This window comes from Mytilus californianus, unplaced genomic scaffold, assembly GCF_021869535.1.
Source record: "Mytilus californianus isolate M0D057914Y unplaced genomic scaffold, xbMytCali1.0.p SCAF_1, whole genome shotgun sequence".
NCBI lineage: Eukaryota > Metazoa > Mollusca > Bivalvia > Mytilida > Mytilidae > Mytilus > Mytilus californianus.
In genome coordinates this window covers 37,146,674-37,205,070 of record NW_026262581.1, presented here as the reverse complement: position 1 = coordinate 37,205,070, position 58,397 = coordinate 37,146,674, and the positions used below count along the sequence as shown (strand labels likewise).

General features: G+C 33.0%; 1 protein-coding gene and 1 pseudogene across 1 annotated transcript; both read left to right on the top strand.

Moving 5' to 3' along the window:
* Positions 1 to 24,551: 24,551 nt before the first annotated feature.
* On the top strand, positions 24,552 to 27,419 carry LOC127720521 (uncharacterized). The gene has a single exon (XM_052227148.1). The coding sequence runs from the start codon at positions 24,552 to 24,554 to the stop codon at positions 27,318 to 27,320; it is 2,769 nt and encodes a 922-aa protein (XP_052083108.1). The 3' UTR covers positions 27,321 to 27,419.
* Positions 27,420 to 30,768: 3,349 nt separating this feature from the next.
* Positions 30,769 to 57,406, top strand: LOC127720445 (uncharacterized; annotated as a pseudogene).
* Positions 57,407 to 58,397: the final 991 nt, after the last annotated feature.

The following is a 58,397-nucleotide window of genomic DNA, read 5'->3' as shown; positions in this document are numbered from 1 at the left end:
CCTTTTGCAGACAGCAAGGCAATCAGAAAAAAGGAAAAAAAATCATTTGAAATGTGTTACCCTGACACTGTACGAACACAAATTACGCAAAAATCGGACTTTTTTAATCTTATCAAAATAGATCTAAATCGTGTTTATTATTAATGTTCTGACTCAAAAATTCTATAAACTTTCATTTAAACACTAACAACTGCATTTTCCATTAGAAATAAAATTTTAAGCATAGGTTTACTGAAAATTCGACATTTTTTTTAAATGACCCATATGACGTTGACAATACGTTTCCTTTGAGTTTTATTCAACGTCAATAAAGGATACATGTTCGCGGAGTTTTTACATCGTCCGCTTCAAATTCAAAATTGATGGATGTGTTATCAAAAACATTTTATTCGGAACATTTGTAAGAATTGCAGTACAAAGAGAATAACCATGCATTGTCTGAAAATATAAATTTTATTTGTACTCGGCTCGAAACTGGAAAGAAATGCTCGACAAATCCTCGCATTTAACCTGCTTCTTAGCCTTGCACAAATAAATTTTATATTTCGAGACAATGTATGGTTATTCTATATATGGAATCCTTTCACGGTCAACTTTTCCGTCAGACATGCAGGGTTCACCTGACCTCGGCCTCATTTTATGGATAAGTGATCAAAGTTAGGTCCGTAACTCGGACATTATAAAGAGTAGGCCAACTATATCTGGTGTATGGAATGATTGTAAGGTGTACATGTATGTTTGACAGGTTTTTACCTTGACCTCATTTTCATGGTCTCAGATACTATAAGCAATATGTTAACTACTGGCATAATTGGGGAATGGAATGACTGTAAGGCGTTCGTACATGTCCGTCTGGTAGGGTTCTTCTGACCTTGACATCATTTACTTGGATCATTGACAATATTAATTTTATGTAATGCTCACTGTATAAGCATTTTCTCTAAGCTTTTCAACGATAAATTCAATCATGATCAATAAAGGTAGGCGAGACATTTCAGCGTTTGCACTCTTGTTTACCACGGAGTTGTCAGTTTCTCTTCGACTAATATGAGTTTTGAATTTCCCCTAAGTATCTTCCGTCTCTTTTTTTTAATTTGTTTTGTAATGTAGCGCATATTCATAAATATCGAAAATAAATATAAGTTGTTTTTAGAAATTCTGCTCTGTCCTTGGTCTATTGGACGCAAAACAACTCTTCACACTCTTTGAACAAATACGAGATGCATATTCGTGTACTAGCATAAGAACATGTTTTTCTACTTTATTGATTCGGATAGCTTTGTGTCACCATAAACCACAAAAATGACATCAAGTACATGTACGCCAGGCAGTATATTTAGATAGTACGCCAATAATTGACTTTATTCTGTTAAAGTTACATATCTATTTCAGCCTTGCAACATTACAAAGAGAAGCTTTTGATTGAAATGGTAGAACTTTATTTTCCTTCTACCTTTGAACAACTTCAACCGCCTCAGACGTCGCCTTATATATCATCTTCGATGGACAGATGGTCAGCTAAATTCTTTTGTCCACCAGGAGATGTTGGTAGACATGCTCATCCAACTAGGTGCGCTCAGTTTTATGATTGCGACAAAACTATGGCTGTTGAATGGTGGGGTCAAAACCTCAGAGAATGTCCATATCCTGAAGTCTTCAATGATAGCACACACGAATGCAATTCGATTGCAGCTGTGCGCTGTAATTCACGCCAACAACCTATGGATCCATGTATGTACAAAACCATTAATCAAATATATATAGATTCTACCACTGCATCGAGTGTGATACGATATTTTTCCGAGCCGAGCGTTGTAAATATATTAAATTTAACTTTCGAGAGTCTGTTGCTGGATATTGATATAAAAAAAGGAAAATTCATGTACATTCAAAACCTAAAGTTCTTTCAAGTCACCAATTTACGGAGTGTTCCACATAGTCCTTAGCATTTCACAATTTCTCAAAATATCCATATTTTTCACAACTAAGTTTTCGAGTACGCCTTGGCTTTTCGTGAATATAAACTTATTGTCTTTTCGTGAATATAAACTTATTGTCTTTTCGTGAATATAAAGTTATTGTCGTTTCGTGAATATAAACTTATTGTCTTTTCGTAAACATAAACTTATTGTCTTTTTGTGAATATAACGATCAATATTTTTTCAAAGTAGGTAATCCGTTAAAAGAGTCTTTTTTTTAAATTTTTTTAACTATTTTAAGAATATGTAGTCTCGATTGTTGTGTGTGCGGTCTTCTCCTTGTATTTTTACATCGAGATAAGGTCCATTTCAATTTGCTTTGTAACTTAATTTCAAAAGTGTTAAGTGTTTATATTTGCTACGTATCTATCAATTTGGTTGATTTTTTTTTTCTGAACTTCTCTGATACACGAATAGTAGGCATGTTCCAGCGATGAATACAGCCAGTAGAAAAAATAATTGAATTGAATACTCGAGGAATTCATTCACACAGCAACATTTTAAACGTATATTACACAAAACTCCAATAGCCAGCTTTACTCATCGTTTGGTATATAAGAAGGGAAATGACATTTTGTTTAAATTTCATTTCAATTTATTTTTATTGTTACTAATTGTTTACGGTTGATTCCGAACGTTGCTGCGTAAAGCCCCCGTCACACTAGACCAAGACCATGAAGATCCCACTACGATCTATAAAAAAATAAGATCGTGGTATGGACGGCTTGAATATTCAATATTTATATTCATTGTTTCTTTTGTGTGCCTAATTTCATTAAGTTTGAATTGGCTGATATACTGATTTCTGTTCACTAAAGGAATTAATTTAAAAACTTACCTTGGACTTTTGTAATTTTTATATGCCTTCACTGGGAATCGAACCCCTCCTTGAAATCTGTTAAATGTAACCAAAATCAGCACATCGACGAAACCTCTCGGCTACCAATGGGTTGCAATTTTGATGTCTATCTTATATATATATAAATGAACATATGATACAAATCGGTACAACGAACACACAGGGATTTTATCTTTATATATACACAATAGACAATCGTATAGTGTAAGTTGGTAGCTGCAAGGTTAAGATCAATGATTTATACAGTCAAGTTATAAGTAGAGACTTGTCGTTTAAGGTTCGAATCCCTGTTTTCTCTTTGTTGTCTCTTTTCTTTAGTTTTTCCGTTATTCTTATTTTGTATGTTATTGTGGATTTGTTTTTTATAATAGCGGGGTTACCCGGTTATTTTTGGATTATTATTGGCTATTTCAGTTATTTGAAAAGAAAATGATTACATTCAATTTGTTCATTTTTACATCGCGATGACCTTGAGGTCATTCCGATGTATTGCTATCGCCTAGATTTCCATTATGTAAATTAGTTTTGGGTTTGTAACCGATCTATAAGCATGATAAATGTGCGCACATAAACGAGTGCAAAATAACATTCCTTATCGTTTGATATAAATACATCTCTTCAATGAATACTGATAAAAATATTTTTGTTTACAACATAAATCAATAATATGAAAATGTTTTGTAGTGAGATATATAAATATATAAGTAAAAAATCATTGATAATATCAATGCACACGTATCGAAAAATTGTGTTAAAGCATGCGGAAGAATATCTCAAAGAACGTTTTGCGACAATACCGGCAAGGACCGGTAACTCTGCAATTGTTTTTGCGGGAAAATATGAATGCCTACTCGTATCCAATCTTAGGAAAATCGAATTTTTACAGAAAAGGGTCCACCATGCACTTGCATTGCACTATTATAAGAATAGTAGAATAGAATGATATACAAATGGATGCAAATCATATATATATATGTAACTGTTATTTTAATATAATATATAACAACAAATCAGTGTATACTGATATTGATTTGTATCACTACAATATAATAGCTATTACGGTGAAGTTGAATTTCCTGTCATGTATTCATCATCCACGCACGAACTTGTCTCAGAAAAAAAAATATATCTCTGTACATTAACCTCAGTTTCAGGTAAAAAAAAGAGATATGTTGTTTTTTTCTGAGACAAGTGCTTTTGACCATCCTCAAGAACTTGTGGTCATCCGATGTTCAGTACTTCAGTACTTTGATTGTTTTATTAATATAGTGTGATTTCATCTGTCTTACTACATATATTTACAAATGTTTATTATCAAATCCCTATGCGAGTAAATAATAAAATCGTGATGTGCCTTGAATGAGGTTTGTTGCTAGAAATTTCGGTAACATACTTATTATATGTACTTAGAAATAAGATCGAATATGTCCTATTTTGTAAATTACGGATAATTTTCAAATGCATAATAATTTAAAGACAGACGTGTAATGCTATATTTGTATTTCTCTAACCAATTAATTGTGAACTTTGATTTATTAATGCATCGTTAAACATTATAACAGGGTTATTTATACTCACTTACAATACCTTTTAATTAAGAAAAGGCTTTAATTGTGAAAAGACATCAACACAATAGTTTAAGTTAGAGATACAATGGATAAGCGTTGATTCATGAAAAACAAACCATTCGCCCTCCGGGCTCATGGTTTCTTTTTCAAGAATCAACGCTTATTCATTGTATCTATATAACATAGTTTTCACGTTCATACCACGACCTTGCTTTGATCCTGATAAGATCCTGCTACGATAGTAACACGTTCTAGTTGCGATCTTGTCACGCTTTTGCTACGTCTAATAAGACCTTACCTCGACTTACACGATTTCTGTACGCTTCTACAAAGACCTTCCCGATCGCATAACGATCTCAATACGAGTCTATAAAGATCAAACCAGGACTCCACTACGTTGTCACTGCGCTCTTCGTCCCTATAAATATCTTGACTTTCCCATTGTACACACCAGTTTCCTTCAGAAAACATGCGGCAAATGTATCAAAAACACATTGCATCCGTTTTTATATACATATCAACAGAATGAGACCATGCAATTATCGTGGCTAGGACGCAGTAAGGTGGTACTAAAGAAGGCAAGCGCGTAGTAACAGCGTACTAATGTCTTTCTCATCGTAGTATAATCGTATCAATTTCGTAGTAGAAGCGTAATAAAGACGTAGTGAAATCTGGATAGTCGCAGTGAAATCTTTGCCATTTGGCCTCCCGACTACACCACGTTTCCATTACGATGCTTCTACGCTAATCCCTATCTTACTACGTCCTTACTACGACATTCCTACGCTTCTACTACGACTAGATTTGGCCACGACTGCACTACGAATGTTTTGAGTATGTTCAAAGTTGGTCGTGGACCTCCACGATCATGAAGACCTTGGCACGTCCTTACTACCACCACCACGATCTTACTACGACTTCCAAAATTTTTCATAATTTCTGAGGTCGTAGCGGGATCGTGGTCCTAGTCTGAAGGGGGTATAACGAAGCGAGGTTGATAGATACAACGTCCAAATATTTTTCTTAAAGGACTAATTGCCGTAAAAGTAAGAAAGTAAGAATCAGTCAATGATTATGAAAACAAAATTGACTGTTTCCTCAAAAGCATTGTATATTATTTATATAATATAAAAACCCATTAGGTATTTTAAACAATAAAAAATCACAATACGCACAGTCACATTATGTGTGCGGGTACAATCTGGGAACAGTATATCTAACAATATGTATGTTCCTGGTACAATCAAAAGGTTTATTAAGCTTGTGTTACACCTGGCCTTTGTTTCCCGAAGTTTACAAATAATTTATACAACTATTTAAAATAGCCACAACGAATGACAGAACCGTTTTGATTTTCAGATGTTTAAACAGTGACATCCTAATTTCATCACTGAACATTTCGTTGTCTATATATTTTTTTCTCCGTCCTCGGAGACGGTCTATTAAGTTGAACGATGCACAGTCTTCGGACTGAATGCTTTCCTACTACCTGATTGTAAGATATTCCTTACTCGATAATAGTTAAGTCCGTTTGATTGGTTGGGACAATTCGAGACCTAGTAAATGTCTCTCAATCCCGCAGAGTGTCGGGTTTGAACTCTTTATTTTAGTAATTAAAGTTTACATGGTTATCAATCTGCATATCGGTAAACAGGATAACAATAGTAATCACTGGCCACACCAATCTGATTAATAGTTCTTTGGATTTTCCAGCTCCTGTTTTGGAGAAATTAACTTTTCAATAAATAAAAAAAAAATTACCGCTTCCGCAAATTTTTGGTCCGCATGCCGCTCCAAAATTAGTTTCTCCTTGAATTTTTTTTTCACATAGACGCTTTTCTGTTGCATATAATGCTCCTATCATTTTAAACGCACGTGTAATAAATCGATTTGTAAATAAAAGGTCAAAAATCGGGATGCCAACATGCAGTTGTGTCAGCTCATAATTTACCGTGGACAAGCAGTTATTGAACACACAGTTGTCCGAAATGCTTCTCGTTTTACTTTTAAAGACCTGTTCTAGGATGTAAAAATTAAAAATCTTTCGTTAGATGACCACAATCCAGGGGCTTTCTATACTAACTTTGTTAATATAGTAAGTCCCTGCACAAACACATCAATATTTGTTAGAGCCATCGTCACTCCCGATCCTTGTTTCAACAGGCATAGACCTATCTATCTTTTGGATGAAATGAATTGTAAATTCCCATGAACTTTTTAAAAAATCACAGAAGTATTTGATGTTGATGAAACCCCATATCCCCTTGTTAGTCTTTTGGCATGCAAGCAGAACTCTTCTTTTGTTGGGGCCTGGGAATTTAAAGAGTGCCAACGTGACCAAGGTGATGCCGTATTGTGATTGGCATGCTCATAATAATTAGGGGTGTGTAATTGGTTCAACCACTTCTAGTCAAGCTTAAGAGTTTTAAACGCATTACAGCTTTTAGGAGCAAAAGGAAAGAGTGTTTTGCTCAGTAAGAAAAATGCATATGAATGGGATGACAGGTATTTTAAGGGAATATTTTAATACATTTCGATCTACATGTATAGCAATATAACTATCTTACCCAGGATGTTGTTTTAGTACAAAGCAAGAAATATTCACCTCACTCATTATTTTGATCCTAAATCTGCATAAATAGTTCCAACTGGATTTAAAGCAGCCAATAAATAAAGGCAACAGTAAGTTTACCGCTGTTCAATAGTCATAACTCGATTAAGCCAAAAACAAATCCGAGTAACAAACTAAAACTGAGGGAAACACATCAACTATAAGAGGAAAACAACGGAACAACAGAAACATTGAACTACAACAATAAACAATCATAACCATATATTGAAAACTATCAAATATCTTGCAGGGGCATTTTTTTGGATACATACACATATTTAATTTTATTCAACATGTGTCATTTACCTAACTAACATACTTCCTCTTGTAAAACTGCATCTGCTATGCTTCCTAAATATATATGGATTTCAATGAAAATTCACATAGACAAAGCTTATTTGATGAAAATAACCAAAATTAACTAAACCACAGTGAGACAAGAAAGTCTGATATGGTACAGGCACCAATAAATCAAATTATATGCATTACTGCATCTGTTGCTCCTCGTTTTCTATGAAATAACCCAGTTATAACATGTACATAAATTGTACAACCTCTAAATCACACAATTTAAAAAAAAAATTATACCGCTCGCTTCACTTGTAGAGCACTCGCCTAAAAAAAACTCATTTTCAAGAAATATATAAAAACAAAAAAATTTCGCTCGCTCGCCCCATATTTTTTGGAGCTTTTTTCCGAAGAACTATTAATCAAATTGGTGTGGTCTCTTATCTATATATTGACAAAACTCCTGCAATTTTGTAATGTATAGAAAACCATGGAAGTATAATTTAGAGTCGTATACAATTGTACAGTACATGAAAATTGTTAGATTATAATTTAGACTACTATAACATATGGAACGCCAAAACTGTCTTGTTATGCCCATTTTCATTATATGATGTGCAAACACCTTTATATGATGTGCAAATATCCTTATATGATGTGCAAATATCCTTATATGATGTGCAAATATACTAATATGATGTGCAAATGTACTTATATGATGTGCAAACATTCTTATATGATGTGCAAATATCCTTATATGATGTGCAAATATACTTATATGATGTGCACATGTACTTATATGATGTGCAAAGATCCTTATATGATGTGCAAATACACTTATATGATGTGCAAATATACTTATAATGATGTGCAAATATCCTTATATGATGTGCATTTTCCCTTATATTATGTCCAAACATCTTTATATGATGTGGTTGTGTCATTATAATCTTACATGATATGGTTCGGTTTACTTCATTATATGATGTCGAAACGTCATTATATGATGTGCTTTCATCGTCGTTATGGTCAATGATGAACATGATTACGATTAGAAAGATTACTGCCTACGTCATAACTGATTCTGATCTGCTTCTTATGAGTTACTATCAACCCGGCTCAAATCTGTAGCTATCGCTAGCGAAAGTGCATTTTATAGAAAAAATGAGACAGTGCAATTTAACAAAAATAAACGTTTCAAACATTTCGGAGGAAGATTAAGATCAATTAATACAGGAGCTAGTTGAAGAATTTCCCGGCTGCGGCGAAAATATGATAAAACAAATTTTGGGGCCTTTTATAGCTTGCTGTACGGTTTGAGCAAAGGCTCCGTGTTGAAGGCCGTACTTAGACATATAATTGTTTACTTTTTACACATTGTGACTTGAATGGGGAGTTGTCTCAATGGCCCTCATACCACATCTTCTTATTTCTTTTCATTGCAAAAGACACCAATGAACTCACAGTCAGTTTAAAAATATTTCATTACAATAGCTATGAAATTATCTACTCATGCATAATTATACCGGTATGGATGATTGATTGATTGGTGTTTAACGCCTCTATCATGCTATTTCGTGTCGGTGAGTTCATATTGATGGAGGAAGCCGAAGTGCCCGAAGAGAACTACCGACCCTCGGTAGGAAAACTGACAATTCTAGTCAATGAAGATTAGAGTAGAGCTTACCTGCCACGTGCGGGATTCGAACTCACAATCTAAGTGTTGACAGGCTAGTGATACAGTAGTTCGACTACTTAGACCACTCGACCACCCTCCCCCCCCCCCCCCCCCCCCCCAACGAAATGGATTAAAGGAGATATTGGATGAACTTCAACTCGGTGCATTACATTTGCGTGCAGCTTTATATTATGTTTTCGTGCATTTATTTCACAGCTTCAACTAGATGACTACTGATGGATGCTTGACGTCCAGCGGCAAACTGATATGCATATTCGTACAAGAACATGTTAATGTGATATGAGTATTAACCCTGCTTTGTACAAGACCGACACCCTGAGCCGGATTTTTAACATGCTAGTTCACAAGGTAACAGTCCACAGGAAGACATGTCACCTTACCCGGACACATTATTCTGATTCCGAGCCGACCAGTCTTTGCTCCTTAATTTCGCGTGCTTAGCAGGGAAGCAGCAAACATCAATTTTAAAGTCATTGGTTTTGACCCGGCCGGGGTTCGAACCCACGACCCCCCGCACTCGAGGTAAAATGCTACCACGAAAGCACCACCACTAGAAAGTAACCCGCAATATAAAATGTTTCGTGGGAAGCCGCTCTTGTATTCACCTCCAGACTCAAGTAAACAGACCATTGATATTTTTTTGGTGAGTGGGGGGCATGTTTTTTTTGTTAATGTTTGATTCCAAATTTCTTGAAAGAGAATTTATCTATTTCAGAAGGGAAGCGAAATAGTTTGTTTCCATTGAAAATGAGGGAAAAAATAATACAATAATGAAATTAAAAAAAAAATAACCATGTTATTGAAAAAAAAGTTTATTTTTTATTAAAGTCGAAAAATATGTTTGTCCTGAGGACAAGGTAATACACGTGCTCCTGCCCACACTAGATGAAGAGTCGGTTCCTAACCAATCTGATTTTAAAATACAATGTACAGATCAGCTGTCTAAGCTTTGGTTACAAGGATCTGACATCACTTCATTTTACTTTCTGTTCTGGTAAATATTACATCAGCCAATGAAATTTCAGCCTTCACATTTTTGAAGGTGTGTATCAATCCGACAAAACCAGAAAATCCCGATGGTCTTTAAAACAGAAAATAGAATAGAGCGTTTTCAGATCCGCGTAAGCAAAGCTTGAACACACAAATCTGTAATTTAATCAGATTGGGGTCTAAATGAATATAAAAGACTGCATTTATTTATTGTTTACTGAGGCCTGTTGGTCTCTTACAGATAGAGAGTTGTGTCTTAAATTTTTTTTAAGTGAAGATTTACGGCGACGGCTTTTAATATTTTGCGTTCATCTTGAAAACCCCCCTTTCCAAAGACATAAACATTTCACCCCCCCCCCCCTCCCCCTCCAAAAGCCACCACCGAACAATCACACACAAACACACACACACATTTCTCAATACTTTTGTTCGTAGTAACAAAAATAAAATGCTTTCGCTGAGCGCAGCCTGATACGACGGCAGAGGTTGAACCCTGAACAGTTGGGGCAAGTTAGGACACAATATTCAAGCTTGATACTACATCTGAATTTGGATTGTTATCAAATTTTTGACATAATATAGGTTTCTGACACAAAATAAATGTGGTCAAAGATCTTAAAAATCTAAAAATCTATTGCGCAATACTGTGCAATTAAAGATTTCTTCTTGAAACTTTTCAAAAAATTTGAAATTTCAAAAATTTTGAAGAAATAAAATATGAAGCCCCAAAAAATATTGGACCCCCCCCCCCCCCCCCCTTGGAGTAATAACCCCCAAACTCAATCCCAGCCTTCCCTTTGTGATATGGAACCTTGTGTTACAATTTCATAGAGATACATACACTAACACACAAGTTATTGTCCGGAAACTGCAAGAATGTATTGTTTTTGGTCCCTTTTTTGCCCCTAATTCCTTCATGTTTGGGGCAATTACCATCAAACTCAATCCCAGCCTTCACTGTGTGATATGGAACCTTGTGGTACAATTTCAGAGAGATACATACAATTACACACAAGTTATTGTCCGAAAACTACAATAATGCTTGTTTTTCGTCCCTTTTTTGCCCCTAATTCCTGCATGTTTGAAGCAATTACCCTAAAACTCAACCCCAGCCTTCCCTTTGTGATATGGAACCTTGTGGTACAATTTCAGAGAGATACATACACTTACACACAAGTTATTGTCCGGAAACTACAAGAATGCTTGTTTTTGGCCCCTTTTTGGCCCCTAATTCCTAAACTGTTAGTGCCATAACCCCCAAAATCAATCCCAACCTTCCTTTTTGTGGTATTGAACCTTCTTGTAAAATTTCATAGAGATCCATTTACTTTAACTAAAGTTATTGTCCGGAAACCAAATGTGTCTTCGGACGACGACGACGCCGACGACGACGACGCCGACGACAACATCATAGCATTATACGAACCCAAAAAAAATTTTGCGGTTGTATAAAAACGCATTAAGTTTCTATTGCATTATAAGTTTAAAATATTGCGTCAGTAGTGGATCTAGAACCGTTGAAGTTATTTGCGACTTCAGGGAACTTAATTTGGATATGGCGGTTATGGTCTCATTGATATTTACCACACCTTCATTCAATATTAGCGTCAGATGAAAAATACTCTGCTAGAAGAAATTGTTGAAACTAAGGATTTAGGTTTTAACAATTGAGTCGAGCGGAGCTAGGCTTAAAAATAGATGTCTTTCGAGTCAAAACTATTATTTTTTACTGTAGGGAGAGTGTACGATGAGGGTCGAACCCTGAACAGTTAGGGCAAGTATGAACAAACCATTCAAGCTTGATATAGCTCTGAATTTTGATATGATTAAATATATGACACATCACAGGTTTGTGACACATAATGAATGTGGTCTAAGATTTTTAAAAGTTGAAATTGGACATTTACCTATTATATGGTCCAATATCCAAAATCTAAATATATTGTTAGATTCAGCATATCAAAGAACCCTAAGAATTGCTTGTTTTGGTCCCGTTTGGGCCCCTAATTCCTAAACAGTTATTGTCTGGCAACAAAATATCTACAGACGACGAAGACATCGCTATAACATTATACGGCGGTAAATCTATAACTATAAAAAATTAAATACCACCTTTCCATTCAAAAAAAAATTAAAGGCCCCCTTAATTTCTTCCTATCCCCTCTTTTTTGGGTTACAAATGACCGGTCCCTTATATGAGTCACTACCCTATCAATGTCCGATTTTTGCTCATATTTTGTGTCTATCTTGAGAAAAGTAATATATAAAGAGAAACTTGAACAGCTAAAATGATCAGCAAGGCAAAATTTACAAAACATGAACATACTGGAAATTCATGTATCAACTTCTTATAGAAAAAAAACCGCTAACGCTCGGTATAAAGGTATTGACAGATATAATGCCTACCCTTGTTAAAATGAGCATAGAGCATGGCATAACAGAATTATTTCTTAGATTTAATAACTTTGACCGTATGTTCTTTATTGTAGACCCCGTATGTTCATTATTGTAGACCCATCGATTAAAACTAAACTTTGCCAAAACTTTCTTATTATGACCATTTTCATTATATGATGTGCATTTACCTATATATTATGTGCACTTGCCATTATATGATGTGCAAATATACTTATATGATGTGAAAAAGTACTTATATATGTTGTGCAAATATACTTATAAGGTGTGCAAACATCCTTTTATAATGTGCAGACATACTTATATGATGTGCAAATATACTTATATGATGTGCAGATGTACTTATATGATGTGCAAATGTACTTATATGATGTGCAAATATACTTATATGATGTGCAAATATACTTATATAATGTACAAATGTACTTATATGATGTGCAAATATACTTATATGATGTGCGAATGTACTTATATGGTGTGCAAATGTACTTATATGATGTGCAAATATACTTATATGATGTGCAAAGATCCTTATATGATGTGCAGATATACTTATATGATGTGCAAATATGGTTATATGATGTGCAATTATCCTTATGTGATGTGCATTTTTCCTTATGTTATGTGCACACATCTTTATATGATGTGCTTGTGTCATTATATTATGTGCATGTAACATTATATTATGTGGTTCGTATTACTTCATTATATGATGTCAAAACGTACTTATATGATGTGCTTTCATCGTTGTTATGGTCAATAAACATGATCACGATTAGAACGATTACTCTCTGCGTCATAACTGATTCTGATCTGCTTCTCCGGATTTACTATAAACCCGGCTCAAATCTTTAACTATTGTTTGAAAAATGGATGAGATTTTAAAAGAGATAAACCTTGGCACGTTGGTACCTCGATTTAAAGATGAAAAAATCACATCTGATATTGTTGGAAAATTGTCAAAATATGAATTACAAAGTTTTTTTATTGGATGGGTGTACAAAAATGAACATATGGTTAAAGTTATTAAATTATGGGTCCTGGACTGTGTACTGAGAACCTGGAGTTCAAATAATTGAACTACTAGATTATATTCTGCATTTTTTTGAAAGTCAGTTTACTGTTTCTGATCTATCAACTCCAGCCTCGTATCAGCTTCCGAAAGTGCACGTTATAGAAAAAATGGGACAGTGAAACTTAATAAAAATCAACTTCAAACATTTCGGAGGAAGATTTAGATCATTAATACAGGAGCTAGTTGAATAATTTCCCTGCTATGGCAAAAATATGATAAAAAAACTTTTATTGCAAAAGACAGCTGTACCGATACTATTGTTCCCTCTTTTTGAATGCCGCTTTATCTTAATTCATTTCCTATACCAATTAAATCACAGCCATTTTAAAAAGTATTTCAAAACAATAGCTATAAAATTTTCTACTCATGCATAATTATACTGGTATGGATGATTGATTGAATGATTGATGTGTGTTTAACGCCACTTTCAGCACTATCGTGCTATTTCGTGGCGATCAGTTTTTATTGGTGGAAGAAGCCGGAGTGCCCGGAGAGAACCACCGACCTTCGGTAGGAAAACTGACAATTCTAGTCACTTAAGATTGGATTCGAACGTACCTGCCACGTGCGGGATTCGAACTCACAACTTAAGTGTGGACAGGCTAGTGATACAGTTGTTCTACTACTTAGACCACTCGACCACCTCGGCCCCCTCCGTAAAGATGGAAGGAGATATGGAAGAAAAAATAACTAAATTGTTTTGTATTCTGTTAAAAAGCTTTTGACAAAGTTTGACACAGATGCCTTTTATTTAGACTTAAAGCTTGTGATATTTACGGAAGCTTATTACATTTGGTTGAAGATTATATACATGATAGAAAACAGAGAGTAGTATTGCATTATTCGTCTTCTTCCTTCTGTAATGTTTAGCTGGTGTTCCCCAGGGATCAGTTCTTGGTCCTCTCCTCTTTGTCTTATGTATTAATGATATTGCTGATAAGCTAAAATCACTGTGTCGGCTATTTACTGATGACACATCATTCGGTTATTCTTGTAACGACATATACCAATAAAGAAAGGATTGATTTTGGGGGTTGTGGTCCTAACTGTTTAGGAGTTAGGGACCAAAAAGGGGCCAAAAAAATACTTTTCTAATACTTTGTATAAATTGCTTATTTCTTGACCAATTTCAATGGTGTTTAATTCAAAGTCTTGATTCTTGGGGTTCTTACATATGTTAAATCGAACCGTGTGTATTTAGATTTTGGATTTTGGGCCCCGTTTTCAAATTGGTCTACATTCAGGTCTAAAGGGTCAAACATTAAACTTTGTTTGATTTCATCAAAATATGAATTCTAGGGGTTCTTTGATATGCTGAATATAACCGTGTATTTAGATTTTTTTTAATTGGGCTCGGTTTTCAAATTAGTCCACATTGAGGTCCAAAGAGTCCAAAGTTAAACTTAGTTTGATTTTAACAAAATTGTAATTTTTTGGGGTTCTTTGATATGGTGAATCTGAGCATGTACTTATTTTTTTTATTATGGGCCCATTTTCAAGTTGGTCCAAATCGGGGTCCAAAGGGTCCGAAATAAAACTGTTTTTTTATTTCATCAAAAATTAAATTATTGATGTACTTGATATGCTGAATCCAACCGTGTTTTTAGATTTTGGATATTGGACCATAAAAGGTAAATGTCCAATTTCAATTTTTTAAGATCTTTGATCACATTCATTCTGTGTCAGAAACCTATGCTGTGTGAAATGTTTAATCACCTTCCAAATTCAGAGCTGTATCAAGCTTGAATGGTGTGTCCATACTTGCCCATACTGTTCAGTGTTCGACCTCTGCGGTCGTATCAATCTGCACCCCGTCTGAGCGGAGCATATCATTAATACTTCAAATTGGTGTGGGGGGCATCGAAAATTTGTTTACAAAATTCAAGTAATTCTGTATTTTACACATGCAAATATTACAGCTTATATGATGAATACACTAAAGCAGTATCTGATTATTTAGCAGGAGTATCTTACACTTGATTCAGATGTCAGATCTGTATCTCTTATGCCATCATTTTTGGCTTCAATCTTCATTTGTTTGATGTAAGTCATGACCATCTTTATGGTTTAGTCTCTTAGTTTTTGCAGTTTTTTTAAGCTTTCCGGATTATACTCCTTTCCATAAAGTAAAAAACAACTTGTAATACACTTCCCCCTACAGTAAACAACATATTATGTTATGGCTCGAAAGACATCAATTTGTTTTCGCCTTGCTCCGCTCGCCTCAATTTTTAAGATAAAAATCCAAAGTTTCAACATGTTCTTCCAGGAGAGTATTTTTCATCTGAAGCTAAAAATTAAATAACGTTGTGGTATATATCAATGAGCAAATATCAAATACCATAACCGGCATATCCAAATAAAGTTTTTTGAAGTCGCAAACAACTTCCACGCTTGAAGTTCTAATTCCACTACTGATGCAATATTTTATACTTATAATAGAAAAATAAATTGTATTCATTTCTTTTTGTTATGACGAACAGAAGTATTTAGAAATGTATGTGCTTGTGGGTAGTTGAAATTTGTATGTCTTTGGAAAAAAGGGGGAGTCTTGAATTTTTTTTTTCATTCTTCAAAGTGGGGACTTGAAAAAATAAAAGTAATTCTAATGTTTCCTCCCAGTTCCCCCCAATAAAAGAAAATTACTAGTCCCTCGGTAGTTGATTTATAATATCAGTAATGTTTTATTATTTATTTGTAAATCTGTGTTTTTCCTAATATTTTGCTGGGAAGGTTTCTCTATTAATAAGTCATCAAGGTAATAGGCAACAAAACAGCAAAACTCATAAGAGCCCAAATTGCCCAAATGGGATCTTTCCTATAAAGCATATTCAGATTGTTTTCATTACACCCCCCTTTTTAAAACAAAACTCTATTATAGTTTTCAAGATAAACACAAAAAATTAAAAGCCGCCGCTGCAAACTGAATCTCCCCAAACTGAATCGTTAACGAGAAATAAAAATTATTTCAAGGCTTCACACTTTTGATATGGTTGGAGGGACAAATATTTACAAAACATTATTTTTTACTTGTACAAAATTTGTTAAAAATCATAACAAGATACTCGAGTCTTCATCCAGAATCAATATGAAAAAGCTAGGGCTAACTATTTAGGCATTGCTGTAGATTGTGAATTGCCCACCATTTCAAATGTTTACAGTCCCCTCCTCCCCAAAAAAACAAAGATGAACGGTCAGAACCATATCCCTTTTAACAGTACGGTGCCTTGAGTCTGGAGGTGTGTAAAAGCGGCTTCCCGCAAAATTTAAGTCCCAAAGACCTCTGGATGTTTGTACGAAGATCCTTTTATGTTGCGGGTAGCGTCTAGTTGAAGCTGTTATAAAAATGTGAGCAAACTAAATTAAAAAAAATGCGCGCCAATGTTATGATGTTTACCTGCAAATGTAATGCATCGAGTTGAAGTTCATCCCATAACTCCTTTCATCCATCCCGGCATAATTACGGCATGCGTAGAAACGTTTATAGCAATTATATATAAAATACTGTTAAAAATGACTGTGATTTAATTGTTATAGCAATACAGGTAAAGTTCTTTTATCATATTTTTGCAACAGCAGGGAATTTTTTCAACTAGTTCCTTTTTAATGGATCTAAATCTTCCTCCGAAATGTTTGAAACGTTGATTTTTGTCAAATTGCACTGTGTCATTTTTTCTATGAATTGAACTGTCTCACTTTTTCTATAACTTGCACTTTCGGAAGCTGATACGAGGCTGCGACTTATTTCACAAAAAATCGTGAACATTTCAGTATAACTTACAATCAATTTTAATCGTAAGATATTTTGTGAAATGAGCCCCTGGAGCTGCTAGATCAGAAACAGTAAACTGTCATTAAAAAAAAACCCGCAGAATATTCACTGGAAGATCAAATATTTGAACTCCAGGTACACTCGAGTACCAATAATATCAATCTAATTAAAATTCATATCTACATAAACTCGCGTGCTTGTACAAATATGAGTATTCACTGAACTAGTACACAATTTTATTTAGGGGCCAGCTGAGGACCACCTCCGGGTGCGGGATTTTCTCGCTGCGTTGAAGACCCATTGGTGGCCTTCGGCTGTTGTCTGCTCTTTGGTCGGGTTGTTGTCTCTTTGACATATTCCCCATTTCCATTCTCAATTTTATAACGAAATCAGAGACCTATATTTCAATTAGATTGCCATAATATAATCACTTCAGCCGTATATTAATTATCTTATAGACCCATCGATAAAACCTAATCTTTTCAATTCATATTTTGACAATTTTCCAACAATATCAGATGTGATTTTTTTCATCTTTAAAACGAGATAGCAAAGTGCCAAGGTTTATCTCATCCATTTTCCAAGCGATAGTTACAGATTTGAGCCGTAATTCCTGAGAAGTAGATCGGAATCAGTTATGACGCAGAGAGTAATCGTTCTAATCGTGATCATGTTTATTGACCATAACAACGATGAAAGCACATCATATAAGTACGTTTTGACATCATATAATGAAGTAATACGAACCACATAATATAATGTTACATGCACATAATATAATGACACAAGCACATCATATAAAGATGTGTGCACATAACATAAGGAAAAATGCACATCACATAAGGATAATTGCACATCATATAACCATATTTGCACATCATATAAGTATATTTGCACATCATATAAGGATCTTTGCACATCATATAAGTATATTTGCACATCATATAAGTACATTTGCACATCATATAAGTACATTCGCACATCATATAAGTATATTTGCACATCATATAAGTACATTTGTACATTATATAAGTATATTTGCACATCATATAAGTATATTTGCACATCATATAAGTACATTTGCACATCATATAAGTACATCTGCACATCATATAAGTATATTTGCACATCATATAAGTATGTCTGCACATCATATAATGAAGTAATCCGAACCACATAATATAATGTTACATGCACATAATATAATAACACAAGCACATCATATAATAACACAAGCACATCATATAAAGATGTTTGTACATAATATAAGGAAAAATGCACACCAAATAAGGATAATTGCACATCATTGCACATCATATAAGTATATTTGCACATCATATAAGTATATTTGCACATCATATAAGGATCTTTGCACATCAAATAAGGACATTTGCACACCATATAAGTACATTTGCATTATCATATAAGTACATTCGCACATCGTATAAGTATATTTGCACATCATATAAGTACACTTGCACATCATATAAGTATATTTGCACATCATATAAGTATATTTGCACATCATATAAGTATGTTTGCACATCGTATAAGGATGTTTGTACATCATATAAGTATATTTGCACATCATATAAGTATATTTGCACATCATAAAATGACAAGTGCACATAATATAAAGGTAAATGCACATCATATAATGAAAATGGTCATAATAAGACAGTTCCATATTCATGGGATCAAACAAGTTGCTTTCTTTAAAAAAAAAGAAAAGCAATACGTGAACCTAAGACCGCTGACTGCCCGGTCACCAAAAGATTGTTGCTGAATTTTTGCTTGCTTTTGAATTGAAATAATTGACTTTGATTAGAAGAAGTCAGTTGAAAGTGTATATTTACATCTACTATTTGAATATACATTTTAAAGCTAGACTATTTTATTTAGTACTTGGGAATGTACATAATTTTCCTGATGATAACCCTTTTGCAAATCCCAATTTCTACAAACCGGATAACTTATGCAAATTGCACAAACCAATTGCAATATAAATTTATGCACTCAGTTTGCTTTATAATCTGGAATTCTGCATGCATTTATTTTATCTATCATATCTTTATATTTTGTTTCCTGCATGGACCTTCATGTTCTCAACTCGTTATTGAAGCTGTCTGTACTCATGGTAGATGTTAATTGTATAGATAAATCTAAAGTCCAATTTCCATGTGCAATGAAACCTGTGGCATGCAACTGATTGGGACATCTTATAAAGAGACTTTTTTTGGTCTAATAAAACATCTCAAATTTTAAGGATTTCCTGATTTTACTTAAATCAATTCAAATATTCTACAGGGACACTTGGTTTTGCCGAAGAATACTAGTATCTTAATTCAGAAATTTTATGAATACCTGTACATACCCTCAAAATAACCAATTTATATAAAAAGGTATGTAGATATAAAAAGATACCAGAATTAAAATGATGTTCGCCAGATGCCAGTCTACAAAAATGCATCAGTGACACTCGAATGAAAAAAGTTAAAAGGCCAAATAAATTACAAAGTTAAGGAATCTATTCCTTGGGTAGACAATCCTTAGCTTTTCGAAAAGGTCAAGGTTTATTATAGGACAGTGACTCAAAAAAGAAACAAAAGAGAAACAGCTAGAGGTCAGAATACCGTAAGAAATGATGACCGTGCATGAAAGTCACATGTCAATCTCTTACAGCCGTGTCCTAAATTTAGATAAGAAAAACGAAAATGCGCATTCACGAGTGAAATTAGTATTATTGGAATTTTTGAGAACGCAAACCGATAGTGTGCGTTTGAAATGTGATCTATAATGTGAATGAATCAAGACGTGTAGGATAGTTGGGCAACACAGTGAATACAATTTTCAAAACTGTACCATAGTACAAATATGTAGATGTTATAAGGTTAAACTATTAAAACAAACAAACAAAAATAGAACTGAAATTTTATAATAAACATACGTTCCTGTTAATAATTTTTTTCCGAAAATTTTGAATATATATACATGTAGTATCAATAAACACAAACGTCAAGTATTTACGGACGGACATTTTATTTATCAAATGAATCTATTTTTAAATTCTACCATTCCACTATATGAATAGATTACTATACAAAATATAAGTAAAGACTTATAAATCCATACTGAAACAGTACAAAATAATTAACATTATGATAGTACTCAATTAAATTTTGTTATGATTATTTAAGGAATGACTGTAATATTTTTTCTGTCTATGAAGAAATAACATCAAAAATGTGGTGCACACTAATAAACCCGCGTAGTGGGTTATTTTAAAGTGTGCACCACATTTTTTATGTTATTTCGAATAGACAGAAAAAATATTACAGTCATTTCTTATAATTTAATTCTAAATTCCATTTTAAACCGGAGTAAACCATGAAAAAACGTTGATGACGTCACGGTCACATGACAAAATTATGTCTATGAGCTGATAAACAAAACAACGTCAGCCAATCAGAAGACGCGTTACATCCAAAATTAGATTATTGTAAATTATTATTACGTTTTTTTGTGAGCTGCAAGGATTCAAAATATTTGTGAATTGAAAACACACAAGTATTTTTATTCACGGCCGTTTAAAATTTAAGTATTTAATTAATTTATCTTACTTTCCGTTTTATGGATATATTACAATACAAAAAAATAAATAACAATGACTTATTAAACCTTACTAAAACGGTAGGAAATAATTAACGTAGAAATATAATTATTATTGTTTATCAACATTTTTTTTGTATGATGCAAGGATTTATTCAGATTTAATTATTATGCATGTTTCATTTACAAGTGAATATTTAAAAATACCAAATCAGAGTATCTTGTTATATAAATACTTATTTCTTAATTGCAACTCTGAAAATATTCTGACTTCAATTTAATATTTAGTTTCTACAGAAACATAAATACAGTATATATTTTGTATATATTTCTTTGATTTCTATTGAATTAATTAAATTGAATACTTTTGATAATAATATTATCTTTCTGTTTTCCGATCTAATATACACATTTAAACCAGAATGTTCTCTCCTTAGTCTATGATGAAAATACTCACGTGGTTAAATCTTCAGACATAATTAGTTTACATGTTATCATGACAATGCACAATACCACGTTATAATTGACCTAGATACACACAGTGTACAGGGGTCGTTTTAAAACAAATATAATTGCGTTGTCATAATACTTGTTTAGAAACTTTCACATCAAAGCGCTTATAAACATTCACATTATTAAAAACACGTATGTTTTGTGAAAAGGCAAAAAGGTTCTTATATTTAAACGATGCAACCTAGCCTTATTGTTTACTTTCCAATTTACTTTGATGGTGTAATGTCATGTGGTAGCCTAGCCATAGAGGGACCGTATCAAAGACGTAGATAACTACCTGTATAAATCATCATCGAAAACTTTCGAGACGTTCCGAGAATTTTATTCCGACTTCCGGCCGAGAGATATCGAGTGGCCCATAGACACATCCAAAACTCGCCAATAAATACGCGTGAAGGGGTTCACGCAAAAAAAAAACCCTATATAAAATGCCTAGAACGGGCTGTCCTTAGTGCACAAGCTGAATTCCTAATTGTTATTGAATTTTATTTTATGTTGACTAAAGAACCATTAATATGAGGTCGATATCGTTTCCCTGTCAGACGGACATTAAAATCCTATACCATCATTCTATACGCCTAATATAATTGACCTGTTACCTATAGAAACTGAAAAACAGACCTTTTCATGGATCCCATGAAAATGAGGTAAAGGTCAGAATAACCTGTCAGACGTACATGTACAATCATTCTATACACCGAATACAGTTGACTTATTATTTATTGTAACTTTGAAACAGACATATTCAGAAAACTTAACGTTGACCAACAAACTGTATTGCCTCATTTTAAAATAAGATTCCACTCTTAACAAGTTTAGCAGCAGTTCTGATTATATGTTGGCATATAGATACTGAACTAAATTGTTGGCAAAGTAAAATGGAGACAAAACTCAGAATAACAGGTATTTTTTTCTTAACAGCAGGTTAAGAACGCAGAGTTTGCTTTCACTGTAAATGCGACCATTCTACAATTTAATATGATATCTAATATTGTTTACTATTCTCTTTTTGTCATGTTTATAAAACATATCATACCGTTACTTAAAAAAAAGTACTTTCATACTATGTTCTTTTATGTTTGTTTTATTGGTCCATTGATAGATTAAGGGAGAAAGGGTTGAAATCCATGCTACATTATATAAATAACACATAGCTGAGAGGTTGATAGAGCAGATTATTACCCCGAGAAAAACATTGTCAACCGAGGCGAAGCCAAGGTTGACAATGTTTATTCGAGGGGTAACAATCTGCTCTATCACCCTCTCAGTTATGTGTTATTTAATCTATTATACTGATTGTTCTGCCATTATTGTTGTTTAAATTCTAAATTGAAAGTAATTAACTATGACGTCATGTACATAAAAACGTTACAGTTATTTGAAAAACAACTATAGTAAAGCAAGATGTATCTTTTATTTTGACAGTCTATGAAAAATTTCTGAGCCGAAAACGTAAATTGATCATTGTCTTTAAAATTATTGACGTGAATTCAATTCATTGTCCTTTAAATTATCGATTTTGATTGGTCTGCACAGAGGGTGACATTCAAAAAATTGTCTCCCGCTGAGCCATGGGATAGAGTAAATTATCTCCTTCGTATTAGCCAATCAAAATCTGGCATTTTAACGTGAAGCATAATAAATTCATTTGCCTGTCGCAAGTCAATAACCACTAAATTTGTTGTCTTATGTCATTATGTTATTATGTCATCTTCTGTTATTTGGGGAATTTGGTGTTTATTGCAGATATTTGACTGCTCCTTTTTAATTTATAAACAACTTCCATAGACTTTGAACGATTAAGAGCGTGGCATATTGTAAAGATACCTGTCTATTTTTGAAGACTGTATATTGCCCTTTATGCTTTTTTTTACTTTTGTCGCTTAGATGCCGTCTCGTTGATGTACACCCAACATCTACTTTTATTCATATTGCATTTGTAGTTAATGAAGATTAATTGGTACTTTGGTAATGTGTTCAGAGGGAAATGTTTATCTATTATTAATCGAATATGCATATACTCTGTTTTCTACATGACCCATTCGCAGAGGCAGAATTTAATGTGCTAACTCAAAATGTAGTAGTCTGCAGAAAGAAGTCAGACTAACCAGGATTATTGTTCTGGCTTTGAGCTACCTTATAAGACTAAGCTTTTGCTACTTCTAGTAAATATTTCATACTTAGCAGAGAAGCATCAAATACGAATCTTTACTCGTTGGTTTGACTGGGCACTGGATCGAATTTTCCTTCTCAAAAACACAAGGCAACAAGCTAGTAGATGACCACAGAGACTGGCATTTGGTTTGGAAAGATGAGGTTAATGTCTTCACTAATGCCAATCATTTTGTCATGTAACTCTATAATTCATTTTTAATTACCTATCAAGAAACAACTTAGACATTTTCACTGGGGATCATTATCTGCATACAAGTCAGATTAATTAAACTTTTTTTGCCAGTTCATACTGTTCGAATTCATGGAAAAAATATTCCCGTTTTAAAGTCGACGAGTAATATTCATCATATTGTAACGTGAGTGTGTTTTTCTTACGGACTTCGTTTTCCTCCCGTTGTCTACCCAATTTCTGGAATATTAGACAAACTATGTAAGATCATGTAAATGTATAAACAAGATGTTTATTTTGAAGACATATGGTTGAATATAATTACATACACATTTTACATATCAAATTATTTGTTTTTGATATGAGATTGTTTCGTTAAAAAGTTCTTGTTATTACCTGAGATAACATAATATAAAAATAATGCAAAAGCATTTGAAAAACAAGTGTATAAATGACGTCACACTTGAATTTAAAACTATTCTGTTGTAGTTATCTCCCTTATAGTTTACGGCAGTCCATACGGGATACTATCTGCAAGTCAAACAGACACAATATTGAACTCCAAATAAATCACTTTAGACACTATTAATTTTAAAAGATTTTTATATGTTGAATATGGCAATGGTATGATAACATAAAATCAAAAATAGCTTCTAATGCAATTTCTCATAGTTCTCATGACTTATAGATTTGAGGTATCATTGACACGGCAAACCTTTATATACCCATTTGAATAAGTAATAACCATAATTATTTGGCTCCATACTTAATGCATTATTGTATATTCATATATATCTATAGTTATTACATCTATTAATGAATCATTGAAATGTATTTTATGTCAAGGATTTTAACAATAACAACACGACTGGTTAATATTTCAGGTGATTACTTAAAAAACCAATGTAGATCATCACACTGCGTACCTTGCCATATTCGGTTTGCAACATGTCGTGGATTACCAGATGGACTTCATCAGTGGAGAGGTAGGGAGTTGACATCATATTTCATCGTATGCCAGAGTCAAAGAGTAACTTTTCATGGGCGCTGCCAGTCAACGACTCCTGGTCAATATATGGTATTCAGTCCGAAGTTAAAAACGTGTGTTGATAGACAAACAGCATGGACGGCTAGGAAATCAAAACAAAGTGTGCAATCTAAAAGTGGCGTAAATATAACACAGAAGATAAATATCACAGAAGCTTCATCATTGGACAATTTTGATAATGTCACCTTGTTGAATGTTTCTTCCTCCTTACAACTACCTCAGGCGGTAGAACAACGTTCTTCACTACATCTGACATATGAAGAACAGCAACATCAAATTGGACAAAATTTAATGCACATGCAAAAACACCAAATGGACACAGGAAACATACAAACTCATCACGAAAAGCTTTCAACCTCAGTTTTATTGTCACAACAAGATAAATCCCTGCATGATAGTATCAACAAACTACAAAAACATTCCTTAACATACCCACCAGCAACAAAACTTCAACAGAATGTAACTGATCTGGTGTTAAGATTTACAGATCAATTAGATCCTATTCCACAGACTCAACACCATCAAAATGCAAGAATCCCACCTTCGGTTTTGTATAGCCCAAAAGAGCAACAAGAACCTACACCAGTTGAAGGAAATGTGTATTCTAGACTGCCTGGAATAAAAATTTATAACTTAGAAAAGACATCAATTCCGAACATCCCATTTTCGTCAATGATACAAATAAAGCTTAAACGTGAAACTATGAATAGAAATGATATACTAGTTAATTTTACTAAAGGATATAATTCAACGCAAGTTGGTAATGTCTTACCTCCTAAAAGTATATTGAAAAATCAAAATAGTAGCGTTAACTCGTATATGAATCTCACAAAAAATACACCGGCTCATGATAACAGCTTAGTGCTTGTACAATATACATCTAATGTAAACAAGAATACTGGCACATCAGCAAATGGGGTTCTCAACAAAACAGATCATACTAAAAAAAATCCGATTAATACATCAAATGAGAATGGTTATCTAACCAATGACCAGAGAAATATAACGGCAAAATCGAAGACTCTGCATTCATCGCCATTATTAAATACGCTCATAAAGCAAATTGAATCTAGGGTTTCAAAACAGAATGAAGTTACAGCCAGTTATGATACACAGAAGGAAGAAACATCTGCGGCATCTGCAAAGAAAGAAGTTGAAACGAGCTCTCTAAATCATGTGCATCCTGCTGTATTATCTAGACTTATGTTAGTAAATCATAATATTGACAATAATAAATCAGAAGAAATAAATTCAGAAAATTTCACATTTAAGGATACAATCAAAGGTGTAAATCCTCCCCTAAAGCAACCAAAAAACATTAACAAAGCCGCAGAGATCAATTTTACGTCTGCATCAAAACAATTATTAATGTTGTTATCTGGCGAGACAAAAACCCATAACCAGATAATTCCAAAGTTAAAGGTCTTAACTATCACAAAAAGATTAGACTTGAATAACAATACGATGGGCAAACCAATTCACGTGTCTTCAAATAGTCAACCTTCGAATACTCAAAGAAACAGGTTATCATTAAATCAAGCTGCATTTGAGCAAGGTACTATAGAATCAAATACTAAACATGCAACTAACCAGAATAGCATCTCATCAGTTAGACAAGATATCATTCAACATAGTAATATAACATCAAACCGTCACCCTGTAGTCGGGAAGAAAAATATATCTACATATAGCAAAGACGCAGTCAATGTGAGTAACATTTCAGTGGTTTATAAAGCTATTAATCTCCACAATAAGACGTCTATAAGTATAAATGATCAAATCAAAAATGGAAATTTCTCAACAAATAGACAAAATACAAATGAACAGGACATGTTGTCCAAAAATCAATCAATTGTCAAACCAAGTGATCTACCGTCAAATGGTCCCAACATGCAGCCAGATAAAAATGGTTGGGCACTAAAGGGGAACTCGATCTTCGCGGATGAAATCCGAAGACCAGGACGTGTTTTCCAAACATCCCCAGATGTCCCAAGCCAGAAGTACTTGTCAAAAAAACATGTTTCAGACTTTGAAAATATGGTGTCACGATTACAAAACATTGCGATTGATAACGCTCCATATATCGGAGAAGCTCATAATGGAAGACAAAATGAAATGCTAAGGCAGAATCAACTTTTAATGAGAGGTACAAATCAAAATCAGCATAATTATATAAGTGAAAAATCAACAAGGCCAGAATTATCTATGGACATGACAAAATATTTATACGGACAAAACAACATGAGATTACCTATTCAGCTCAATCCTGGTAAACATTTAAAGGATACACAAAAGGCAATGAGTGAGATATATTTTCAAAAAGCGTTATCTAGACATGAAGTCCCAAATGCAATTAAACAGATCAACAGTAGAAAAAGTCATAGATATTCTGACTTGATTCAAAGACTCAGTTTTCTTTCAACCAGTGGTCGTGATAGGATGACTGATGTTTCTAGTTCGCCATCAAACCCAAACATTTTGAAATCAAAATCATCAAGAAGAAAGCTTCAAATACAAAGACAACCATGGCTTATAGGAACAAACTTTTAGGTCGTGTAAAGTAATATCTTAATTTGAAACAGTTTTAACGCTTTTTGAAATCCATTGTCAGCATTTTTTTCACCTTCTACCTGTACTTGAGAATTTTGTTCAGACAATGATGTTTTTTTTTAGATTATACAAATATGTCTAACGTTGTCACATTCATTTTTCGGTGCCTTTCGCCTGTGTATTGAAAGCTATTTACCGAAGGAAAAAAACCATTAAGAAAAACCGTTAGGTTGAATTCGAAATGCTACCATAGTTTAAAAATTGTGCCTATCGGTGATGATACACCCACTAAAAACTGAAAGGTATGGTAAATCATAGAATTTAAAAGTACAAAAGAAAAAAACGTATTTTTAAACCTCTAAAACAATTGATTAATGTGCTGGTGCAATTCTTATACTTTATCTATAACGTGGTTATACAGACTGTATATGTTTATTTTATATAAAAAGTACTTTCGTGGAACGAGAAAGAATCAAAAGAATCAAACAAATCGTGGCACGATCGTATTGATTGAATACGACTGATATGAGTGTGCCCCTAGTAAATTGAAGTAATATAATCGATTAAGTTGACCAACTGTTGCTTGATCGTATTGATTGAATACGATTGATACGATGGTGCCCCTAGTATATTGAAGTAATAGAATTAAGGTGCAGTATTCGACAATCGATAAATTCGACAACAGTTGAACTCCTGTTGTCTTTTCAATCAACTCATCAATTCATCAAAATTTAAAAGAACGATAACGATTGAACATCTGCTGTTGAATCAATCAACCCATCAAAATAATAAAGGATATTCGATCGTTCCGATTGCATATCAGCTGTCTATTTAATCAACTCATCTAATCAAAATGGAGACACAATTGATAACAATTGAGCATCAGCTGTCGATTCAATCAACTCTTCAAATTAATATGAAAGGCAAGATCATAACAATCGATAAGACCGATCACGATTGAACAACGGCTGTCGATTCAATCAACTATTCATAAATAATGTGGAAGGCACGTTCGTTAAGCTTGATACGATCGATCACGATTGAACATCAGCTGTCGATTCAATCATCTCTTCACTAATATGGAAGGCACGATAGTTACGATCGATAAGATCGAACACGATTGAACATCGGCTGTCGATTCAATCAACTCTTCACTGATATGGACGGCACGAGCGATCACGATTGAACATTAGCTGTCGATTCACTAACTCTTCACTAATATGGAAAGCACGATCATAACAATCGACACAATCGAAAAAAATGAACATCAGCTGTCGATCCAAATAACTCTTTGATATAATATGAAGGCTATTCAATTTATCCAACCCTTTAAATCCGTACAGAAACAGAACAAAAACGACTCAACTATTTCATATCAAACAAGAAGGTAATAGAATCGATTGAGTAAATCAACTGTGGCATCATCGTATCGATTGAATACGATTTATACGATTGTGCCCCTAGTAAATTGAAGTAATAGAATCGATTGAGTTGATCAACTATGGCTCGATCGTATCGATTGAATATGGTTAATACGATCGTGCCCCTAGTAAATTGAAGTAATAGAATCGATTGAGTTGATAAACCGTGCAACGATCGTATTGATTGAATACGATTGATATGAGTGTGCCCCTAGTAAATTGAAGTAATATAATCGATTAAGTTGATCAACTGTTGCTTGATCGTATTGATTGAATACGATTGATACGATGGTGCCCCTAGTAAATTGAAGTAATAGAATCGATTGAGTCACCTGTGGCATGATCGTATCGATCGAATACGATTGACACGATCGTACTCTAATAAACACTATTTGTTAAGAATTGATTGAATAGATATATAGAGGTTTTTCTTAACACAAATGGAAGCAAATATCACACAACAATCGATTGGTCCTTCAACGTTACTCGATTGACTAGGATAGACTATAATAGAATAGATAACGTTTTCCATAAAGTGTCTATTCAATCGATTGTCGAATTCTGTACCTGTGTCCCATTTTTAGCCCCTTGAATTTGAAGAATTTATCAAATAACATTCAGATGTTTATAAAACATAAGTATCAGAAATCAGCAGTATTTCAATTTATGAATTTTGTCTTATATATTTGTATTCAAACTTCATGCATTTAGAGCAAAACCGCAAAAACTGCCAAAATTTACTCATTTGGAGATCCTACCATTAATATTTAGATATAGGCCTAGGCTTTATATTTTACAAAAGGGTTAGGTCTTGACTAATATCTTTTATTTTGTCCAAAAACTCGGTGTCTATTAAACACCTGTCAAAAACAACTAATTAGTTTGTATAGCAATCACTTCCTTTCTTTTGACATGTGAATTTATAATTTTAAAGTAATTAAATAACATTGAGATTAAGTTAACAATATAATAAAAAAAACATAATGGTAGAATAAATTCCTTACAACAGTTCTGTTATTTTTTTTTTTTGAGAAAACACAGAGATGTATACTTCGAAATATAAAAAGCCTGACCCAGAAGAACAATCAACCTTGTCAAATTTTGAAAAACCATCTGGTATTCAGAAATATCAATTAAATGACCCAAAGCAAAACAAAGCTATAGATTCACTTTTCGAGTATATTGCTAGAGGTGATTTACTCCCATTTTCAATAGTTGAAAGTCAAAACTTTATGAACTTTATAGAAAATCTTAACCCAAAATTTCAAATTCCAATTAAGCCGGAAACCTCTCTCATCTAAATTGATACAAATTGATACAGACTAATGTAATGCATTATAACTTTCCAAAATACATGTAATAATAATTACAATACAATGCTGGTTTTGTCCAAGTAATTGTAATGTAATGCATTACATTGCAATGTAATTCGCCCCATGCCTGGTGTCTAATGGCCATTTTAGACCAAATATGACAATTTAGACTTTTTTATGACAGCATAGTGAGATCATAAGTGTCCTTTCTGCACAAAATTGTCTACATTACATCAACCCTGTACTATACTCAATAAATTTGAACTTTTTTCTCTATTTCAGAGGCCAAGTACAATTAACGGTTTTTATCATGACTCCTTTCATTATTCAGAAAAACAAATAAAAAAAATCATTTGATTGGAAATTTCCAAATCCAATAAACTGTTTAATTTGAACTTATTTGATCTGGATCTATGTAATCTACTTGTTGTGACACATATGATAATGCACGCCCTAATTTCGTGAGGGGTGGGTCCATCGCCATACCACCACTGTTTAGTTTAATGAAAAGTAAACATAAACACTGAATATAATTAACCATCCCTATTATCTAAGTATTATTTATAATCAACAGAAATAGTCAAATATTTGAAGTTCCTGCTCGTGGAATTGTTCATAGGCACTTGTATTTTTTATTCGAATAGTCGAATATTTCTGACATATCAGTCGTTCAGTACAAGATACTAGAATTAAAAAGTGAAGAAATAATCAGAAATGAAAATTCCAGTAGTACTTCCATTTCTGTTAGTGAGCATTTATCGAGTGCGTTCTGATTGTCGTTCACCATTTGCATGGATGCCAGATCCCTCGGATTGCAATCAGTTTTATTTATGTTACAACGGCATGCAATTTAAGTATTCATGTCCAGAAAATACCGTTGCAGATATCTTAAATAAAGCTTGCGTACCCAGAGGATCAACTTTTGATAAATGTAAGTAATTACATATATGATCATTAAATCAACTCTATGTTTCTTCGTTTTTTCATTGATTTACAAAACCTTAAATACACTCGAATACAATATTTTAAGGATTTTCATTCGTCATGTCGGCCATATGATTTCATTCTTTAACTTCCTCAGGCTTTTTCAATTTGATAGCGGAGAACCTGAGATCACCCCGGTATTTTGGTGGGGTTCCTGTTGCTCGGTCTCAAGTTTTCTATGTTGCATTTTGTAAACTGTTGTTTATCTTTTGGCCTTTCTCGTTTTTTCCCATGTCGTTGTTAGTTTGTTTGTCCTTTTGGTATATTTCGCCTCTCATTTATAACAAGGAATTTGTAATACAAATATTTTTGATAGCATCGTCCCACTAATATTTAGAAATTCTTAAATGTCTTTTCAGAATATGTTGTCGTAATCTAAATTTCTTCTGGGAACGGCTGTGACTAAGCTCACAATTCAAATTATCAAATAAGTTTACATTTACACGGCTGTCATTTGGTATATCGAGAAAAATGATCGTGAGAGAATAAGTAACGGTGGTCAAGTATTGCGATTGGGTCGTGAAAGAACTGGTATAGGATCGTGAAGAAATAATCTAATTTAATGAATTATGATGACAAATTTTGAAAAAATAAAACTGTCTGTCAAAATGGTTCAGCATTATGATCAGTATCCGAGAAAAATCAAGTTTCAAAAGTAAACCGTTTTTACAAAACTACAAAAGGCAAATTGCTCATCGAAATTTCAAAGAAATAAAAATGTAAACAAACATGATTTTTTTCATATTTTGAATGCATAAACTACTTTTCTCTTAAAAAATATCGTTCCATATTACTGTTTAAAATGGTTCTTAAAGTTGTTTTGTTTTAGTTTAATCAAAAACTTTGCAAAAATGGGTATATTTGTAAAAAAATTGATATTTCGGATCGTGAAAGATCTGTTGCAGCTTATTCGTTATAATATCGCAAAAATCCATGAAAACGATCAAGTCATTCTTTAAAGGGATGATATGATAATTTATATTTGTTATTGGAATAGCAAAAGATTGGATTTGCATGACTTATTCCGCTTCACTTTTGTTTGTGAAGAGGACTATGTCTTTAATACATGATTTTTTATGAGCTATTATTGGCTTTGAACTAGGTATCAGTTACTATGGGTACCCGCTTATCTGTACTTTGTGCCTTTTTTTTTGGTGAGACATGTACAAATTCCCTGTCACGTCCGGTATGTGTTTTTGTTAGATGTGTTTCTGTTTTGTATCGATCTGACGGGTTAAGCCATTTTCAACAGATTTTTATAGTTTGATCTTATGTTGTACTGTTACACCACTGTCCCAGTTTAGGGGAAGGGTTGCCGCCTTCAAACATGTTTAACCCCGCCACATTCAGTATGTGCCTGTCCCAAGTCAGGAGCCTGTAGTTCAGTGGTTGTCGTTGGATCTGGTCTGTCATATTTGTTTTTCGCAAACTGTTTTTTATTTTTTTAAATAAGGCCGTTAGTTTTCTCAATTTAATTGCCTCATAATTTTTTTATGTGGGGGCCTTTTATAGCCGACTGTTCGATATGGGTTTTTCTCATGATAAAGGTCGTACGGTTGCCTATAATTGCTTACATCCATTTCATTTGATCTTTTGTTGATAGTTGTCTCATTGGTATGCATACCACATCTCCTTATTTTTACTATGATAGTTCAATGTAATTGGATCTGATTATTTGATAATACCACACCGACTAGTTGCTTTATAATATATTAGTCTGTCTGTCCATCTTGCATAAGTTTTATGTCGTATGAAAAGTTAAGATTGTCTCATCTGATTTCCATTAATTTTTATGCACAGTCATATCTATAAAACGAAGATCCTTGTTGATTTTTGTAAAAATTGGAAAAAAAAACCATTGTTTAAAAAAAAGCAGGAAAACAACGTTCATATTCCTGACTTGGCACAGGCATTTTCCTAAGAAAATGGTGAGTTAAACCTGATTTTCTAGCTAGCTAAAACGCTAACTTGATTTTTAATGTTCCGTCAGATTGCCAAATTGGGTGAGGAACCCAAACAGACATGATTGGTTAACGTTGCAATAACTGGGATGCAGTAGCCAAAACTGTGTAAACAGACATCACAGACATACAACACAACTGAATTAAACGTTCAAACACACTCGCAATTATATTTATATACAATTAAATCAAACGAAAACGACAACATAAAAAAATAATGACATATACTGTAACACTTTCCCGATAAAATACAAAATAAGTAAAATATAAATACAGGGATATACAAAATGAAAATAAGACTACAAAACGTGTTCGAATCGCATCCCTGAAACCATCCACATAAAGAACGCCAAAAACCTGAAAGCTGGGTGCAAATATACCGAACCACGTCAAGAGTCATACGACCAAATGGAACATAATAGCACAGAGTCAGCGCTAGAATCTATAACTCAAGACCATCCTGTATTATTTGTGAAGAAGACACTGTATATTTATTTATTAGGTCTTGGTACTTTCCCAAGGACTTTTTGAGAAAAACGACGAGACGTTCTTTCACCCTGGCTCGTTATTTTTTTGCTCAGACACTGATGACGTTTTACAAATTCAGCTGCAAGCTCCTTAATATCGCATGAGAAATGTATAATCCATACGCGGATGAAGTTAGTAAATTGTTGCTATGGTGAGGAAAATTTATAAGTAGAAAATAAGTTGACAACACTATGACAAAAAAAGAAAAAGACCAAAAGACTAACAACAGTTCACAAAAACACAACATAGAAAACTAAAGCTTTAGCAACACGAACCCCACCAAAACAGGGGTGATCTCAGGTGCTCCGAAAGTGTAAGCATATCCTGCTCAACATGTGACAGCCGTCGTGTTGCTCGTGTAAGTACAGAACTGGTGATAAGTCTAATTCTACATACCCAACTATATCAGTCCTATTCAGGACCGATAACTCTGTCGATAAAAATTGATGGGTATACAATGTTGAAATGTATGCAACAAGGATTTGTATAGTAAGATGTCCTTATATATGCAATAACATATTTTTGTACACAAGTTAAAATTTCAATATCGATTTTTTTTAATGTCTGGATTTTGCTTAAAACATTGAATTAAAAAAAAAAATAACAAAAATCATATGCAATGAAGTCTCGTTTAATTTTCTATGAAATAAGAAAATCTATTAAATATAAAATTTGAATTACAGTATTTCTTTAAAACAATTATCGTGAAACATTAATATTTGGTTATTTTTTTAAAGCAAAAAACAACTTATCGAAGAATTTTTCATAATATTAATATTTTCTTAAAGTTCTTTATGATATATATTTCTTCGGTAGTGTACACGGGAAAGAGAAAATATTTATTTGTACATTTCAAAAAACTTTTGTATGTCACTAAAACTAAACTCTGGAAATACATGTGTACACATGATGTTAATGTCACCTGATGGCTGTTGGTTTGACACGATTCCTTTACATTACATGACAATTTGTTGTTATGTAACATAACCTAAATCCGAGTTCACCTGTTCGTATATTGGTCAAGGGACATTAACTTTAAAAGGTACAGAGCATTTATCTATTGTGGGGCATTATTTTTTTCTCTCGAGACGAAAACATTTTTTTTTTCTAAAAAGAATATATATATTTTCTGAATAAAGATAAATTATACAAAAAAAAAGGGAAAAAACCTTAAAAAAATGAAAAATAATTTTCTTATAAATTTCAGTGTTAACTATTTGTTTCACTTCACACTTGAAATAATTTATTTTTATCAAGAAATTTTTAAATCAAACATATCAAAATATCAACAAAGAAAATAACAGAAACAGCACAAATTCTGCATGAAAAATACACGATGATCAAAAATACATGCGACACTTCGAAACACATCCGCCATTTTGAAAAATCCTGAAAAAAATCACTTTTTTAAATCGATGTGGGACGTAATTTGCTCTCGATTTAAACTGTTTTAACGGTAGAATATTTCGCCAGATATATGTTTTAATATTCTCAATCGAGGTGCAAAGTATTACTTTTATTTACGGAATTTGTGAATTTGATGTTCTAGTAGACATGGGGTCGCTAGATTAACCATTGAGTCAACGGGGAAATGACGAGAAAAAGTACGATTTTTACGAATCTCCAGGGACGTAATTTAAATAAAAATTAAACTGTCAGAACCAACATTTTTAGGTAGAATTATGTTCGAATACCAAGGGTATAGTTGCAAAAGTTAGAAAACGGATAAGATTAATGAGAAAATTGAACTTCATTGATGATGATGGAAGTTTTTAACGACCTTGACTGGCTATACAGTCCTCGCACGGTCGGTACTTCATTGAAGCCGTTACCTATGCATTTTATATGGAACAAAATGATACAAAATGGCGGGTCGCTACGTCACCAAAGTCAGGCACGTGATGTCTTACTTAGTTGGATATGAAGTGAACGTAATTATACGCTTCAACCAATTATAAGTATATCAAATTGTAAAATAAATCTTGTTAACCCTGGTCACGCCTTGTAAAATAATGCGTTGCCTGATCTTTTACGATCAATTTTGATTAAAAATCAACAAAATTATACTTTTTTCAAAAATGATATAAACTTTTTCAAGTTATAATATACTTTAATTTTACAGAACTATCTGACACACTAAAGATTAAGTTTTAATTGTGTCATGATATATTGGAATGTGTCCATTATAGATACAAAACGTGTTTTTTTTCTTAATGATCTCATAGAGTCGTTTGTCGCCTTTTGTGTTTTCTTAAAAAGTACTTGTTTTTTTCGTTAATTTAGCGCCCAGTATTATTAAGGAAGTTTAATCATTTTGACAGACATATTTCTTTTTTCTGAATTGTTCCATCTTTTGAAAATACAGCAGATTTTTCACAGACTTTGAAGTAGAATTACACTTACTTGAATTCACGATCCGATACCAGATCTTTCACGATTTGATCGCAATGCTTGACCACCGTTTGTTATTCTTTCACGATCATTTTTTCTCGATATACCGAATGACACCCGTGATTTAAAGACAATTTACGATAACCTTTGTTAATTATGAGTTTATGACATGTATAAATGATGTCATTACATTATGACAAGATTTTTACAGTTTTGTACTGAAATTGCCATATTATATATATAGAATCGTTTTCATAACAGCGTAGACAACCGTAAAACTTTTGTTGGTAATCATACTGAATAATTTACCTTTAACTTGTTTGTCGTTGGCTATCGATAACAATGATTTTATGCTCACTCAGTCTATCAGAGGGTTCTAGTGGGGATTTAAATAATGATCACGTGTTACACATTTCGATACATAAAATGAAACTTTCTTTTCACAAAACTGTAAAAATTTGTTTTAAATATTTTTATATTTTTATACGATCACATACAACAGTTTCATTTTAAAGAATAATGATGTTCAGAGCTATATTTAAACCTCGAGCATCACTGAAGAGACATTAATTGTCAATATGAGCATCTGGATCAGTAACATGTGAATCGTTTAACGTGATTAATTTACGAGCTCCTTTAACAGTTTGAGAACACTATAATGCTGACGCCAGAATATATTTGCATACTAATTTCATAAACACAATATGTAAACATTGTACCTGCGAAATTGACCAATCGTCCGAATGAATCAAAGTGCATTGTGGGCTACTACAAGTTTGATATCACTTAAGAACACGTGGAATTCGGTGGAAAAGTATCATTTTTTATTGTATCTTGGAAACTCGTGTTTACTATTTTACTTAACTATATAATGTAATAAAGATAATGAATATAACATAATCTTCAATTTGCTTGCTCAGATTTAAAAAAAAAATCTATGCTCCGGCTACAGCATTTGACTTTTTTTCGTCTTGTCAAACTTGTCAAAGTGGTTGAACTAGTTGTCTATTGTTACGCACTGAACCTGTGCATTCATTTCATGTGAAATTAACAACAAGTAATAGCTTTTCTAAAATGCTAGCCGTCTCGTAGCTGATGAAATTTGAAAACGTTTTTGCATTTTAGTTTATTCATACAGAATAGCGTATAATAAATTACAAAAATTAAAAGGCAAATACAATTTTGAGATTTTCCTAGAATTTTTTTTTGGGGGGGGTATAATAAACACCGGAATAAAAGTGGGGGGTAATTACTAAATCATCTGCGTTCGTATCTTTTTATCGATTAGTTTTTTTTCAAACAGATATGTTTTTCATTTACTTCTTCCTAGAATGGTTCTTTATTTCTTTGTGCTAGAAAAGTATGGCCACTTCCGCCTATATCTGTTTCATTTATAGTAGGTCTCGAAAAGTGTATAGAGTGCTAAACGTGGTAAAATTAACACAAAAATATATTTCAAAATATTTCTCTTGTCTTTTCAAAATGATCCTTATAAAATTAATATTGATTGCCTTTTGTCATTCAAAACTAATTAAAACGAGAAGTGTTGAGATTTACAAAAACTTCGCGTAGGCATGACCCAATACTGTTAATGTAATGGTCCCAGGTCCCGATAGTCAAGATAAATCAACACATCAACGTTTAAAGAGTTTAAGAAAAGGAGTAGGTTGGACAAGGCCAATACATTACTATTATATCGAGCAAAAAAAATCGAATTACGAAAAATGGCTGTTATGGTCCGGGTACACAGTTATCGTCCTTTGATTTTCTATCGTCCCTAGTGTGGACAGTGTGTTACTTGTCGATTTTTTTTATACCCCTTCCAAATTTATTTCTCCATGTTTTATGACTCAAATAGTAAGTAGGGGGGTGAAATGACACTGTAAAAAAAATTGGGTCATGAATTTTAAAGTAAAGTAGTGATTTGGTCCAGCTGAAAAATGTTAAAAATTAGCACTTCGGAAGCTGTCAAAAGATTTGAAGACCCCCTTAACATGAAATTGTCCATATTTTGAGTTAGAGCCGATGAAGTTTTCTATAATTTTGATATAATTTGTCCCAAAAGTAGTACAACACACTGTAAAAATATTATTGAGAAAGCGCAGGTGGGATTTTTTTAATTTTCATTTATTGTCTAAAAGAAATGCACTACGAAATAACTGTGTACTCGGACCTAAGAGGTGAAATCAGGAAATATAGAATCTGTACTTTGGCAACTTCCCTGAATGATTTGATGGTGTCAATTTATCAAATAGCATAAAACTAAAGGATTTAAACTTTTATTTGATGGAATTTCTGAAAAAAATGACCAATTTTGGCATTTTATGGTCAAAATAAGCATTTCATAGCTTTTTCAATTTTGATGCATAAGTGGCATTCTGACTTTCTATCTGACAGGTTTTTATGTGTCAATATTTGTGTTTCTATGCTTCAATCCAGTTGTATTACTCATTTGTGAACTCTGAATCTACAGAAAAGAATATTATCTCAGACAATATGTGCAAAATGTGTTGTATATATGATCCTCGTCTAACGCCCTGTTTGGATCAAGTTAAATGTGAGGAGCTTGGAACATAAAAGTTGAAGTCCATTATAAAGACCTCACTAAATTTGTATAAAAAGCACTTAACAATGTCTTTTGTACCTGTTTTATGTCACATAATATCTTTCTTTTCTTCTGTAGGATAGCAAGTGGTTCAAATATAAGCCTGTTGAGACTAAAATTGCATGCATGTTTTTCACTAAAAAGTGAAAAATCTTTGTATCAGACCATACTGTCTGCAAAAAAAGTTGAATGCAAGAGTCTTTTTGTGCTCAGATTTATTGTATCATGTCACCTGAGTATAGAAATGATAGAAAGGACACAAAATTTTATTTCCTATAGCTTCAATATGCATTTTTAAATGTAAATATGACTTTTTTTGTGATACGGCCTAAATTGACCCTAAATTATTTTCAGTCTTACTTGGCCTAAGACCCTTTTAAACTAATGTGATATGTTATTTGTAAGTTTTCTTTCCATTTAAAGTACATTAAATACATATGTAAGGATTATTTATAACCAAAAAGCTTTACAAATTTAAAATTGCTGGAAAATATTACATCTTCATGTAAGGCTCCCCTTCATTGGAAAACCTCCGTTTTTAGCCACAGGCTCATATAAATTTGACTTTTCAATAATTATGATAAGTCTGATAAATCAAATGAGTACTCTATTGCTTTTAATACATAATATATTATATATTAAGGCATTTCAAACGTATTTTTTTGCAATATTTTAATTTTTTAAGCCCAATTGTTGATAGTTGAAAATTTTCAATTTTAACGTCTAAATTTAACACGCAAAGTTGAATATAGAATTAGTCATATTGTCTATAATATATATCCTATTGCCATGAAACTTTGTAAGCAGTCTTATAATTTAATAAGCTTTGGTCATACCAAGTTTCATTAAGATTGGTCAACTTTTCCCACCCTATTAGGTCCGGGTACACAGTTATCGTCCTTTGATTTTCGTTGTCCACGAATATAGTCCCTAGTGTGGACAGTGTGTTACTTGTCGATTTTTTTTATACCCCTTCCAAATTTATTTCTCCATGTTTTATGACTCAAATAGTAAGTAGGGGGGTGAAATGACACTGTAAAAAAAATTGGGTCATGAATTTTAAAGTAAAGTAGTGATTTGGTCCAGCTGAAAAATGTTAAAAATTAGCACTTCGGAAGCTGTCAAAAGATTTGAAGACCCCCTTAACATGAAATTGTCCATATTTTGAGTTAGAGCCGATGAAGTTTTCTATAATTTTGATATAATTTGTCCCAAAAGTAGTACAACACACTGTAAAAATATTATTGAGAAAGCGCAGGTGGGATTTTTTTAATTTTCATTTATTGTCTAAAAGAAATGCACTACGAAATAACTGTGTACTCGGACCTTATAATGGAACATTCTTTCAACAATAACTAAATTAGACATCATTCTTTTACGTCACAGTTAGCATTAATTTCTATTTTCAAACGAACACAATGAAAGCAGTCAAATTTCCATTGGTTTTAAGGACCGGAAACATATAGCGCACTCGTATTATAGTTTGTCGAATACTGTGCATTATGCATTGCAAGCCTAAATTTCGTTGAAATCCAGAAGATTTGGAAAATTTGATCACAGTTTGTACTTGTGGACTATTTCGGGTATAAATTCCAACTAAACTTTCGAAACGTTCGAATAAAATCCGTTCTATATCACTTTGCCCGGGTGACATGCTTATTTGTCAACTTAAAACACTTTTTGATATTAAGAGACAAATGAGGCCCTTATCGTACTAACCCTCCAAAGTTTAACATGCTGAACTAAGATATTATTTTGTTGGAGACACGTTGACATGTAGATAGATGTCTTTCAGCTATATTATCATAGTATTTGTACGCGTACACATGTTATTAAATACTTAGAGAAAAACATCAATTTTCAAATAATCATTTCCAATGCCAAAAGTTTTTTCGTCTTTTAAATGGTTATTTATTTTCTCTCTATTTTTCGCATGTTTAGTATAAATAGTCAATCAATCTAAAAAAAAATATATAAGAAGCTTGTTTCTGACTCATTGTTTTCATTTATCTCTCAGATCTGTACTTAGTGTCTTTTTTGTTGTGAGGATGTATAAGTACCCTGCCACGTCCGGTCTGTGTTTTTGTTAGATGTATTTCTGCTTTGTATCGATCTGATGAGTTAACTGATTTTTATAGTTTGTTCTTATGTTGTACTGTTACACCACTGTCCCAGGTTAGCGGCAGGTTTGGCGCCTTCAAACTAGTTAAACCCCGCCTCATTCTGTATGTATGCCAGTCCCAAGTCAGGAGCCTGTAATTCAGTGGGGTTGTCGTTTGTTGCTATATATCATATTTGTTTTTCGTTCATTATTTTGTTCATAACTCATGCCGTTAATTTTCTCGTTTGAATTGTTTTACATTTGTCATTTCGGGGCCTATTATAGCTGACTATGCGGTATGTGTTTTGCTCATTGTTAAAGGCTGTGCGGTGACCTATAGTTGTTAATTTCTATGTCATTTGGTCTCTTGTGAAGAGTTGTTTCATTGGCAACCATACCACATCTTCTTAGTTTTATATATATATAGAAGTGTTGAGATCTACTTAAACTTTGCGAAAGCATGACCTAATAATGTTAACTGACTGGTCCCAGGTCACAATAGACCCGATAAATCAACTCATAAATGTTTTAAGACTCTAGGAAAAAGTGTAAGTAAACATATAACTTTTATCGTCTGAGAGTCGTTTTTTCTTCTTCTTATTTTACCATTTGGATTACTTCTCGTCTTTCTTCACACTCTGCTATCTTACCACGGTAGCGATAGCTAGACATCATCTAGTCCAGTCCAAACCCTCCCCACAATTATCCTTGTATTAATCAATGTTAATCGAATTTAATTGAATTGGATTTATCCGTTTTTCAATTTAATTGTTTCTTTCGGATTTAATTATTAAATTTATCTCAAAATGAACTTTGTAAAGACGAAAACATAGCAAAGCTACAACTTCTTATACAATGATTGACGAAATCATTAATGGCTTATCTACAGAACAAATAGTACATTTTGAGTTTGAAAAGAAAGTAAAGAAACTGAAATACGCCAAAAAAATCTGTTCTCATAGATTTTCTGAACAATGCCAGACAGGAATTACGATCTTGACTTGAGTAATTTCGATGAATAGGTGTTTCATTGTGCATGTACAGTACCTTTTTATTAATATATTTATACATCCTATAGAATTATGATTATGAGACTTGCTTTCAAAATTTTACGAGATTACGATATGAACTTTTGTAATCTCGTAAAATTTTGAAAAGCAAAATTTTACGGGAGGCATCTGAACTTTTGTAATCTCGTAAAATTTTGCTTTTCAAAATTTTACGAGATTACAAAAGTTCAGATGCCTCCCGTTTTTGGAAATATCAACTGATGTGCTACTTTCGTGGTTGTTTTTTTTGTCGTTCGGTTGCTGTCTCGTGAACAAATGAAATCTTTGTTTATTCGTTTGTCATATTGGCTACTAGTATATGGTTTGGGTATTTCAAACACTCTTTTCTTAGGACAGACACATGTATTCGTAAATATGAGGATAGAACAAATACTTTGTATCATGGCATAGTCTGCAAATGTAAACACAAAAGAAGAAAAAATACGATGAATTATTTTTCCGACAATCTGTTGAAATTTTTATTTTCTGACAGTCAAAAACACATGTTTGGTACAGGTGTTTGGTGTGTCATGTAAACAAATATAATTCATATTGTCGAGATTATTTATTTGCAAATTTATTTATGCCTAAATCTGTGTATGTATGCAAGAATTTAGTAAAATTAAGATGTAATATGGGATAACAAAATCCTTACTAAATAGACAGAGTCATAGCGAACCATTTAGGAAATACACATGTGCCGTTATAAGAGACCAAATGAATATTACCGTCCAAAAAAGGAAAATTGACAATAGGGACCGAAATAATTGTCTCTTTAGTTGCCAAGTTTATTCACAGAGTTTCCTTGTGTAGAATAATTATTGAAGTTTCTAAATCAAGAAAATGACACTAATTGCTGTTCATATGAGACTTATTTAAAGTAAATTCCTGGGGATAAATTTCCGTTGTATAATTAGGAAATTCTTGATTATTTAAAACAAAAATATGAGCACGGTACCGGTAAGTGTTATTATTTTTTTCTTTTAAATTGTGTTTTGACGGATCTTAACTGTGATTGGTCATACAGTGCGATTCATAACACTACATGAACAAGTCTACTAATAAAGGAGCGCAGTTGGTGCCCACATGCATATCTGCAACATGTCTCGATAAATTTTATCGCTATTAAGTACATTGATGATGTCCATGGTACACATTTATCATCTCATCACAGTTTCAGTAAGCATATCTAGAGTATTTATCTTTTTTAATTACAGAATAAGGATTAATATGAATTGCAGCAAATACATTTGACTAGATTTTTTGAAGTACCATTAATATGAATATGAAAGCTACTGGTTCAAAAGATTATGTGGAAGTGTAGTATAGAGAGTCGAAAAGTTAACATTGTCATTCGAATGACCGTTAAGATATTATTTATCTAAAACTATTCAAATATTTTTTTATATTCCAAAAATAACAGTAATCATGCATTATTGACATACCGCTTTATATGAATTTGATATGGTCTCAAATAGTAGCCAGGTTACTAGTTAAAAGAACAGGGGCCTGTTTATCAAAGCGCTCTTAGGACTAGGACATGTCCTAGGATCATCTTAGGACGTATCTTATACCTAAGTGGGTTTATCAAACATGTCGTAACTTAGGAAAAGTCATAGGAATCGCCCTAACTTTAGGACACCTATTTAGGTGTCTAAAGATGGTCTTAGGATGGTCTTAGGATGGTCCTAACTTTAGGATACATTTTGATGGTTAATTTGTAAACAAATACGACCACCACATATATATGATTTTTGTAGCAATAGACCACTTAGGGACTGTTATAATCTACTGAACAATTTGGGTGACATTGATATAATACACAAGTATAGATTATCACGTCCGTAACACATGCGCTTAGGAAATGGATCCCTCTTTTCCAAAAAAATATTTTTGGTTTATTTTAATTTTTACCAAGTAAATATTCCTCAATGTTTTAACTTTTATTCACCTATTTAATGTGTTCTTGCTCTTATCCACAGGATATTACAACTATAGTAGTATATATTATATGATTGGCCCTCTAAGAATTCAGGGGCGTCATATATAAATAGATCACATTAAAAAAATGAACATAGTTTAAAACATTAAAGACTATTTACTTTGAAAAATAGTGAAAACACAAAAAAAAAAAAAAAAAATAGGAAAAGGGGATCAATTCCCCAATCGCCTGTTATCCGTAATGAAATAATTTATGTACTCCTTATTTATATGAAAAATGAACGAGATTTGCCTTTGAACTCTGTAAAGTATGAAACCGTGACACTTCGAATTAAACTCACTCAAAAATATATAATGATTGTTACCGATTATCGTTTATTAGTTTTCACAATTATTATATAAAAGGTTGTTCCATTTTTTGTGTTTTTGTTTTTGTTTCATAAAGTTTGAATGTACAGTTATTAGATAAATATTATTTATTATTTTTATAATAATACTAATAATGTTTCTAATTTTAAATCATAATTATTTACTACGGGTGAAATTCGATGCACACTTAATCATTTAAAGATTTTAGAATCCTATTTTTCTTTACGCTAACACTTAGGACAGCGGTTAGGACATCATAGCTAGAATAGTCCTAAGATAGCTTCGATGTGCATGCTGAGACATGTCATAAGTTGGTCCTAACATTATCCTAATTTATTCCTAAGATAGTTCTTAGGACAGATCATAGGACAGCTTCGAGAGTCACTGGCGGATTAGTCGTGGAACACTTAGAAGGCGATTAACGTTTTTGTGTGTGTCTATTTTGGGTAGCCTGTATAAAGTGAGACATTCAAATGTCCATTGTCTTAAGCTGGGATATTCTTAGTTAAGCTATAGAATCATGTGCATAACAGCGTAGACGAGACCATTGATTGGCGCGCTAAAATATATCCCATTGACTGGGTCAGATTAGGTGAACGTTCGTCTGTAACGCCCACTGCTCACGATGTAGACATTTAAACTGTGGGGTCACCAAAGGGTCTCAACGCCTAAATAAAATAATTCGAAAAACTAATCAGGAATAACCTTTGTGTTTTGATTTATATTGACTACTTAAACGTTCTTTACTTGTGTTTTTGTTATGATTTGATAATCAATTTTTATGATATCGCACGTTCTTTCAGCAAAAAAAGGATTTAACTGGCTTTAAAAGTTACAATGCATGTGTTGATTATTATCTTTTTTCGGACGTCAAAGCGATTTAACAATTGCGGTTGTCCAATTATGTCATCTTTTAACTTTTATCTGGTCAAAATTTTTTTTAGAACGAATGCATGATCAACTTTAAAAAGTGTACAAATACAAAACATATAGACCAAATATACTTCTGTCCTGTCTTTTTTCGTACTTGCAAGTTATTAGACAGTAAAAAAGCTATTTGGATCTAGCCTTGTGAAAATGTATAGTTTGGTGAACTTTTCTGCTAACTACTATACTTGTGAAAAACACTTGACAACAGAAACGTATTCAGCTTTTTTTTTTAAATCGACCCAATTTACATAGTAATGGACGACTTCGTACATTTTATGATCGCAAATAAAATATGTATATAATATACTGTGCACTGTAGTTCGTATATTCATTTTTTCTTTTGTTATTGGATTTGCCCGTCTTTCTGGGAGTGATTATTTGTTATTGACTCATTAAGCTTACTCGCAAAAAATTTAAAACTAAGACTTGCATTATGAAAATGTCCAAACAAACCTTGATTTTCCTTTTTTTTTTAAACATACATCTCAGCCATAGATAAGGACTTAAATTCACCAGGTCTTTAATTTCAAGTAAGTGAGTTGACCAGAGTAATATTGCGGACCATTTGCCAGTTTCCATGCAGTATCCGTGTTTTTTCTCTCGCTCTGTTCTGCATCCACTCAACTTTCGTGTTTGTCATGACAAGGCCATTTGAAGCTTTCATGCTATACAGTGTTTGTTTTGCTTATTGTTGAAGGTCGTACGGTGACCTATATTGCTAACGTCTGCTTGTCACTGGAAGGGATTTGTCTGATTGTCTAGCACACCATATATTCTTATTTTTATATGCAGTTATATCTATAATAAAATTGAGAATTGAAACGGGGAATGACCAAAGAGCAGAAAATTTGTTTTTCGTTAATTGTTTTGTAGTAGATTAGGCCGTTGGTTTTCTCAATTGAATTGTTTCATATTTTTCATTTTCGGGGACTGTTGTAGCCGACTATACGGTATGGGTTTTTCTCATTGTTGAAGGCCGTACGGTTGCCTATAATTGCTTACATCCACTTCATTTGAACTTTGGTGGATAGTTGTCTTATTATCAATCATACCACATCTCCTTATTTTTATATAAAGTTGTATCAATTGTGACTTTAGATACATTGGTGTATTGATTTTTGTTTGCGTATCGTCTAGTGTCAAATTTGTCATGCATGTTTAAGACTATTAAGGGGAGCGAGGCGAAAAAAAAAGCGAAGAGTCTGGGGTTCGCTGAAGGCCCCAAGAAGCTATAGAAAAAATGGCGCAAAATCATGCATTATGCGCGTTTCCCAGACCCTTTCTTAATCTGAAACGCAAGTTCTGTTTTAATTTTTTGACAATATTCTGGTCTCAAAGCAAAATATATAGATTCAGTGTAAGACTTTTAGTTTTTAGGGACAACATGAATAGACCAATATGTAGGACAAAGCAAAAAAATGTTTCAGTTTGCAGAAAAACCTTTTATGCCTGTCAATTATAGATATAAGAAGATGTGGTATTAGTGCCAATGAGACAACTCTCCATCCAAGTCAAAATTTATAAAAGTAAACCATTATAAGTCAAAGTACGGTCTTCAACACGGAGCCTTGGCTCACACCGATCAATTATGTTTTTTTTTCAAATTAAGTTAAGAGGGGGCTGATTATCATTGATATAACTATGTCAAGTCAGTTTTTATAACACATTTCAATTACAACTTGATGTAGTTCCTAACTGGGATACAATTTAAAGTAGTTTGTTATAGACAAAAGGTCCTTAAATATAATAAAACTCAAGTTTAAAACAAAATTACTATAAATTACAAATAGAATGCAACACTAAGAGAATAGTCATAAAGAAGGGCAATCAATGAACAAAAGACAAACCCGGGAACAGATAATACACAAAACGACAAACATTATAGACAATCAACACTGAAAAATAAAAATAAATGAGAAACATGGATCTCAAAAAACAAGGGCTACGTCAGAGGGTGAACAGAACTTGCTTCTTGCAAGACACTTGCCGCGAAAACAATTTGATATGAAGACAAGCTTTTGTTTTGAAATTTCCAACATGAGGCATTTGCCTCAATGTAGTTACGGCCCTGTAATAAAAGTGAGGTAAATGTTCACGAGACAATATACCTCAAGTGAAATGAAACCCATTTTCAAACATTTCAAATACATTAATATTTATATTATTAAAAGATTTGGGAAGTTTTTCTCGAAAAAAAATATGAAAAAAGACGAATTTTGGAAGAATCTGGTGCCATCTCATACTTGAGAATAGCATTTATAGAATGGCTTAAAAGACCTGCCAAGTTTTTTTTCAATACATTGTAAGTCAGGTTGTTTATTTTCAAACTACCACAGAACAAACCATTCATTTTTGTTATTATCAAGGCTGAGTTATTTATTTTCAAAATCCTCCTGCCCCCCCCTCCCAGAATATTAAATGGTCGTCCCCTAAATATATTGCAGATAGTTTCGTAATTAAACGGCTTTAGATCTGTTATACGACAATAATACATAAAAAGATAAAAGGTAGGAAAATTAAAAGAGACCACAACAACAAAGACCATCGAGTCCTGTCCATAAATAGTAAAAATAGACGTTTAATCAACAATGAACAACACAAAACCCGGATAGCCGGACATTTGACTCAAAATTAAGTGAGGCTAATCCAGTTTAACTTGCAATCCCTCCCTTGCCAGACTTGGTGCAGGCACACAATCCAGTGGGTTAAATCAGTATAACATGCACCCTCCCCAGCCCGACGTTGGCACAATATGTAGCGGTGTATTGCTGTGTGCTTGTTTAATCTACATTGGCTAGAGGTATAGGGGTTGGGTTGAGATCTCACTAAACATGTTTAACCCCGCCGCATTTTTTGATCCTGTCCCAAGTCAGGAGCCTCTGGCCTTTGTTAGTCTTCAAGTTGTATGTTTTTTTAATTTTAGTTCATTTATTTGTTTAGGAGTTTAGTATGACGTCCATTTTCACTGAACTAGTGCACATTTTTGTTAAGGGGCCAGCTGAAGTGCGCCTTCGGGTGCGGGATTTTCTCGCTGTGTTGAAGACCACTTGGTGGCCTTCGGCTGCTTTGTTTACTCTTTAGTCGGGTTATTGTCTCTTTGAAACATTCCCCATTTCCATTCTCTATTTTAACATGTAACCTTCCAACTTTTTTTTGTCTGTCTTGGCTATATTTGGCATTAAACAATACAAGAAAAAAAAACTACACAGCGCAGCTTCCAACAGGATAACAACAAGAAAATTAATTTTTAAAATGCGGTCAAAAGTCAAAATTTGCTCGCAGCGGAAAAATGCAACAGCTTGATATTCATTTGAAATAAAATAATTGTAATGATTAACACAACGTTACTTTTTCCAATATAAACATTCAAATTATTTTGTTTTTTGTTGTTTTTGATTAATTCGCAACATCTTTACAAAGACCACATTCTGACTTCGATATTAAGTAGACCATAAAAGCGATGTTCATTATCTTTCTTCTGGTGTAAGTTTAACTTAGTTATTTTGTGTCATGAATTGGTATTTATGTCATCTCGTATGTTTTTAAATATGAAGAAAGGGGTAGTCCGGTTGTCTTATACGTCAATGAGACACAAAAAAACGACAAAAAATAAAAAAAAGGGGCAACATTCATTCTTCAACAAAAGAATACATCACAAGAATATAAGTTTTGTAAGAAAAAGACCAAATTCGGGAGACGTTGTGTAGGACTTGAATAGCCAAAGCAAACTGATAAATATCTGAATGAATGAATCGATTTATGTGAAAAAAATCAAGGTATTAAACAAAAAAATAATAAAATGATTTTTTAATTATCCGGAACTCTTCACAAACAAAACCTACATGTATGCATTGAATAAATAGTATGCCACTTTTTTAAAATGATTACAACGTAGAAGTACTTATTCTCGTAATCAATAAGATATTTTGTGAATTAACCTCATTAACTTAAAGTTTTTTACAATGAATTAACGTACTTTTGGATTATTTAATGATAGGCAAGTGTCATATTTGAAAAAGACGTCTAGTTAATGACTTTAATGCACCCACCTGACATACGGCTAATTTCTTTTTTAAATGAAAGAATAATGATTTAACTTTGATTTTTGCCCGGTCGTCACAAAATCGTACTGTGCAGTTTTTGTAAAAGTAACGTTTATTTCAGAAATTACTTGAAAATTATGAAATTACGACATGTTTTTCAAGCAATGGAAATTAGGCGTATCTCTTATTTAATTCAGAATAATTAAGTGAATTAGATTCTTAAAATATCGAAAAATAATATTTACAACTGTAAGTCCGCATGCTTTTGCATTCCTTCGAAATATTTGACATTTAATACGAAAATTTTCATAATCCTGACCTTTTCAGGTCTACAATTTGATTTTTATTAAATGTTTTTGCACTCTATCCGTTTTAGAACACATTAAATTACTTATCAGTTATCTTTTTTTCATTTAAGACCAAGAATTTATCTCAACATTTCTAAAAATCACGAATTTCTGTAATTTTAAAATGTTGGTAAAATTACTATAGTTTCCGGAATTCCCTATCTACTTCGTTATCGGTTTTTGACTGTATTTGTTAGTCGATTTCCGTGTACTTATGTGTTCTATTAGAGTACGATAAATCACATTTAAACGGTTCTATTTCTATCTAAAACTTTAGTGTAGCTTAAATAAATATAAAATCGTGCGAAATTAAGATCTAATTGAACTAAAACACATTTTTGAGTTCTGTCGAATTCACCCCTTTCTAAATACGGAATCGTATCGGAAAATTGTAGAAAATTTTCCGAGTTGTATCGAATTTTAACAGTCCAGTTAAAATGAACCCTTCCTATGCTAAAAAGCAAAAACTATCCATTGATTGGAACAGATGCATAGTCTGTCAGGTTTCACTATATATAATCTATGTAGTTCAACACTTAAAGGAAGAAACAGTTTTATTGCCGCAGAGTTGCTATAAAAATTTTCACAAGCTAGCACAACTTATCGTCTTCTGTTTTGTCTGGACAAAGCCTTTGTACTACAAGTACCATTTCTACTGAGCCAGTCTCTTCTCATATATCAACGAGGGCAGTAGATCTACAACTGATTGGTCTGTTTGTATATTTTTCAAACGTATAAAGACTATAAGCAAGTCAAACAACTTCATAAGGTATCATCTGAGGAGAGAACTCAAGCTGTATTGAGTGTTGCTACACATATCTCCTACAATGCTCTGATTTACAAAATAACTCATGAGGATTTTACTATTAAAAGTTTATACTATCGAGCTTGCATCACTAAATATTTGCTAAAATAATTGAAATCAGAAAGTAGAGAGTTACTATAATTCTGAACATGAAACAGCTTTTCTAACATTTGTTTCGACGATTAAAGATGACTTGACTGTACTCCAAAAAGTATTCTTGTTAATAAGTTTACTTGATAAGTTAACCAGACTTAATTTCTGCCCGAGGATTGCCGCCGAGAAAGCTACACAACATATCGGCTTCAACAAAAACTAAAAAAGATATTTTGGTCAGTTTATAGTTATACAGCCTCAACAAGGTCAAGGAACGTCCAATATTGTATACAGTAGCTCTATAAAGTTGTCAGATGCCGTAAAGACGGATAATTATTAACCGTTTAAAATGTGATATACAGTCTGTCAAATTTAAAAATCTGAGCAGTGATTGCGAAACTGGTTGCAATGAAGAACACATACTTTATGCAGCTTCTAGTAATTTACAGAAGCAGATAGATAAAGTTGTAATCCAATCAGATGAATATCGATTATCTAAAGACATTTCACTGAATCATTCAATTGAAAGTATGCCACCTGCTTTAAACACATTTGTGTGGTCTTTTGGATGATGGCGCATACGCGACAGTTAATAAAGAGTATGAAATACCTATTGACAAAGTTCTTAGATGTATGACTTTAGCAGAATGTATAGTATCTATAAATAGATATATTTTTACTCCTTTTCATTTAGGTTTATCATTACAAATGCACCGTATACCGGGTATACATATGGACAAAAAACTCTTGTACATACATTAAACAGTCATGGGTTTTGCACATCATACAATGAAGTTAGACGATATTTAACGAGTTTGTCTGATCATGAGATTAGAGAAATTGAAGATGGGGCATACGTTCTGCATGGTATTATTTCTTCTTCTGGTGGTCAAACCTTATCCAAGACAGTGTCGACCTAAAAACTCAAACAATAGAAGTTCTCTGTATGACTTTGGTTGGCAAAAAGGCAACAACGGTCCGATGCCAATTATAAATACTGGTATAATGTCATCCGACTTTCTAAGATTTGATCTGTTCATGCAAAGGTATAGGTATAGGGGGAGGGTTGAGATATCAAAAAACATGTTTAGCCCCGCCGCATTTTTGCGCCTGTCCCAAGTCAGGAGCCTCTGGCCTTTGTTAGTCTTGTATGATTTTTAATTTTAATTTCTTGTGTATATTTCGGAGTTTAGTATGACGTCCATTATCACTGAACTAGTATATATTTTTGTTTAGAGGCCAGCTGAAGAACGCCTCCGGGTTCGGGAGTTTCTCGTTGCATTGAAGACCCATTGGTGGCCTTCGGCTATTGTCTGCTCTTTGGTCGGGTTATTGTCTCTTTGGCACATTCCCCATTTCCATTCTCAGTTTTAAATCAATCTGTAGTAGATCTTGTGTCCGCTTTGAGCAAAACCTCTGCTGTGCTGAGCTATGCCCTTGCCAAGAAAGTGGTCTTTTGTATGAATATGTTGACCGATGAGAATGATGCGATATAACAAGTAAAATGAAGCTCTGATATTCCGACACCTAAATAGTCCGACATCCCATTGGTCCGACACCTGATAGTCCGACGTCTCGATCATTTGTACGCTATCGGAATACTTACAAAAAGTATTTATTTTAACATAAGAAAGCCAAATAAAAGGTTCAATATTAGGATTACCTTGTCCTTCGTTTGAAGCGGTGATACATGTTATCAAAGAAAAGTAAGTATATTAGTGTCAAAGTAGCCGAACGTCATCACCAGCGTAATTTAAAGTACAAAGTACTTTGTCAAGTGTTGTTTAATTAATTAGTTATCTCAAAATACACGGCGGCCGACCAAAGTATAATCACAGTTTGACGTACAATGAGTGATCATATTTTCCTTGTGATGTTTTATATCAAAATTTTCTATTTGTTGATATAAATATAGCACATTACTCATTTTAGTAATGTTAGTTAGTACTCATATCTGACTTATTGAAGTAAATGAAATTGCACTATGATCAAGTGTGTCAACATATTGCACTACAATAATAAAAAAAAACTGCCATATGGTTGTCTGACCTTGACGCAGTTGGCAAGCTTTCAAACTGAAAGGAGACAACACGTTTCATCCATTTTAATGTACAGTTCATCATGGGACTTCTCTATGAAAATAAGAATATGTCAATGTAATATTTTCCCCTTGCTTCAAATATTTTGTTTCGGATTATTTATATCAAATTTGCAGATATATGTTTGTAAATACGTGCAATCAGTTGATATGGGGTCTAATAAGATTTAATAAATGCAAGGGTGACTACAGATACATTTGTGCGACTTAATAATTGATTTTCAAAGACTCCGAGAGAAAACGTTACGTAACATACGCTACCGTTAAAATCGACCAAAATTAATTAATACTATGATAGAAATATCTTTTCCCAACAGTAATACAGTATTTTTGTAGTATTGTTTCGTTTCTGCATTTGTTTTGACTCGATTTTGCTATTGGAAGTAGCCATGAATTGAAATTGCACCCATGACCTTTGACTCCGATTAAAAAAAAATGCACCATAATTTCTATTGACGACCGTGATTCTTGGAAAGTACACATTCTTAGCTTTCTATTGATATATAATTAAGCCGTATGTTAGGTAGGTGCATTAAAAATGTTTATTTGGCTCTCATATCACTCGCCTAATTTTTAAAAAACAACAATTATAGCCAAAACCTGAAAAAGGATTCAAAATTATACTTGAATTCTTAGCATTAAAGTAATATATTTGAATATTGTCTTTATTGGTACTGATTTTGAGGTTTAAGTTTTCAATAGTTTAATTTATATAAAAAATATCATTAAATAGTTATTGCATTCAAGGTATTTACATTTATGGGCCTACATCCTGTCGATTCTTAAATATGCTGGCGTTGGATAAGGTGATGCCTTTCTCACTGCTTATATATGACGTCGTTTTACTAGATCCGTTGGGGTGTACTGATTAACATTTTAGTATGGAAGTCTTGGTTTGTTTATTGGTTGAAAATGGGCTTTGGATAAGCTTTCAGTAATTGCGAGTACCTTTAGATTGCTAATTTGTGTCTGAAGTCTTTTCGTTATTTGTTTTAAGTGCTAAGTACTAATCTGACGAGTCCTGAATTTTTACAGTTTGTTCTTATGTTGTGTTGTTTCTTCACTGTGCTAGATTAGCGGTAGGATTGAGTGCTCACACACATGATAACACCGCCACATTCTGGTTGTGTCTTTCCCAAGCCAGGAGCCTGTAATCCGGTTGTTGGTATTTGATGATGTGTTATAATTGTTTTTGTTAGTTTATTGTTGTAGGATAAACCACCTCGTTTGCATTTTTCACACTTTTTCATCCTTTTATAACCTTATTTTTCGATATTGGTTTAACTCATTGCTAAAGGCCGTATAGTGACCCGTTTATTGTTTACTTCTTTGTCCTTTAGCCTTTATTGACATATAGGTGTCTCATTGGTACTCATACGATATCTCCTTATTTATATATCTTCGAATATTGATATGATTAAATAGTTTATTTTATTTTGGGGGAAAAGTATAGAATTTTGTCAAACACTTTGGACGAACCGGCCTAAATCACACATGAGAAAAAGTAAAAGGTAGGGCAAATTCCCCCTGAATTTATATCATACCAGAAAAAGTAAGAGAAAAAAATTCATGCTGTGCGCAAATTTACAGTATTATAGATTTTGCTTATTTCCAAAAATTACAATTGTAAAATTCGAAAGATAGCTTGACTAGCGCTGAATAACATTTGACTTGAAACTATGGAACTATGTAAAATTATTGATTAGTAATTTTGTTCAAAGTACATTTATTTATGTAGCCTCTCTAATAATTGAATTCAAGAGTTGGTTCTAAAAACATTCTGATTTTGCACATGTGAGGGAAAGGGAATTTGCCCTTTTTTATATAAATATTTATGTATAATTTTTATGTACTTTATATCTTTATGCAAATACATCATTTATTTTGTTTGATAAAAATTGTTTTTTCTTCAAAAAGTATTTTTTATGCTTGAAATCTTAGGTTCGATTAGAGAACTTAACTTATCATCCACGATCAAACAGACAATCAAACCAACAAAACAACACCTCAAGCTACACAAAAAGTACTTTTACCCATGTGCCAGAAGGCCATAATTTTGCCTGTATCCAATAACTGTGCCCAATATTTAAAGTGCACATCAACATTTACAGCTACTCTTGAGGAATGTTCGTACCCGAAACTGTTTAACGCAGTACACAAAAGATGCGAAATGCCAGCATCAGTGAATTGTGGTAAAAGATATGAACCGTTGGATCCATGTAAGTTTCAGAATGGTATTCTAGATTTTATCAGATTACGCATATTGCATATTATGACACACAATTCAGCGTAAGGCACTGCTCATTTCGAACTATAATCAGTATCATATAAAGACAAACAAACCAGAATAAAAGGTTTAACATTGCTATGATGACAAGTAAATGATGAGAAGAACAATATAGTGTATCCATAACGTCTCTTTGCAGAGTACGGAATCCGCCAGTTCCAAAGCCGAGTTACAGGTACATCACATCTTTTAATTATTCAAGTTCTTTTGGTACTTTTGTTTAAGGTAAAAACTAATATTCTTCGGTTATTTCCGAAGTATTCTTTTAATATATTTCATGTCTTAAACAAATCTTCGGTAGTCGCATTCCACTATAAAACTCCGTTACAATAGCACCAGTAAAAAATCCGTATTTCAGTTCCGTAGGAACTACTTAAATACCGGTACCTAATATGTATTACTTATATATCTAAAATTTCTTAACATCAGTAAATAAAATTGAGAATGGAAATGGGGAATGTGTCAAAGAGACAACAACCCGACCATAGAGCAGACAACAGCCGAAGGCCACCAATGGATCTCCAATGCAGCGAGAAACTCCCGCACCCGAAGGCGTCCTTCAGCTGGCCCCTTAACAAATATGTATACTAGTTCAGTGATAATGGACGTCATACTAAACTCCAAATTATACACAGAAAACTAAAATTAAAAATGATACAAGACTAACAAAGGCCAGAGGCTCCTGACTTGGGACAGGCGCAAAAATGCGGCGGGGTTAAACATGTTTTTTGAGATCTCAACCCTCCCCCTATACCTCTAGCCAATGTAGAAAAAACAAACGCACAACAGTACGTACAGTAAAACTCAGTATAAGAGAAGTCCGAGTCCGATGTCAGAATAGGAAACAAAAGAAAATAAACAAAATGACAATAATACATAAATAACAACAGACTACTAGCAGTTACTGACATGCCAGCTCCAGACCTCAATTAAACTGATTAAAAGATTATCTCTTCATCATATGAATATCAGGCTCAATCCCTCCTGTTAGGGGTTTAGTATTATACCATCATAAAATATATGAGAAGAACATAACCCGTGTCATTCCAACAACTGGTTTTAGAATAAATGTGTTTAATTCCGATGCAAAGACCCTATAAGTGAATTAATATTAAAGCCAAAATATGTAATCTTTAATGACCTGACAACAGTATCGTAACTATATCCCTTCTTAATAAGTCTGTTTAAAGGTTTTGTTAACTTTTGAGGTGAATACTGACTTTTTTGTGCTTTGTAAAGAATATTACCATAAAAGATTGGATGTGAAATACCCGAACGTATAAGATATCTGCATGTTGAGTTATATTTACGAATGATGTCCTTATACCGATGATAAAATTTAGTAAATTTTTTGACTAGTTTATGATATCGAAAACCCTGGTGTATTAATTTTTCAGTAATACAAAAATTTCTCTCGCTAAAATCTAATACCGTGTTACATACACGAGCGAATCGTACAAGTTGAGACATATAAACACCATAAGATGGTGACAAGGGAACGTCACCATCTAAAAATGGATAATTAACGATAGGAAATGAAAAATCATCTCTTTTATCATAAATTTTTGTATTAAGCTTCCCGTTAATGATATAGATATCAAGATCGAGGAAAGGACAGTGGTCATTGTTAGTATTAGCTTTATTTAAAGTAAGTTCAACAGGATAAATTTCTTTAGTATACATACTGAAGTCGTCATTATTTAGAGCCAATTTATCATCCAAATATCTAAAAGTATTGTTAAATTTTTGTATCAGATGTTGTTTCGATGGGTCTTTGCTGATTTTAGTCATAAATTGTAACTCATAACAATACAAAAACAGGTCCGCAATAAGTGGTGCACAGTTAGTCCCCATTGGAATTCCGATAACTTGACGATATACGGAATCTCAAAATCTTCAAATGTAAGTTTGATAGTTTTGAAATAATCAATTATAAATAAAGCACGGAAAAATTACACGGTGAATATAAATTTATGCTGGCCAGTGCATCAATCTGACGATAATCGGTGAAAAATAGCGAGAATTTGATGTCTTTTTTTTGCAAGGTTTTCATTAAAATTCAGTATAAGCGCAGCTTTGCCCAACTAGAATATTTAAACACAAGATGCATTTTGTAAATATTGGTACACTGACAAACTATTTTATTGGGACAAGACTGCGCTGATACTTTATTCATAAATAAACCAAGTGAAAATTAGTTAAAAGTTGAGAAAATCCATAATTCTGCACGCGCAGTGATGTCAAAACACTGCATTATGACGTCATATACATCAAAAATATTTTCGTTTCTCAAAGTAAATATGTTCAACTAAAAAAATAAGTTATTTACATAAGAATAAGTAGACTTTGAAAATTTCAGGAAATTGAGGCCAATATGAGGCCTTAGAGCCCCTACTCCAACATATTAGTAAGCCCATATCAAGTTCAATGAAGTTGTTGTAACAATATTTTAAGCAAAAGAAATTTTTATTTGCCGTTTCGAGACCACTAAGTGTAACGGTGTCAATATTTTTCCATTATGGAATTATTTTTTTTACAATTATTTTTACAGGCGAATATTCAGAAAACCATTGCACGAAGTCACACTGTTTTCCATGTAGTATACGCTTTCCTTCATGTCGTGGGCTTCCGGATGGTTTGAACCCGTGGAATGGCAGAGAAGGTTCACCATAGTTTGCTATCTGTAAATCTCAGAGAGTGGTATTGCAAGGTAAATGTTCATACGAGGAGAATTCAGATGAACAGATATTTGACTCAAGACTTAGAGTTTGTGTGAAAGCCACAGCATAATGTAAATTTGAATTATGATGATTCTTAATCAAGACTTTCCAGTTTCAGATCTAAACATTGGCTTCGAATTACCACAATGACTTTTGTCATCCTTATATTATATTTAACTTTTTTCAATATAGTGACGGAGTTATAGCATTAGATGTTTCTTGACTATGTGCAACACGTTCTGATTAAACTTATCATAGAAACCAGGATTAAAATGTGTGTACGCCAGACGCGCGTTTGGTCTACAAAAGACTCATCAGTGACGCTCGATTAAAAAAGTTAAAAAGGCCAACTAAAGTACGAAGTTGAAGAGCACCGAGGACACAAATTTCCGAAAGGTTTTGTCAAATACAGCTAAGGTCATATATTCCTGGGGTAGAAAATTCTTAGTTTTTTCGAAAAATTCAATGTTTTGTGAACAGTTAATTTATAATTATGACCTACCTATTAATGATATTTTATGTCAACACAAAAGTGACATAGATAATTCTAATACAAATTATAATATTTATTTGTAAAATAAAATAGGCTTATATGTGTTGCATACTTATGTTCATGTCCGAAACATCAGCATTGCAAACTCTGAAATGTGAATATAAAGTTCTATCGTCTTTTAGTTTGAAATGACCCGCAGATGTTTATTTCTAGTGATAGTTAATGGTCAATGATAATTTTCAAACATTCAATGATAATATAATATTTACATTAAAAGATCTCCGATCAAGACCAAACAGTAATATTATGATTTTAACAGCCCCTTTTGAAAAATAAAAATAATTTCATTATCAAATATTTTCGTATAATATCCTTGATTCGCAATGCTGATATGTGGCCAACGGAACTGCTCTTATCAATCATGTTGGTTGAATTCGGCTTTCCATGAATTAAATCTCAACAGGAGGGCTTAACGGCTAAAATCTGTATCAACCCCCTTTTCCAATGTAGAGAGCTGTGTATTATTTGCGGCAATTTTGTTTTGAAATTGACCCTTCCATTTATCAAACTGTTTGAACAGTGTTACGAATGCTATTGG

Excerpts from the sequence above, each read along its gene's own strand:
- LOC127720521 (XM_052227148.1), top strand. The coding sequence starts at position 24,552 with ATGTATTTTATGTCAAGGATTTTAACAATAACAACACGACTGGTTAAT.